Raw genomic sequence first — 72,089 nt, forward strand, 5'->3', positions numbered from 1 at the left:
ATAGCCGAGCTAAATTTCGAGAACGGTCGTCTGGTCGGACTTGTTAGCTCGGCTGAAGCAGAAAAATAAAAAACTGCAACTGTGATGAAAGTCAAATATCTGCGTGAGCTAGCCAAGCTCGAAGGTAAGAAAAACGCAAAGATCGCCGAGCTAAAGAAAAAGGCGGCTGATGCGAATGCTGAAGGTTTCAAGGAGGGGGAGGCCCTCTATATACAGCAATGTGAGGCAGCCAAAGATTTGTTCTTTAAACGTGGTTGGAGGGCAGCTGTGGTGCAGCTCGGTTATGGGTCCGAGACCGAGGTCTACAATCCTCCTCAGTACTTCATACCGAGCTCACTATCGGAGTACGCTGCATCAGTTCAGCAACAGTTTCTTCAGGGTTCAGACGACGATGAAGAAACCAAGCCCAATGATACCCCGGTTGTTAATGATCACGCTGATCAGACAGCTCGGTTGGAGCCAACGGTGGAAGACCTGACTAACGAGCTGCCGACTGAAACCGTACTTCCTGCCGAGACCAAGCTCCTAACCAAGACCGCACTACTGTCAAAAACCAGGCTTCGGGTTGATATTGATGCTGATCTTGATGATCTGTTTAACTGATTCTGTTTTTTCTTCTTTTTGTTGGACAAATGTAACCGAGCTGGGGCCCCTCCTTTGTATTTGTTTTGAATTTTTAATGAAGTCTACTCTTTTTGTTCCAACTCTCATTTCGGTTGATCTCCATACTTGTATTTTACTTTCTGATTGAAGTCTTGGATGAGGTATAACAATCGCTTGCCGGGATACTTTATATTGGTCTTTAACATTTGCAAACATTTGCAACTATAAGTACACCTGCCAATCATTCTTTAGCCGAGATCCCTACCTCGGCTGAAGAATACTTAAAGTTGGCTTAATCCAGCCAACCACTCTTTAGCCGATGTCCTTATTTCGGCTGAAGAGTACCAAGAGTTGGTTTAGTCCAGCCAACCACTCTTTAGCCGATATCCTTACTTCGGCTGAAGAGTTCTAAAAGTTAGTTTAATCCAGCCAACCACTCTTTAGCCGATATCCTTACTTTGCCTGAAGAGTACTAAGAGTTGGTTTAATCCAGCCAACCACTCTTTAGCTAATATCCTTACATTGGCTGAAGAGTACTAAGTGTTGGTTTAATCCAGCCAACCACTCTTTAGCCGATATCCTTACTTCGGCTGAAGAGTTCAAAGTGTTGGTTTAATCCAGCCAACCTCTAGATTGGTTTTTCCAGCCAACCTAAAGTAAAGTGTTTGGTTTATTCCGACCAAACGTCCCGCAGCCTGGATCCTTATCCTAGGCTTAGGAAGGGTGTTAGTTTTTCCAACCAACCACTAGATTGGTTATTCCAGCCAACCTAGAGTAAAGTGTTTAGTTTATTCCGACCAAACGTCCTGCAGCCTGGATCCTTATCCTGGGCTTAGGAGGGGTGTTGGTTTTTTTAGCCAACCTCTAGATTGGTTTTTCCAACCAACCTAGAGTAAAGTGTTTGGTTGTTCCGACCAAATGTCCTGCAGCATGGATCCTTATCCTAGGCTTAGGAGGGGTGTTGGTTTTTCCAGCCAACCGCTAGATTGGTTTTTCCAGCCAACCTAGAGTAAAGTGTTTGGTTGTTCCGACCAAACGTCCTACAGCCTGGATCCTTATCCTGGGCTATAGTTGGTTATTCCGGCCAACCTTGCTTTTAATGTCCCTAACTCACTAATACAATCTCTTACAGAAGGAAACAATTATACTGAAAATGAGCTACTTATTTTATTGAGAAAGGAAAAATTACACATACTTAAAAGAAAAAAAAAAGCTAAAAATAAAATAACTTGAGATTGGCAGTATTCCATGGCCTGGGAATTGCTTTGCCGTCCTCATCTTCTAAGTGGTATGCCCCTTTGCCTGCTAATCCAACCACTTTGTAAGGTCATTCCCAATTGGGCCCTAACTTGCCATCTCCCGGAACTATGGTGTTTCCCATTACTTTGCGCAGTACTCAATCTCCGATTTTGATCTTGTTGTATTTCCTGAATAACTCTTGTTGGTATGAGGCAATGTGAACCAGTGCTTTTTCTCTTCTTTCTTCGACGAGGTCGAGCTCTAATGCTATGGCTTCTCCATTCAAGTCTGGATTAAAATTTTCGCTTCTAATTGTGGGGAGGCCAACTTCCAGCGGGATTACTGCTTCCATGCCATAGGCTAAGGAGAATGGTGTTTCTCCTATTGATCGTTGAGGTGTGATGCAGTAAGCCCATAAAACATGAGGAAGCTCGTTAGCCCATTTGCCTTTTGCTCTTTCTAATCTTTTCTTCAGTCCATCCAAGATGACCTTGTTTGACGCTTCTGCCTGGCCGTTGGCTTGGGGATATGCCATTGTAGAATTTTAGAACTCTATTTTGTATTCATCACAAAAGCCTCTAAAGATTCTGCCATCGAACTGGGTGCCGTTATCTGATATTGGCCCTATTTGGTAGAGCTGTGGGAAAGTGCTTATAGCTTATGCCTAAACAGCTTATAGCTTATAACTATGAACATAAGTTGATTTCTGACTTATAAATTAAGCATCTCCTGCCCCACTCAAAGAATAAGCTGATTTCTGACTTCCAAAAAGCTATAAGCTATAAGCTATAAGCTAAACCAAACACATCAAAATAGCTTAAATTAAGCTGAAAGCTGAAATAAGCTGTTTTTAAGTTCTGCCAAACAGGCACATTAGGGCTTTAGGTATGCCGAATCGAGTAATGATGTTCTGCCAGACAAACTTCTTCACATCTTTTTCCTTGATTGATGCCAATGCTTCTGCTTCCACCCACTTTGTGAAGTAGTCTGTTGCTGCGAGAAAGAACTTCCTGTTTCCGGATGCTGTTGGAAGTGGTCCTACTATGTCCAAGCCCCACATTGCAAAGGGCCATGGGCTGGTCAATGGTAGAAGTGCTCTGGCCGGCTGATGTATTTGGTGTGTGAACTTCTGACATTTCTTGCATTTCTTCACATACTTCTCCGAGTCTGCCAGCATGTATGGCCACCAATATCCTTGTGAAATGGCTCTGTAAGCTAACGATCTTCCTCCTTAGTGGCTTCTGCACCACCCTTCACGTATTTCGAACAAGAATTCTTCTACTTTGCTGGGGTGGACACACTTTAGATAAGGTCCTGAAAATAACTTTTTGTACAATGTCATAGATGGGGAGAGCCAAAATCGCTACGACTTTGCTCTAATTTTGTTGGCTTCTTTCTTTTCTTCTGGTAAGACGCCGTCATTTAAGAACAGTATGATGTGATCCATCCATGAGGGGCCTAATTCGGCGCAACACACCTCTTCTACTTCGGGGTCCTCAATGCTTGGTCTCTGTAGGTAGTCAATTAGTAGTGGGTGAGGGATGGATGTATCTACCATTGACGTAAAGCCTACTAGTTCGTCTGCTCTGCTGTTTTCCTCCCTGCCAATCTGTTCTATTCTTACTACTTCAAATTTCTTGATCTCTGTTCTGACTAATTCTTGGTGCTTGGCCATCTTGTCATCCTTTGCTTCATAGTCGCCAGAAATTTGGTATACCACCAGCTGTGAGTCGCTGTAGACCATTAGTTCAGTGGCCTTCATGTAGAATGCTGATTTGAGTCCTGCAAGAAGTGCTTCATACTCCGCTTCATTGTTTGATGTTAGGAAGCCAAGGTTGATTGCTTACTCCACAACCAGGCCATCTGGTGAGATGAGGACTATGCCAAGTCTTGCACCATGCCGGTTGGATGCTCTATCCACAAAGAGCTTCCACATCTCTCTAACGAACAACTTCCAGCAAGTGGAGGGGTCAGATGATGTCGTGGGGTCAAGAATGTTGCTGGTGTTTTCTTCAAGGTCCATGCTTGTTGTCTGCCCCTCGCTATCTAATTGTACCAAGTCTTTATTTGTTGGTGAGTCTTGGCTCGGTGTAGCTTGGTTCGCATCTTCCTTGATGTCTTTACTCTGGTCTACCATGGGGTCTGATTGAGTATCCTGCACCAGGGGTTGCTCTATTCCGGCGTCAACTTCTATCCCTAGTTCGGTTGTGTCAGTCAGGTCGACTGGGCAGATATGATGACTTCCTGGGGTAAATTCTGCGATAAAGTCTGCCAAAGCTTGGGCCTTTATCGCGGTTCTGGGTTGGAACTTGATGTCGAATTGTCCCAACTCTACTGCCCACTTCAAGATTCTCCCAGAAAAGTTCGCCCTTTCAAACAGAGCTTTTAATGGGAAAGCTGTGAGGACAACTATAGTGTGGGCGTAAAAGTAGTGCGACAACTTCCTTGATGCCATCATTAAGGCTAAGACCAGTTTTTCTAGTGGCAAATACCTTGTTTCGGCACCCAGCAATGTCTTGCTGACATAATAGATGGGCAGATGTTGGATTCCTTCCTCACGGACCAACACTACGGTAATTGCGTGCTGAGAGACTGCCAGGTACAGGAAGAGTTCTTCTCCAGGTATTAGGGTGACAAGCAGTGGTGGAGAAGACATGTATTCTTTCAAGTTTTCCAGTGTGCGGTCGCATTCTTCGTCCCACTCGAACTTGGCTTTTAATGCTTGAAAAAATGGTCGTAGTCTGTCTGACGACCGGCTAATAAAGCGGTTGAGTGCAGCAGCCATGCCGGTGAGATGCTGCACTTCTCTTACTAAGTTAGGCCTCTCCAGATCCTGAATAGTTTTGATCTGGGAGGGGTCTGCCTCTATACCCCGGTTGGTCACTAGGAAGCCCAGGAATTTGCCAGATCCTACACCGAACGCGCACTTAGATGCATTAAGGCGCAACTTGTGCCTTTTTAGAATCTGGAACATCTCACCTAGGTCCCTTAGATGGTCGTTCTCATTCTTGCTCTTGACCACCATGTTGTCGATGTAAGCCTCTATTGTTCTGCCTAATAACGGCTCAAACATCTTGGTGACCATTCTCTGGAATGTTGCCCCTGCGTTCTTTAGGCCAAAGGGCGTGACCTTATAGCAATATAGTCCTCTTAGAGTTGTGAAGGACGTGACCTCTTGGTCTGGTTCGTGCATGGCGAGCTGACGGTAGCCTCTGTATGCATCAAGAAAGCTAAGTCGGTTGTGTCCCGCCGTTAGGTCTACCAGTTGATCTATCCGTGGTAGGGAGAAGTTGTCCTTTGGGCATGCTTTGTTGATTGTCTTATAGTCGACGCAGACACGCCATTTGCCATTCTTCTTTGGCACCACGACTGTGTTAGAAATCCATCTGGGGTAGTGCACCTCTCTAATAGCTCCTGCCTCTAGTAGATTTCCCACTTCTTTCGCCACTATTTCGGCGTGGTGGAGTGCCGATCTGCAAGTGCACTGAATGATTGGTCTGGTGGATGGGTGGACATTGAGTTGGTGACAGATGAAGTTTGGATCAATGCCTGGCATGTCGTAGGGTGTCCAGGAGAACACTTCGATGTTAGAGGTTAAGAATTCCAAGACCTCTAATCTCTCGATGCTGGACAACGACGAACCGAGCAAAAAGAACTTATCCGGGTTCTGTTAATCTATTCTTACCTCTACCAAGTCTTCCACCGCTTTTTGATCAGCTACTTTGCCGACATCTGCGAACAGTTCATTGCTCTCGGGTTCTTCCACCGAATGAACATATCCCTTGGCAGGGCGGCTGCCGTTAGCCGTGACAAAGTATTGCTTGGGCATAATCTGGTCTCTAAAGACCTCTTCAATTACTCTGGCTCCGTTGGGGAACCGCATTACTTGATGGTAGGATGATGCTACTGATTTCATGGCATAGAGCCATGTTCTTCCCAAGATTATGTTATAAGTGGAAGGGACCTTCAACACCCAAAATTTCACTTGTTTTGTCACGCTTCCTGCCCTGACTGGCAGGATAATTTTGCCGACTGGCCATTCTGGCATTGAGTTGAATCCGATCAGGGGGGATACAGCCGGTGCCAAGTCTTTGTCCTCCAATTTCAGTTGTTTGAAGGTGTCGTAGTACATTATCTCACACGAGCTACCTTGGTCTATCAGAATTCGCTTGACGTCGTAATCCTTGACGCGGAGGGTGACGACCAGTGCATCGTTGTGAAGGCAATATATTCTTTCCAAGTCCTTGTCTGAAAAAGACATGACGTTTGTAGGGTCTGTTCTCCCCTTTTTGAGGGTAGGTTGAGCGCTTAGTACTTCTCTTAAGTGCTCAGCCTTCTTGATCGATCCTCTGAGCTCGCATACACGCTCAGGTTCAAATACTCCATGTATCACATTGATCACACCTTGAGGTGGGGCGTCAATTGGCATTCCATTGGGGTTATTGTGGTCTTGGAGGGCTGGTTGCGTCCCTCCTTCAATGTATTTATCCAGGTGACCAGCTGCCACCAACTCCTTCAGATGCTGTCTCAATGGCATACAATTTTCAGTGCGGTGCCCCTTTTCTTTATGGAAGGTGCATCGCGAGCTTTCGTCATAGTCTTTCTGTGCTTCTCCTAGTTTAGCTGGCCATCTGACGAAAGGCTCATCGCGTATTTCGCTCATTGTCCTTTGAAGGACAATGAACGTCAAGATCGGTTTCTTGAATACCGTGGTTATGGCAGTGCGGATTCTCAGCCATCTTTTATCCTGGTCCTCTCCGTTGCCTCGCCTGCCGCGTCCATTTTTGTTCGGACGTTCTACCGCATTGACCTTTGTCGCGGTCTTTTATCTGGTACTGCGGTCATACTAGACTTTGCCTTAGCACGGGTGCCATCTTCTTCTACCCGATTGTGTTGGTGCACTCTCTCCATTAAGGCCTCCATGGTGAGGGGCGGTGTCATGGTGATTGAGTCCCTTAGTCTGTTCCCGACTGGAAGGCCTCTTTTGTATTATGCAATGGCGAGATTGGTGGGGCAGTCCCCAATCTGGTTGAATGTCTCCCAGTAGCGACTATTGTAGGATCTTAGTGTCTCCTTTTCGCCCATGTCGATGGAGAGTAACTGGTCAATCTCCACCGGGGTTTTGGTGTTCGTTCTGAACCTTGTGACGAACGCCTCCGCCAATTGTGCCCAGGAGGCTATGCTGCCTTCTGGAAGTTTTTCGAACCAAGTCAAGCCTAGGTCACCAAGGCTTGATGGGAAGAGGATGCACATCAAAGCCTCGTTTCGCCGATATACCGCCATAACCTGGCGGAAGTGGCTTAGGTGTATGTAGGGGTCCGTCTTCCTCTCGTACGTGGTGAATTTGGGCTGAAGGAAACCTGAAGGTAGAGGCGCGTTTTCAATTGCCGGAATGAACGGCGAGGTCTGCAGCCTTGCTAATGCTTTGTCCGTTCGTTCATAGGCAGGGCGTGGTAACGACATTCCGACCTCAGCGCTTCCATGCGTCCGAGGAGCCAACCGCTGAAGGGCAGATACCCTGCGAGGGTTGCGCGCCCTAGTATCCTCCTTCCATCGTGCCTTTTCTTCCAACATGTTCTGCAAATCGGATGATCTTGGCAACTCCGTCTGCCTGGATGATGTCTAGTACGAGCGCGAGGGTCGATAGGTACTTCCTTCAGTATAAGACCTCAATGATCTCGTTCTCTCAGACCTGGAGTAACGAGTTCTGAAGGTTCTGGATTGAGTATCGCCTCTCCTGAGGCTTCTACTCTCTGCTTGTGATGGTGTGGAATGCCTTCCACGGTCTTCTGAGTAGTGAGGGGGCGTCTTGCTGTTGCGCCCCTCTCTTGTCGCCACTCCTTTTCCCTTCATCTGGCATTTCATAATCTCCATGTCCGCCGCCATCCGTCGTATTAATTCGTCCTGCTCCTTTACACGGTCCTCTAAAACTTGAGGATCAATCATCCGCCTTTGTCTGTCAGGACTTTGTGAATGAGAGTGACGGGGGCTGTTATTCCGTCTCCACCTAGCATCCCTCCTGGGGTTATGTCGTTGGGGCTCCAAGTCCGCCATGGGAGGGATAGGGGGCAAACCTTCGCGCCTCCCACCTCCTTCTGGTGTTTGTCCATCAATGGCGGACTGTGGTAAGTCTTCATTGTGCGCCATTGATTCTAAAGAGGAAAAAGCTTGATCAAGAGGTTTTGTTCTTGTCTGAAATTCCCACAGACGGCGCCAATTGTACGGGAATGAAATAAACCTTCTTGTATAATCCTGTTGATCAAGTCTGCGCTCTTCCGTATATTGTCGCTTTACTCCCTGAAAACACAAACGTGAGCTGGCCGGCGGGTGTGTGCCGGATACCTCTCTGATGCCTAAGTCAGCAAAATAGACAAAGACAAAAGCTCTGTGTATTAGAAAATCAAAGTTGTGTGTTACCTCTCCATAGGTGATGTTGTAAACTTTTATAGGTTCCGCGTGGCACAATCCTAGTAAGACTTTTACTCCTCCATGTAGAATCCTCCTAGGATTCATAGTCCTGAAAGATAATGCTTATCCTTCAACACCCCCCCTCACTGCATAAACCAAGTGAGATGGTTCTACCATGGTCAGACTTCAACACGACCGAGGTAAGCATGGCTATGCTAAGTCGCAGACTAGACCGAGATAACATTAGCTCGGCTCTTCCATTCACTGCTCTTACCTTGGCTCTTCTTAATGCTAACCACGGTATGTCTAGACCGGAATAACCAATACTCCGGTTCAAACCAGGATAACTTTGTGAGTGACGACCGAACTTACCGTAAGCTCTTTGGGACCAGAGTAACTTTACACCTCTTTTGGGCCGGAGTAACTTCATGGCCTTTTTACTCAGCCCTTCGCACTGTGGCCCATAACGTCCCATTACCCAGCTCGGCCCAATTTTCATATAAATTACCCTCTCAATATAGATATAGATATATTTCTATACTGTGGGGAATATGTATTTATGAGCTCTCTATGCATTTGCACATTGTACAAACTCTCAGTTTGTCTAATATACATATTTCATCTTTTTGACTGATCTTGATTACCTTGATTGTGGATGAATTTGACATGTGTGTGTGTACCATCTGTTTCCAAATGTTATAAATTGCCTAATTTTTAGATTGTAGTTACCGGTGGATTGAAAACATAGCTTTCCAATATAGCAGAGAACCTTTTAGTGTTTTACCCTATTCAAACAAAATATCTATCAACTTTTTTTTCTCTATAATTTCCATCTACATTTTCATGTTTACTTTGAGCTTACTTGAGCACAAATTTACATTGGTGAATAATCTTCCAAGTTTTTTGAATTAAGATGTATAAAGAAACATTGAACTTTTAAAGTTTGATGAAGAATTTGGTGGATTCTTAATTTGTTGAAAGATAATTCTTTGTTGATTTAAGAGTAATGCTATTTGGGCCAAAAGTCAGTGAACTTACAGTAGTATTTATGTTATACATTTTATATTCTTATATTCTTAAGCTACCAAAGCCATGTCTGGTCTATCCATGTTCCATGAAGGGGTAGACATGTACCTCAATTTGACACAATTTTGTGAATACTTTGGCTGCATTTTTTTTTATTACAGATACTCTGGCTGCATTTTTTTTCTCAACAGACTCTGGCTGTATTTTTTAAAATTTAATTTAATTTAATTTTTTTTTTTTTTTTTTTATACTTTGGTTGCATTTGTTCAAGCTATTGCAGTACACAACAAGATAGGTACAGAAATGGAAGAAGAATTGGGGAAATGAATTTCCTAATATCCTAAGTTGATTACCATACATTACATGCATTAAAGTTTGCTTCTGTATATATATGTATATATGTATGTAGGTGAGGCTGGAACATGAAGAGTACTACTGTAATTATTATAAAAATGTTTGATGGCTTTTATTTTGAATAAGTGGCATGTTGATGGTCAGTGAGATTTTGCAGGTCTGGTTTATTTGACACTATTTAGTATCAAATGCAAATGAGGATAAGGAAGTTTGTGTAACCAAAAGACCAAAAGTTAGTTGGGAATGATAATTGTTACAGTTTTACTATATTGTTAATTAGAATGTGGTTAGTAGTTGTTAGGTTAGGTTGGGTTAGTTTAGTTAGGATACAATTGATGTATATATACTCTGTTACATTCAAAAAATGAAGACATAAACTTCTATAACTACTGCTGAGATTTCATTTGTGAATACCTGGTACTAATTATTAATAAAAACCTTGCTTTGTGCTTTTGAAAATGCAGAACATGTGTCATTTATCAAAGATGTAGCTGCAACTCAACAACCAGAGCATTTGCCTCATCATTTGAAAATGCTTCAGGTGAGAAGTAAGGTGTTGAATGAACTCTCAACTGCTTAAATTGTGAGGTGGAATTATTGCATTGGACATGTTTCAAAATGAAGATATTTTTATTTTAAATAGTTAAAAACACATCGCAATACAACCTAGAAAGCAATTGATATACTTTGATTCCCCAACTCAATTAGTAGTACCTCTAGGGTCCTCGTATCCCCCATACTAAGAGCAATATGATACAAGTATCTAATAGAAAGTGCTTAACCACTTATGCATCCAATTGCAGCCGTACTTTGCACAGTTCTTATTACTTGTATTAGCTCTGTTTTAAATAAGAGGATGTGCCTGAGGCAGTATACTATTTAGATAAAATAGAAGAGGGGCCCCACTATTTATCTTTGACCTCAAAAAAGAGTTAACATTACCCCTTCAATGAACATCACACATTTTTAGTTTCTCCTCTCTGATCTCACTTTGAAATAGGTGCGAATAAGACAATTGTATGTTGATGGTTGAATGACTGTAGAAATTTGGAATTTGTTTCTTGTAAACAAATTTGGAATTTGTTTCTCCTTTTTTCTGTTTTTTTTTTCTGCAGTGATGGTTGAATGACTGTAGAAGAATGTAATGAGCTCATAAATTAGGAATTTAAATTAATGAAAGGGGTGGTGAATGGAATCTGGTTATGAGGTTTAGAGGATTAAAAGTGCAGAAAATCAAGACAAGATGAAAAAGAAAAAGAAAAAGAAAAAAATCTCAAGAGCCAACTTTAGAATCCCTTCAGCACCATATGTAGGGATATAATTGCATTACACAATTATAGATCTATCCTTGGTCCTAGGTCCATGATCTGAGTTTTATTCTTATAACTAACTTCATTTAACTTAAGGTGCCATTTAAATTTTTTTTGCACCTCAGAATTTTTGAAGGCCAAGTGTTTGATGAATTGTAAAGTTTCCTTAATTCTTGAGCATAAATATGAGCAGCTACAGCAGATGGCTGATGATCCAATGAACCAAGTTTCTCTGTGACTATTACTTGTGCAGGTTCATCTCTCATTCTTTTATTTTTCTTATTAATTATAGATAACATTACAAATTAGTGCCGTTGAGGAACTTTTCACGATACTGCTATGCGGCCATTATGTTGCCACTTTGGTACAAATTACCATCAATTGACTTCTGTGTGTTGGTTAAGTGGTTTGAACTTATCTACTACCCACTATTTCATTGGATAAGGGCTTAACATAAGTTGCTGAAACTTCTTGGGTCATGCTATAGGCTGAGTGCTTCTTTGGACTCGATGGCTAGATTCCCACATTAAGCATAATTAAATGGACGCTTATGATTTTAAAAAATACTGCAACTTGACTTTTTCTCTTGACTAAAGAACAATACTCAATTCTCATTCCTGAATTGGGGTTTTCCCTTTGAAGGGCAGACAAATAAATCAGGAGTTATTATTTCTTGAGATTTGTTTTTATTTCTTTATTTATTTATGCTGGGTTTATGTGGATAAAATTGCAGTGATAGAACATATGGGGCTTACTCCTCAAGCCACCAGTGTTCTTGGAGGATTTAGGCCTCAAGGAAAGAATATTGCCAGTGCCGTCAAGGTCAAAATCTCTATAGCGATCCCGGTTTTCCTGTCCTTATTTACTGTATTTCGGACTCGGTTTCGTGATAATTGTTGTTGTTGTCTGTATTTCGTTTCCGTCCTTTAACTCTTTGATTTGAGTTTAGAATTGTCTTGGGCATGTTTCGAACAGGTTGGTTGAGCTTTTGTCCCAACTCTTGTTGCCCAGATTTTTAGTGATCCGCTCGAGAGGGTCTTCTTGCGCTTGAGTGGAGTTTGTGTACCTTCAGTAGTTTGTCTGTTTGCAAAAATACTACAGATGTGTTTTTCACGCTCGAGCGAATTTCTTTATGCTCGAGCGGGTCGCGCTCGAGCGGGTATCCTTGCGCTCGAACGGGTGTTCGATGTCTGTAAAAGTACTGAAGAGTGTAATCTACGCTCGAGCGGGTTCCCTTTTACGCTCAAGCGGGTATTTTTGCGCTCGAGCGGGTTAAGTTTTTGTGTTTGACGCTCGAGCGTCCTATTTTCCACTCGAGCGGGTCATACGTATATCAGTTGGCGGCTGGGTCATTTTAGATCACTTTTTCAACTCTCATTCTCTCTCTTACTTTTCAAAAACCTATTTTGAGAGCTTTCCTCACTACATTTCACCTTCTCTCTAAGGTTTGATCTAGTTCTAGTGTGTTTCTAGCCTTGCCCCTTTGCAAAAAGTGTAGAGCTTGGCTTGGGCTACCTATCAATTCAAAAATCTTGGGATTTGGAGCACTTTCAATTTTCCTCACCTCCTCTTTTGGGCTTCAAATTTGAGGTAGGGATAACTACTCATATTTATGATTTTTGACATAAACTTGTTGTCATTTTGGTGTAATGTTGAAGTTGGGTAATTGTGGGTGTTAGGGTTTCAAATATAAAAATGGGGGTTTTGGTTCTTTTGGCCAATACATGTGTATTTGGGCCTTAAAATGAGATTGTGGATATTTGATGATAATATTTGGACCTTTGGGTCAATTTTGGAAAAAGGGAAAATACCATAGTAGGGTTTTATTGGGTCATTAGTGTAATTAATGACTTATATTGTGAAATAATGAAATTGGGAAGCCAAGAGAAAGAATGGTGTAGTTGGATTGATTAATCGCTCACTCTTGAGAATATTGATAATTTATCTGTTGATGCATTTATTATCTGTTTAGAAATAATTGCTTTAGGCTATCGGTGGAGGATAGTCTTGATTGTTATAGACACTGTATGTCAATTAGGGAAAACTAAAACTAATCACGTTGAATATGTCATTGAATATGACGGTTGGAATAATACATCGAATATGTGTATTGATTGATCATGTATATGATAATTGTTTATATACATTATTTTGTGTGGAAGGAGATGTGGGATGTACTCCATGGTTTAGAGGAAGATAGGGGATGAACTCCTAAATCGGATGTTATTTGGAGGAGATAGGGGATGGACTTCATTGATACAGCGAATCTGTGTATCATTTATGACGTATGGAAGTGTTTGAATATGACATTGATACAGCAAATATGTGTATCTATTGTGAAGTATGGAAGTGTTTTGTTATGAGTTATAATCTCATTTAAATTGTTGATATTGGAAAAGCTTTTAACATGAGCCGTAGTCTCATGGGAATTGTTTGGCCAGGTTCTAAGCCATGTTTATAAATCGAAATTGTTAAGTAAAGGAAAATGGAATAAAGCATGGACATATGTGTCATGGAACTGAAATGTGTAATGAGTTGATTTATATGAGTTCAACATTTATAGAATGCTTATGTTTTAGTTATTGCTCATATTATGTTTAGCATATCTCTACTGGACGTTGGCTCACCCTATATGGGACATCATTTTCAGGTACAAGTGATATGCCGCTTCCAAGGACTTAACTTGAGAGGTTTTAGAAGCTGAAGGCTTACTTTTGTAATTATTTTGTGTATTACATGTAATTCAAGCCAAGAGCTTATTTTGTGTTTTGAGTTAGTACTCTCATTTTTGTAACCAAGTGTTAGCTTGGAAAGTTGTAAGCCCGTAGGGCATTTACTTTTGTTGTCAACATGTAATATTTTTGGATTAAATACTCTGATGAATGGAAATATGTTTATTTCTCTTATGTTTATGGATGTCTCGAACGTATGATTTATGAGTTTATTTTGAGGGCGTGACAACTTGGTATCAGAGCGTACCGGGTTCAAATACTTTGGGTCCGCGGGAAGTGGTTAGTACCACAATGGGTTTGTCTCGCTTGTTAGAGACTTAAGTGTAATGTTATATGCTTATGTGATAACATCCTTATGTGACTATATGGGTATGAGATTTAATTTCTATGATGTTGATTGGATCCTTGGGTTCTTGTGAGTCTTGTTGGAAAAGCACTTGATCAATGTTGTTTCTAACCAGAACTCTAGTAACGCCTCGGGACGATCATTATCCTGAAATGAAATTCGTAAGTGCTTATGTGATTATGTGCTTACGTGGAATGAATTACAGTTGTCCATTGCATTAGATGTGAGTGTTATAGCTTCGGCACATTTATAAAAGTGCTAATGTTTTTTGTTACCTTTATTAGGATGTCAGGACGAGGACGTGGTGGTAGGCAAGGTAGGCCTAGGAGGCAGGAGATGCCTATACGAAATGAGATTCCGACGCAGCAGGAGGGTGTTGGTCAGGCCAATGTGGCCGAGCCAATAGGTCAGCAGGCCATGGGCGCCTTAGCCCGCGAGATGGCAAGAACTTTGAGGGAATCTATGGGCATTCTCAGGGCTGAGAATCAAGCCTAGGCCCGTGTAATTGAGGCAGGGCCTTCCTTTCTGAAGAGGAAGTTCTTGCGGTCTAATCCGGACAAGTTTGTTGGTGGTCCGAAAGAGCCGCTTAAGGCTGATGAGTGGCTTGAGCAGATGACGAAGACATTTGAGATGCTGGGCATCGAAGACGAGGCTTTGAAGGTGACCTTGGCATCTTTCCAGTTGAAGGGAGATGCGGGTCAGTAGTGAAAGTTCATGAGGGGTCGTGTTGGTGATACATGTGAAGCCTTTGTAGATGCTTTCCAGGAGAAGTTTTTGTCTCCAGCTGTTAGGGAGAGGTTGAGGGACCAGTTCTGTCAACTCAAGCAGCTGAGTATGCCAGTGGCCGAGTTTGAGGCCGTATTTACCGGCTTATCCAGGTTTGCACCTGGGCTTGTGGCGTCTGAGGAACGCCGCTGCATTGAGTTTAAGAGGAAATTGAGACATGGACTCAAGACCAGAGTTTGGGGATCCATGACCCGAGAGTACGGGTGCCTTGCGGATGCCGCGGCCCATATGGAGATTATGATGCAGGAGGAGGAAGAGAGGATGAGGGGCTCCAAGAGGAGTCAGGATGGCCAGGGGGATGGTAGGAGGCAAAGGGGTTCTAACCCTCAACAGTCCCAGGGTGCTTTTGCAAGATCTACCTTTCCAGTGTCGAGTGCAGGTTCTGGGAGAGGCAGTCAGGGAGACATTACCTGTTATAAATGTGGTCAGCTGGGCCACAAGTCTCTAGCTTGCCCGCAGAGGGAAGGAGGTCAGAGAGCAGTTTTATCTTCAGCTCGACCTCAGAGCCAGAGTCAAGATAAAGGCCAGCCGCTCTCTTGTTACCAGTGTGGTCAGGCGGGGCACTTGAAGAGGTATTGCCCGCAGTTGAGTGGCACATCAGGTGCGTCTAGTTCGAGGCAGACGCAGAGTTTTCAGCCAGCACAGTCTGTTCAGGCCTCAAGGGCCAATCAGGGGGCGTCATCGTCTCAGTCTGTGCAGCAGTATTTTGCTTCTAGGAGTGAGCAAGTAGACCAAAGACCTTCAGGGCGCGTGTATGCTGTTACCGCGCAGGATCTTGTACCAGCTCCATCTGTTGTGAGAGGTACCTTTATGTTTTGCAACTTGGTTGCCAATGTGTTGATTGATACGGGTGCATCCCATTCCTTTATATCTGCTGCATTTGCATCTATTTTGGGGTTGGAGTTGGCACAGTTAGCATCTCCTATTTGCATTGTATCACCTGTTAGGGGTGAGTTGATTTTGAAACAAGGGTGTCGAGGCTGTAATATAGAGGTCGCCGACCACCGGCTTCCATTTTCTTTTGTAGTTATGGCTATGTCGGGTTTTGATGTGATTTTGGGTATGAACTGGCTATCGTCATACCGGACTGTTATTGATTGTTACCGCCAGAGGGTCGCTGTATGTATTTTGAGTGGGGATTATTTCCATTTCTTGGGGGATCGGGTTAGTAGTGTGTTGCCACCAGTGTATGATCCGCAAGGGCGAAGTGCGCTTAGTGGTCTTCTTGCTAGCTTTATGAGTAGTGAGTGTGATGAGATCCAGATTGAGTTACCGAGAGTGGTTTGCGAGTATTCGGATGTTTTTCTCGAGGACCTTGTTAGTTTACCACCTCATTGAGAGATTGAGTTCTCTATTGAACTAGTGCCTGGCACGGCACCGATTTCCATGGCACCTTATCGTTTTGCCCCAGCCAAGTTGAGTGAGTTAAAGATTCAGCTCCAGGAATTGCTAGATAAGGGCTTCATTCGTTCTAGTACTTCGCCGTGGGGAGTATTGGCCCTATTTACTAAAAAGAAAAATGGTGCCTTGAGACTTTATATCGATTACCGAAAATTGAATCGGGCTACGGTTAAAAATAAATACCATATGCCCTGTACAGATGATCTGTTTGACCAGTTGAAGTGGTCCCGTTATTTCTCTAAGATAGACTTGAGATCGAGTTACCACCAGTTGAGGGTCAGGGAGGAAGATATCCCGAAGACGGCATTCCGTACGCGGTATGGCCACTATGAGTTTCTGGTGATGCCTTTTAGGCTCACCAATGCACCGGCAGTGTTTATGGACTTGATGAACCGGATCTTCCGGGAATTCTTAGATCGTTTTATAGTCGTTTTCGTAGATGACATCTTGATTTATTCACCTTCGGAGGAGGAGCACGAGAAACACTTGAGAGTGGTGCTTGAGTTGCTTAGAGCCCATAAGCTGTATGCCAAGTTTGGGAAGTGTGAGTTCTGGCTAAGAGAGATTAAATTCTAAGGCCATGTGGTCTCCGGGGAAGGAGCGTCTGTCGATACATCCAAGATTGAGGCAGTACAGGATTGGGCACAACCTAAGAGTACTTTTGAGATTCGCAGTTTTCTGGGATTAGCTGGGTACTACCGTCGATTTGTGAAAGATTTCTCCAAGCTAGCTTCGCCGTTGACTAGATTGACGCAGAAAGGGGTCAAATTTGTATGGAGTGAGACTTGTGAAAAGTCGTTCCAAGAGTTAAAAGTTAGATTGACCACCGCTCCAGTGTTGATTATTCTGAAGAGAGGTTTGGGTTATGCTGTTTATTCTGCTACCTCACGAGAGGGTTTGGGTTGTGTGTTGATGCAAAAGGGAAAAGTGGTAGCCTATGGCTCATGTTCGTTGAAAATAAATGGGATGAATTACCCTACTCATGACCTAGAACTAATAGTTGTGATTTTTGCCTTGAAGATTTGGAGGCACTACCTTTATGGTGAGAGATTCGAGGTGTTCTCGGACCATAAGAGTCTAAAATATTTGTTTACATAGAGAGACTTGAATTTGAGGCAGAGAAGGTGGATGGAGTTCATTGAGGATTATGACTTCGAGTTACACTATCACCCGGGAAAGGCCAATGTTATGGCCTATGCCCTTAGCAAGAAATCCATTAGTGATGTAGCTTGTATAGCCATCCGGGAGTGGGAGATGTTAGGTGCACTTGGCGAGTTTGATTTGCTACTAGGCGAATCCGTTGAGGCTGCGGCCTTGTTTTCTGTTGTTGCGCAGCCTACACTTGTGACTCGAGTGTTAGAGGCACAAAGAGGTGACCTTGATGTAGAATCCCTCCGAGAGAAGATCTCTAGTGAGAAGGTTGAAAAGGATTTGACTGTGTATCCCGACCTGAGTGTGAGATACCGAGACCGTCTGTTTATACCGGAGTCTTGCCGAGAGGAGGTACTCCGAGAGTTTCACCATTCACGCCTTGCGATGCATCCGGGAGGCACTAAGATGTATCGTGATTTAGGTCGCTAGTTTTGGTGGCCGGGTATGAAGAAAGATGTGGCAGTTTTTGTGTCTAAGTGTCTTACTTGTCAGCAAGTGAAGGCCGAGCATCAGAGGCCAGCGGATTTGTTGTAACCCTTGCCTATTGCCGAGTGGAAATGGGAACATGTCACTATGGACTTCGTTGTAGGTCTTCCGAGGACTCAGCGGGGTAGTGATGCTATTTGGGTGGTTGTAGACTGGTTGACTAAGTTGGCGCACTTTATCCCTATGCGCGTGAGAGATTCAGTAGATCATCTTGCCGATTTGTATATTCGGGACATAATGAGGTTGCACAGGGTCCCAGCGTCGATCGTCTCAAATAGAGATCTACGCTTTACTGCTAGGTTATGACAGAGTTTGCAGAGTACTTTAGGCACTAGATTGACCTTTAGCACAGCTTATCACCCTCATACTGACGGGTAGTTCGAGCGTACTATTCAGATCCTTGAGGATATGCTTTGAGGTTGTGTCCTTGACTTTAATGGGACGTGGGAGAGGCACTTTCCCTTGGTGGAGTTTGCCTACAACAACAGTTTCCAGTCGAGTATCAGTATGGCACCATTTGAGGCCTTGTATGGCCGACCTTGTAGGTCTCTAGTGTGTTGGGCCAAGGTGGGTGATGCACCTTTGTTGGGCCCGGAGTTAGTTCGGGAGACAACGGAGAAAGTTGAGCTTATCCGTAGGAGGCTTGTTACAGCCCAGAGTCGCCAAAAGAGTTATGCCGACCGTAGGAGGAGGCCTTTGGCATTTGAGGTGGGTGATCATGTCTTTCTGAAAATATCACCTAGGCGGGGTTTGATAAGGTTTGGGAAGAGTGAGAAGTTGTCCCCTCGGTTTATCGGTCCCTTTGAGATCCTTGAGAGGATTTGGGAGGTCGCATACTGTTTAGCTTTACCGCCGCAGTTGTCCGGGGTACATGACATGTTTTATGTTAGTATGCTTCGGAAGTATGAGTCGGATCCATCGCATGTATTGGATTGGACCGACTTAGAGGTAGACGAGAATGTCTCGTATGAGGAGAGACCGGTTCGGGTCTTGGAAAGGCGAGATCAAGTCTTGCGAGGCAAGATCATTCCCTTGGTGAAAGTTTTGTGGAAACATCACGGAGTGGAAGAAGCCACTTAGGAACGTGAATTGGAGGTCCGAGAGAAGTATCCGGATCTATTTATGGATGTTTGAGCATATGTTGTATATTTTGTTGTATTGACGAACTTTAAGAGCATTGAATATGTCTTAAGTTATAAAACATTGTAAATGTTTCGGTTTATGAAAGTATTATGGAACTTGCCTTGAAATGGAAGTTTATTTTAACATTGCATATGTTAATTCTGTTTTAGAAATGCAAATATATTATTGGCATTGAATATGTAATTGAATGGTGGAATATGTGTTCAAATTGATAAGTTTCAAGGGAAAGCATGTTGATAATGCATATTGAGTAATATATTGTGATTTGCCTCTTGAAAGCAGATGAGATGACTGGTGATGGGTCAGGTTGTTGAATATTGAAGTGTAATATTGTTAAGAATTGAGAAAACATGTTTTTGAAACTTGTATCTAATTTCGGGGACGAAATTCCTTAAGGGGGGAGGTTATAGCGATCCCGATTTTCCCGTCCTTATTTACTGTATTCCGGACTCGGTTCCGTGATAGTTGTTGTTGTCTGTATTTCGTTTCTGTCCTTTAACTCTTTGATTTGAGTTTAGAATTGTCTTGGGCGTGTTTCGAACATGTTGGTTGAGCTTTTGTCCCAACTCTTGTTGCCTAGATTTTTAGTGATCCGCTCGAACGGGTCTTCTTGCGCTCGAACGGAGTTTGTGTACCTTCAGTAGTTTGTTCGTCTGCAAAAATACTGTAGATGTGTTTTTCACGCTTGAGCGGATTTCTTTACGCTCGAGCGCCGCTCGAGCGGGTATCCTTGCGCTCGAGTGGGTGTTCGATGTCTGTAAAAGTACTGGAAGAGTGTAATCTACGCTCGAGCGGGTTCCCTTTTACGCTCGAGTGGGTGGCGTCTTGTTTTGTGCCATGGCACTCGAGCGGGTATTTTTGCCTTTGAGCGGGTTAAGTTTTTGTGTTTGACGCTCGAGCATTCTATTTTCCGCTCGAACGGGTCATGCGTATATCAGTTAGCAGCTGGGTCATTTTAGATCACTTTTTCAACTCTCATTCTCTCTCTTACTTTTCAAAAACCTACTTTGAGAGCTTCTCTCACTACATTTCACATTCTCTCTAAGGTTTGATCTAGTTCTAGTGTATTTTTAGCCTTGTCCCTTTGTAAAAAGTGTAGAGCTTGGCTTGGGCTACCTATCAATCCGAGAATCTTGGGATTTGGAACACTTTCGATTTTCTTCACCTCCTCTTTTGGGCTCCGAATTTGAGGTAGGGATAACTACTCATATTTATGGTTCTTGACATAAACTTGTTGTCATTTTGGTGTAATGTTGAAGTTGGGTAATTGTGGGTGTTAGGGTTTCAAATATAAAAATAGGGGTTTTGGTTCTTTTGGCCAATACATGTGTATTTGGGCCCTAAAATGAGATTATGGATGTTTGATGATAATATTTGGACCTTTGGGTCAATTTTGGAAAAATGAAATAATACCATAGTTGGGTTTTATTGGGTCATTAGTGTAATTAATGACTTTTATTGTGAAATAGTGAAATTGGGAAGCCAAGAGAAAGACTGGTGTAGTTGGATTGATTAATCGCTCACTCTTGAGAATATTGATAATTTATCTGTTGATGCATTTATTATCTGTTTAGAAATAATTGCTTTGGGCTATCGGTGGAGGATAGTCTTGATTGTTGTAGACACTGTATGTCGATTGGGGAAAACTGAAACTAATCACGTTGAATATGTCATTGAATATGACGATTGGAATAATACATCGAATATGTGTATGGATTGATCATGTATATAATAATTGTTTATATACATTATTTTGTGTGGGAGGAGATAGGGGATGTACTCCACGGTTTAGGGGATGTACTCCACGGTTTAGGGGAAGATAGGGGATGGACTCCTAAACCGGATGTTATTTGGAGGAGATAGGAGATGGACCCCATTGATACAGCGAATCTGTGTATCATTTATGAAGTATGGAAGTGTTTGAATATGACATTGACACAGCAAATATGTGTATCTATTGTGAAGTATGGAAGTGTTTTGTTATGAGTTATAATCTCATTTAAATTGTTGATATTGGAAAAGCTTTTAACATGAGCCGTAGTGTCATGGGAATTGTTTGGCTAGGTTCTGAGCCATATTTATAAATCGAAATTGTTAAATAAAGGAAAACGGAATGAAGCATAGACATATGTATCATGGAACTGAAATATGTAATGAGTTGATTTATATGAGTTCAACATTTATCGAATGCTTATGTTTTAATCATTGCTCATATTATGTTTAGCATATCTTTACTGGGCGTTGGCTCACCCTATATGGGACATCATTTTCAGGTGCAGGTGATATGCTGCTTCCAAGGACTTAACTTGGGAGGTTTTAGAAGCTGGAGGCTTACTTTTGTAATTATTTTGTGTATTACATGTAACTCAAGCCAATGGCTTATTTTGTGTTTTGAGTTAGTACTCTCATTTTGTAACCAAGTGTTGGCTTGGAAAGTTGTAAGTCCGTAGGGCATTTACTTTTGTTGTCAACATGTAATACTTTTGGATTAAATACTCTGAGGAATGGAAATATGCTTATTTCTCTTATGTTTATAGATGTCTCGAATGTATGATTTATGGGTTTATTTTGAGGGCGTAACAATCTCTCCTTACTTACTATGTATACATGAAAGAGAGACACAACAATTGTATGTTGCCCTTAGTACTTAAATATCATTCTGTCATGAAAGAGAGACACAAACAATTGTATGAATCATGAAAGAGTCTGAACTCCACAAGTTATATATTCTTTAGCTTTTACTTGATTTTTAACATCTTGGACAGTAAGTTTGACTTTGTGCAAACATATTATGTTTAAATATTACAGACCAGGTCTTTAGTTTAGTACTAATTTGGGTTTTCCTGCTCAAAAGTACCTCATATATATATATATATATATATATATATATATATATATATATATATGTATTTCATGACATTTTCTATTGAGGCATACAAATATATTGCATAAAGATAGCATAATTGTTAGATAGCATAATTTTTTTTTTTTTTTTTTTTAAGATAGCATAATTCTGCAGACATATGTTGCCCTTCTCTTATTGTCTCCTTAAGATAGCATAATTGTTATTTTTTTTTATTTTTTTTTACAGTGGATGAACTTTTTGATTCAAAACTCTTGCCATATATTTTTATAACAGAATGTGTGATCCATTCTTAATCAATTGAGCTCATTTCTTTCATTCCCACACTTACTGTTATATCCCTTTGGCTAACCTTTGAAATTCTTCCAAAACTTGTTCTGCAACTTCCTTATCTGAATTATACTAAGCTTGCAAATGTTTGGTATCTTCTTGAATCCTTTTATACAAACAGCTAATGGCATTCATAAGCACTTCATGCTACATTGTGAAAGCCCTCATTTATGTGTTTTTTATTGTATCACAAGGGGAGAAATTGTGATGTTTGGTTTTGGAAAGATGTTTTGGAATGATGTTATGTTTTGCATTGGTGATGATTTGCCTAAATGTTTTGCTTAAGTATTTATGTTTGCCTTAGGAAAGTCAGAACATCAGGATGAACTTTTCATTCTGAAAAGTTGCTATGTTTAGCATGTTTGCCTCTTTTATCATCACGTCTTGCTTATATTGATACATATTGTTCACAATTGTAGTCCGGAATGGTTGCGGATCAAGGAAGCAGCAGAGAAAGCAAGAGAAGCTGCAACTCTAGAAGGAGATGAAATTGGTGAACTGACATGTTCAAAACTTTTCGAAGCTCTTGAGCTGAGCCGATGTCTTTTTCTGATGAAGTGCGAATAGAACATGATTGTATTGTAAATAAGGTGTTATAATGGAGCACCATGGAATACCCTTGCTTCCTTTTCTGCTTACTGTCTACTTATTATATGTCATAAGTGGCATAAAGAAGCCAATCAGTTTATCTCAAAACTATTGGATTGAATGTTCATTGGATTGAATGTTTATAAACAAAAATTGAAAAAAAAAAAGAGATTTGGCGACTAAAAAATTGTTCGGCAAATTTTACACTTTTGCGACTAAAATTATTGGTCGGCAATTCCATACCTTTTGGCAACTAAATTGTTAGTCGGCGATTCCTCGACTTTTGGCAACTAATTTGTTTGGTCGTAGAATGTGACAATTGGTGATTAAGATATTTGGTCGAGAAAATATCGCTTTTCGCGACCAAAGTGTTTTACCGACAAAATATATTAGTCGCAGTAATGATATATTTAGCGACAAAAAAATTAGTCGGCAAATCCAACTTTTCCCGACCAATAAAAATTTTGGTCGCGAATTACTTTTGCCGACCCTCAATTGGTGACCAAAGTAGCGATCAAAAAATTGGTCACGGATAACTTTTGTCGACTAAAAATAGGCTTTTAGCGACCAATTTTTTAGTCAACGAATGTGTTATTTCTTGTAATGATAGATAACAAAAGAATTAGATAAAACAAAGAATTATCTTTTTTCTATTTTAATTAATAAAAAATAAAGAGTATTTTAGTTAGTTAATGTGACAAACATGTGGGCCTCATTTTAATTATAATGAAGCTTTTAATTATGAGAAGTGAGAGAAATTATGGATGGAAAACATCTAAGTCTCTCATTTTTTTTAGTTCGAAGTCGGTTAGCACCATATAAAAATTCTAAAAAAATCTACATATCATTCCATTCCCACTATTTCTTTTTCTAAAAAAATTCTTAAAAAAAAGGGTATATTATCTCCTAATTATTTCTTTTTCCCATCCAAAAGTAATAAATAATAATTTTTTTTTGTCACATCCTAATTAAACATATCATTCTATTCCCTCTATTTAATTATTTATTTCATGTATTTATGAAATTAAGATATTACTTATCCTTATAAATTTATCATATATCCAATCTTTAATGTAATCTAATTTTTATAATTATTGTTATTATTTTATCAAAAATCTCATTCATATCCAAATTAAATTAAAAACAATCCCATGCCCTGAAAGTGTATAAAGAGAGAACAATAGCTTTACTCGAATTCTAGCCGTCGATGTCCTCAATGATGAGGATTAAAGCTCCATGACGGTTCAATTTAACGGTGAAGATCAAATAAGAGTTTGATTTTTCTTAGATTCGCAATTTAACTTGAGAGTATTTGGAGTTAGTATTGTGAGTCCAATTTCGATGATTTAAATCGTTCATCTTTTAGTATTAGTAGATAAGAATATATGTAAAAAATTTTAAAATAATTGAAATTCAGTAACTATATATTTATATCACATTTATCTTTAAAAAATAGATAATAAATATAATTTTAAAAATAATTATTTATTTTTTAAAAACAATTGCTTTTTAAACATATATCTACCACAATCTAATCATTTTAAACTTTTACATAACTACTCTTCATAATAAATTTTAAAAAATAAATAATTAAAATAACCGAAATTTGGCTTACAACAGACCTATCACATCCACAAGCTCTCTCGAATCCCGAAGATGAAATAACCAAACCCATTTGGCTTACAACAGACCTATTACATCCACACGCTCTCTCGAAACCCGAAGACGATGGGTGATTATTTAGTATTTTCGGAGTATGGACACATGGTGTTTCATAAGGTTTTGATTGGTGGAGAGACACAAGGACCCACGATTTATGTTGAAAATGAAAGGACAACATGAGACTAACTAATTGGTGATTAGTTTAGAATATGAATACGTAATGCTCGGGAGTATTGAATAATTTTCCGAAGATGAAATAACCAAACCTATCAAGTAATAAGGAACACTTGAAGTACAAGTCATCGCAACTTTTGGCTTTGAACACGGAAGAGGTCGCTTCTTTCTTCCATCCTAGAATTTACGTTAGGAGGTCGCTTTTTTGGGGGAAACATATTTTGGTTTCGTCTATAAATAGCTTTCCACTCGCCTCTTCTACTCTCATCAACCCTAAGCTTCCCTCAATTCAAACAAACTCATCTTCTTTCTCTCTCTCTAGCTCTGGAAGAGAGAGAGCGAGCTTACTTACATACTAATGGCGACACCAGTAGAAATCTCAACTCTCGAACTCATCGAACAACACCTCCTCGGCGACTTCTCTCCTGTTGACAGCTACGATATTAATAGCCTCAGCGACACCAGCTCGATTTTCACAGCATTCGATTCTGCAACCAGTGTTCAAACCGAGGGTTCAAGCTCTCAATCTTATTCCTTCTGTTCACAGACTTTAAGCTCTGACTCTACCATCGCAATCTCTGATTACCTGGACTCGAACCAAGTTAACAATACTCGAAATTTTGATTTTGTCCATAACTCGATCAATTTCGAGCAAAATCAATTTAATTACTTTGGATTTGAGTCTAAACCTCAAATAATCGATCTCACTACACCGAAACCAGTGAATTTGAACACTCAGACAAGTTCTAGATCGAGCTTCAGCGAGCGTAAGCCGTCGTTGAAGATTGACCTAGCTCCGGTCAAGAAATTGGAGTGGTTGGATTTCCGCCAACCAACTAAGCCAGCAGTTTCCGAAGAGAAACCGTTTAGTAGGCACTACAGAGGCGTCCGGCAAAGGAGGTGGGGGAAGTTCGCGGCGGAGATCAGAGATCCGAAGCGGCGAGGGTCTAGGGTTTGGCTAGGGACATTCGACACCGCCATTGATGCCGCCAAGGCCTACGATCGAGCCGCATTCAAGATGCGTGGGAGCAAAGCCATTCTCAACTTCCCACTCGAAGTAGGAAATTGGCGTCACTCCTCCTCCGCCGGCACGAAGAGGCGGAGAGAGGTTAAAGAACAAACAGAGGAAAGGTCTGTGAAGAAGGAGAGGTTACCGGAATCTGAAGCATCGGTGGTTAGTAGTGCAGCGAGTTGTTCTTTAACGCCGTCTAGTTGGACAGCCCTGTGGCATCAAAATGCAGATGGTATCTTTGACGCCGCGCTGTTATCGCCGTTATCTCTTCACCCTTTGTTGGGCTATTCACAAGTCACGGTCATTTAAAGGAGTAGTTTTTTCGTGAGTCGTTCTAGTTTTGGATGTATATAGGGAATGCCGTGAGGAATCGGAAACGTTTTACAAATGACAAACCATGTTTGCAGAGAAAATTGTCCACGTGGTTTGAAACGGCAATGCTTTGATTATGAGGGGAAAAAAATGTATTATTAGTTGATTTGAATTTATATAAACTTGAACATGATTTTGTCTTTAAAATTATGTCGATTTGATAAGTGTAAATTGTTTAATTTTTTATTAAAAAAATAAATAATAATTGTGTTTTTAAAAATAAATAGTCACAAATGTAATAAATTGAACAAATTATAGTTATCGAATCAACTTTTTTTTTTTTGAACGAAATACACGAACTGTCCGACAAAATAAACGGTTTGAATTATCAAAACAACACCCGTAATGGACTCACAGACCCAAACATCGCACTATATAGTCCAAAATTTGGACTGAAGGGAGCCTCCCCCATTAATTTTTTGAAATATTTTTTCACAAGTATTTTATTTTTTAGATACATTTAAATAAGGTGCATTTAAAAAAGTAAAAAAAAATACTTAAAATTTAAAAAATATTTACTAAAAATAAAAAATCATGGAAAATAAAAAATTTAATTTTCATAGAAGTGAAAGCAAACGCATTGATTTGTTTTTTTGGTGGTATGTCATTGAAACTTAATTAGCAGTACTAGTGGGCGTTCGGCAAAAATTATGTTAGTAGGCTCAGTGGTTCAGTTTTTTTTTTTTTTTTTTTTTCCAAGCCAAAAAAAGGAAATTTATTAATAAAAATTAATATGCATATAACACTAGACAAAATTAATAAAGAAAATGCAAACACATAAAGTATCAAAGCAAAGTTAATCAATGATAGTACACAACATTTTCAAACAAATAATTTTACATTTCATGCTATTTGTTATGGGTATAAACGATTAATTTAATGAACATTAATTTAATCATTTACCATTTTATTACAGCCTTTTTTTTAAAACAGTTATATATATACATGATGCCACCATCTCCACTGCATTTTCATTATTGCTTTGAATAGTTATACAAGAATTTTTATTCTATTTTTTTAAAATCCAAACTTATACAATAATTTGAGGTAGATTATACTCATTTTGGTTAAGATCGATCTTCACTTCTCAATAGTTTCACAAATGTCTTCCAGTACTAGAATGAACTTCCTAAAAGACAAACGAACCCTTGTCTCAATCTAAATATGTTTCATGACTGATGTGGTTGTCACTCTACAATCAAAATTATGATTTGTTTCAAATAATTACGGAAAAAGCATATCACTACAACATTTTTCTGGACTTCATTAAATTTATATTAGTATGACTATATGATATGTCAACATGAGATTGTTCTTGGGATTCTTTTCTTCAACTGATCTCGAAACTGAATGATTTAGAAGTTTTGAGGAATTCCTAAGGGCTGGGCTCATTAAAATAAGTTTCATTTCTTTGATATGTCTGAATTAAAACTCCATTAGGTATTAGCCATATTACTTTTACAAAATTAAAAATTAAAGGGCATGTTTGATTGGAGGGATTAAAGCATGGGATTGGGATTATTAATCCATGGGCCCAATTATCCTATGTTTGTTTTGACACTTTGGTTTAGGATTATTAATCCAATGGATAATTAATCCAACAAATTTGTAGGATTATTAGTAATGGGGTAGGGGTGGGTGGGATAGTTAACACCACACTAATTTGATAGGATTATTAATACTTCACTAATAGTGAAGTGAATCAAACATGACCAAAAAGAATAGAGAGAGTCAATTTTGAAGATATCAACCTATAATTACCCACATAACTATTCTGGCTACTTATTAATTTAAAAGAGCTATCTCACCACAGCAAGAAACTATCATGTGCTAGAGAAAAAGGTTAGGTGTTGTTTATAAGCAGAGGAGTGTGATTAGCCTGTGTTTTCAGCCTCATTTAACTTGTAATGTAGAGGGGCTATCTAGTGTGTCTTTTTATTTTCTTGTTGCTTGCTACTGCTTTCTTGCTCTGTTGGATTGGTGGGTCAAGTGTTAGCGAATGGTTGCACTTACTTCTAAGTTGTGATCGTAGAGTGTTAGCTATAATACTTTGTGCACTTTCCTCCTTTATTGATGTAAGTTGTGCTTGTAATTTGCTTCTTTCATCAATAAAATTTTCTCTTTTGTCGATTAAAAAACAAGAAACTATCATGTGTTTGAATTATGGATTTGAATAAAGGTTTTGGAAAAAGTAGGCAAAATGTTAATAAATTATAATTTTATTTTACATACTTTGTACACACTATTTCCCCCTTCATTTCCAAATCTCTATCCAATTTTTTTTTTTGCCAAAAGAAAATAACTTTATTGATGAAATGAAACATACATCACATATGAGATCACATTAATAAAAAGGGAGCAAAAGCAAAGAACATCATGGAGAAAGTTCCTAATCAACTAGGTTGGCACCATAAAGAACTTCCAATTATATGCTAGCTCGCCAATAGAGTTAGTGAAAAACCAACAGAAAAAGGAAAATAGAGAAGAAAAAAATAAAAATAAAACTAGAAAAAACCACAACAGCAGCAACTGAAAGTTCTGCTCTGCAAAGAGAACTTGACTAGCAAATGCAGACCAATCTCTATCCAAATTTATGAAGTGAATACAACTGAATCAGACTATTGTTAAAATGGGGTCAGAAAAAGGACAAGCATTTTATCTCCCTCTTGATAGAAAATATATTTTGTGTCACAAATTGGTGCCACTAGGGTTTTGATTAATTTCAAAAATTAAAGAAAGTTCCATGTCTTTTTTTTAAGTGTGAGAGGTTGTTTGAGTGAGCTAAATAAGTTTGGTTTTTTGGTTTTTTTTTTTTTCTAAATAAGTAAAAAAGTCAAAAGGATGCTTGTCATAAAAAGAAGAAGAAGATTAAAAATTTACTCAACTTTTGCACTTAAAAAAAATAAATTTGTAATAAACTTTTCCAATGCATTCGTTTTTTTAAAAATTAAAAAAAATTCAATAAACCACTAAAAAGCGAGTGTCAAACCACTCCAAAATTAAAACACATCGCTTTTGATAAGGGAATGCATTATCTACAAAATTAAGTCCATGGTCTTACTTTCGGAGTGCTACACCATATAGTTTAATTGTTTGTCAAAATTGAAGAGATCAACCCTTTTTTTACTTTAGGAGTGCTGAACCATATTGTTTAATTGTTTGTCAAAATTGAATGCATAAAATCAGTTTGAAAATCTCTAATAAATTATAGAAGTTTTGAGGGTCCATCTTGTCTCATGTTTTAAGATCAAGATTGGATTGTCTAGTCCGGCCCATAGACTCAATTTTGGATCCCATTTCGATAATTCGAGCCGCTCAATGTGTAGAACTCGTTGAGTACTATATCCCTGTAAAAAATCACGTAGATCGGATATCAATAGCTATTTCATCGGATCAGATTTCTGTCAATCGTTTATTTTCTCACTGTCCATTGTTTTATTCAAATCTAATCCGATCAAATAGTTATCAATATCCGATCAACGTGATTTTTTACGGGAATATAATATTCGACGAGTTCTACATATTAAACAGTTTGGATTATCGAAATAGGGCCCAAAAATGGGCCCATAAGTCAGACTAAACGGTCCTATCTTGATCTCAAACATGAGACAAGTTGACTAAATTTTAAATCTCCCAACCCTAAAGGTCAAAGTCAAGAACTATTTTCTTCACTCTACCTGACTTATTCATATCTTCCTCTCTCCTTTTCCTCTTGCATCTGTGCGCTTCATTTTATGTATTTATTTTATTTTATTTCATTATATTTTATTTTATTTGTAAGAAAAGACTACATGCACCCATAAAAATGACACATTTAACAAAAATAAGTTTTTTGTGATGAAAATTACAAATTTTTTGATGTGTGTATCATGTCACTTTTGTGATAAAAGTTACCAATTTCCTTTATCCAACTTCAAAAAATAATCATATATTTTTATCATATCTTGACCAAACCTCATAATCTCACTCTATCTATCCAACCATTTATCTTATCTAGTTATTGCATGATATAATTCATTCTCATACTAATTATATTATATATTGAATCTTTCTTCTTATCAAATCAATAGTATAACTCAGTGTCATAATTCTATCATAGAAACGAAAAATCTTTGGTACACAGTGATATATCATATGTACCTAGCTATACATTTGTATAGTACATATTATACATTTTGGTGATAATATTATGTAATTTTTTAATAGAATTTCATGAATTTATAATTTAAAATTGAATTATGCATTTTGAGATAATGTTATATTTTCTTTCATTGAAACATATTTGAACCACAAAATATGTAACAATATTATAAAAATACATAACATATTTTTGAATCACAAATCACAAAAGATTGGTCTGTTGTTTAAGACTCAAAGTCAGACATGTATTCACTCCATGATTTCAAATTTCAAACCTTCCAAATGGTTGGTGGTTTGATTTCTTAAATTAGTCGGTCCATTAAATCAAAAATCAAATTATCTATATATATTTAGAAAACACAAATTATTGTAAGTCTGTTAAAAGTTATTTAATATGGAAGACGCACTATGAATAGTCCTCTTTGATGAGGAATATATCTCCAAGGCGATTGAATCAACGGTGAAAGACCAAATAAAAAAAGCACACCTGAATTGCAAGTCATCGCATATTTTGCCTTTGAATTGGGAAAAGGTCGCTTCTTTCTTCCATCCTAGAATTTACGTTAGGGGGTCACTTTTGGAGTAGCCATTAATTATTATTCGTTTCGTCTATAAATACCTTTACGCTCTCTTCTTCCACGCTCATCTCATCAACCCTAATTAAGCTTCCCTCTCAATTCGAACAAACTCATCCCTTTTTCTCTCTTAATTACTTATTAATGGCGACACCAGTAGAAATCTCGACTCTCGAACTCATCGAACAACACCTCCTCGGCGAGTTCTTTCCTCTTGACAGCTTGGATGTCAATAGCCTCCGCGACACCAACTCGATTTTCACAGCATTTGATTCTACAACCAGTGTTCAAACTGAGGGTTCAAGCTCTCAATCTTATTCCTTCTGTTCACAGACTGCAAGCTGTGACTCTACCATCGTAATCTCTGATTACCTGGATTCCAACGAAGTTAACAATACTCAATGTTTTGATTTTGTCCATAACTCGATTAATTTTGACCAAAACCAAATAAATTTCTTTGGATTTGAGTCGAAGCCTCAAATAATCGATCTTACAACCCCGAAACCAGTTAATTTGAACATTCAGTCCAGTTCTAGGTTGAGTTTCAGCGAGCGCAAGCCGTCGTTGAAGATCGACCTAGCTCCGGTGAAGAAATTCGAGTGGTTGGAGTTCGGGCAGCCGACTAAGCCAGCAGTTTCCGTAGAGAAACCGTTTACTAGGCACTACAGGGGAGTCCGGCAGAGGCCGTGGGGGAAGTTCGCGGCGGAGATCAGAGATCCGAAGCGGCGGGGGTCTAGGGTTTGGTTAGGGACATTCGACACCGCCATTGATGCTGCCAAGGCCTACGATCGAGCCGCATTCAAGATGCGCGGGAGCAAAGCCATTCTCAACTTCCCTCTCGAAGTAGGAAAATGGCGTCGCTCCTCCGCCTCCGTCTCCGCCGCTGCCACGGAGGAGAACGGTGGCGCGAAGAGGCAGAGAGAGGCTGATGAACAAACAGAGGAAAGGTCGGTGAAGAAGGAGAAGTTACCGGAATCTGACGCGTCGGCGGTGAGTAGTAGTGAAGCCAGTTGTCCATTAACGCCGTCAAATTGGAGTGCCGTATGGGATCAAAATGCGAACAGTATCTTTAACGCCCCGTTGTTTTCGCCATTGTCTCTTCACCCAATGTTGGGCTATGCATAGCTCAATGATCATATATTAGTCATGGAGGTGTACTCTCTCTGTTGTATGTAGGAAGGAATGCGAAACTTTCAAAAACTGGTAACAAGGTTTTTCCATTGTATTGTATTGAAAATTTTCAGGAATATTATAATAATGTGTAGAAAATTGTTCTAGGCAATGAATGTGATTAATGTGATTATGATGAACAAATTATGAGATGAATTGAATTTACATGAACGCGAATAAAGAGTAGTTTGTGCGAAAATGTAGGCAGCAATGGTTGAGATTCATATTTAGATCTAATTTTTAAACATCAAGAAAAGTATCTCATGAAGTTTTGATAACTGATATTACTGAGGCAGTAATGCTAGGTATCATGAAAATTTTTCATGAAAATAATTATGAAAGTTTTGTGATTCTTGGATTACACTTGGAATAAAGCACCACACACTAATCAAGGTAATTCAATGATCATAAATTTTTCATGCTCATTTTCATGATCCCTAACTTTTCCCTTACCGAGGTGATGGTAGAGTGGAAATGTATATTCCTTCTACATAATTGAGCAACGCTCGATTTCTAGGAACGTGACTAGCGGCCCATTTTTTAAATGGTAAAATTGACTGTGCTGTACTCTGATTAGGAGTTTGTGCATTCTTCTTTTGTTTCAGTGATTTGTCATTTCCTTTGAATTGGGTTAAATTTAACCGATAACTAATTATACGAGGTCAAAATCCACAGAAATTACGATATCTCCACGGAATGTCGTTTTTCGTGTTAAAAAAAAAATTGATAAGTGACGAGTGATAAGTTTATGTAACCTGAGTGAGGAGGAAAGTATTGAGTGTTAAAGAAATTTTCATCACAGTACAATGATTTTAGTTTTTCACTGCAACTTAAAAATCAGAGCCAAATGCGGTTAAAAAAAAGGAAAAGGGGTAGCACAGCAGTGATTGTGGTACCTCCATTTGAGGTGTGTTATAGCTTTATTTTTATAATCCAAACCGTTCATTTTGTAAGGTTTGTTAAGTACTTCATACCTACCTAAAATCATATTAATTGGATATTAATAACTATATGATTGAATTGCATATTGTTTATGTTATTTCTCAATAGAAAACTTATTATTTATTTTTTTGGTTATCGATCATATAGTTGTTGATATCCGATTAATATAATTTTTGGTAGGTATGAAACACTTAACAAACCTTACAAAATGAACAGTTTGGATTATAAAAATAAGGTCATAATACATCTCAAATGGAGACACCACCACAGTCACTGTGTTTATTTTTCCTTAAAAAAATCATTGAAACTTCATATGATTATTGGTTAAGTTTCAATGTAAACCAAATGAAGCGGCCTAATCCATCACTCCACATTTCACGATGTTGACGATTTACATAATGAACATTCATATGGTGGTAATTTACAATTAGGACCGTGCTACGTAGCTCAAAAATGCATTCCGCCGAATCCCCCTAATTTTTTTTTTTTTTCAGAAGCAGGGGAAGGAGGGGAAGGAGGAGGAGGAGGAAGGAGGAGTGGACTGGATGGGGCCATAACAGTGGGAGGAGGCGGAGGCGGGGCCGGAGGCGACGGCGGTGGTGCTGCGACGATCGGCTGTGGTAAGCAGACGATCGGTGGCGGCGAGGCGACGGCGGTGGCGAGCAGACGATCCTCTCCTCCTCTCTCCCTCTCCCTCTTTCTCTTTCTCTCCCTCTCACTCTCCCTCTGCTCAGACTCGACAAAGAAGAAGAAGAAGAAATAATAATAATAATAATAATAATAATAATAATAATGCCTAAAACGACGTCGTTTTGGGCATTAGGGGGATTAGGGGGGGATATTTTCGAGCTCTCAAACATTATCCTTTACAATTATTAGTCTTTCTTGAAAAAAATGTAGACTCGAGATAAATGTTGTCAGTGTATATGATGCTAACCTGCTTAATTTGCACCACTCCCAATTTAATGTCATTCATTCCTACCATTTTCATCCCCACATAGCCATTCATCACATTGAAAAATTATATACTCATTTTTTTTTTCTTTTTTAATCCAAAAGTTATACGAGAATTTGAAGTAGGCTATACTTATTTTGGTTAACATGAGATTGTTTTTGGATTCTTTTCTTCAACAGATCTCCAATCCAAACTAAATGTTTTAGGTTATGTTTGGCATGAAAGTTTGGGTTGGGTTAGATTTGGACTATTTTAGCTATAAAAAGACAAAATAAGATTTTTAGTTCAATAACACAAAATATTACGTTCAAATCATAATCATTTATTTTTTGTTTTTACAAAAGTCAAAAAAACTAAAAAACCTATCACAAATGAGGCTTTTTGCACTTTCCTCCTTTCATTAACCCTAAAATCTATATAATAAAGCAGAATGGATTTTGAAAATATGTTAGACACAATTGTCCTATGAGGACATTTCAATAGTTATGATTCATTTATCTATTTAGATAAATGGCTGAGATGACCCCCTTAATTTGTTTTTAATTTGTTTCCCGCCCAAACACACTCTACTCTCTCTCTCTCCCATGTTTCCTCCCCCTTCCATCTTTATCTCTCTCTCCCTTTCTGTTGCACGTCTCCTCCCATTTCATCTTTATCTCTATCTCCCTCTTTGTTCCTCTTCTTTATCTCTCCCTTCTCTCCGACTGCAGAAAAATATTTTAGTTTCAGATTTTGCCTTCAAAGGCTTACGAAGAAAGTAGAAAAATATTCCAGGTGAGATTCTCATTTCTGTTTATCATCATCTCCCTTCTCTCCGACTGTATCTCCCTCTTTGTTCCTCTTCAGTTTCAGATTTCAATTCGCAACCCTTTGCTTTGAATTGCGATTTCAGATTTTGCCAATATTTCAGGTGGGATTCTCATTTCTGTTTATCTCAATCCCTCTTTGTTCCTCTTCTTTATCTCTCCCTTCTCTCCGACTGGCTTCAATTCGCAACCCTTTGATTTGAAATTTTTGAATCATTTTTGTCATGGAAATCTTATAAGCCTCCTTGAGTTCTTGAGTAGTTAACATAGTTGTTTTTTTTCTGAAATCTATGCTTTCTAGATTTAGCTTATTTTATGTTGTTCATTCTATTTATTTCTTTTGTGTAGTATAAGTTTGGTTGCTAAGAAATTTGGAAGAAAAAGGGGAAAAATAAAGAGAGAAATAAAAACTCTATAATTTAGAATTAGAAGTCACACCCATTAAGTGTTTGTTTGAATGTTGGTGTCCAACATGAATACAACTACTATCTAGAAGTGTCAATGCGATTATCAAGGCTATTGGTTTTATTAACCTATTCTTGTTTGAATTATTTACAATGATAAAGTGTAAAGGCAAAATTAAGAGGTCGTGTTTCCTGCAAGCAGGTTGGATTTTCCTCATCTTGCAAACCAGGGCAGTTGCGGAACTAAAAACACCCCTGTGAAAGGAACTCTTGGAGGGTCATTGGGCCAACAGAAATCTACGGGTGGCAGACCTGCTGAACATTCTCTTTCATCATCACCTGCCTCTGCTCGGTTGTCCCTGAAAGGGAAAAAGGATGCCATGACCAAGCAATCAGGTAAACCATGGCTGGTAGGTTTTCTAATTGAATAATTTAAGTGACCTTTTAACCTCCAATCCTTGCAGAGGCCATGGACTTCAGAGATTGGTGTGAGAGTGAGTCTATCAGGCTTATCGGGACAAAAGGTATTGTATTGTTATTTCCATTGGCATCTCATTTTCCTTGATTTTTTTATTGGTTGTAATAAATTAATCTATTTGTTATGATGAAAAGAGTTAATTTTCTCAGTTAATTTTCTTAGGCTTTTGAGTGTGTATAGTATTCTTGGTTTTGGTGTTATGGTTAATTTCAAATGTTAATTTGGGATAACAATGTGATACAAGGAAATGCAGTTAGTTTCAGATTTTATTATTAGAAAACATTTTGGGAACATGGTTTTGGTATTGTGGTTATCACATCCCAACTGTTGTTGTGAAGACGAGTGTCTTCCTTTTCCATGAGCTTGCTACTGCTGCTGCTATCAAAATGGATTGGGGTAACAGTTGTGTTTGACTCTTCCCAGCTGATCTATGTTATTTATTTTTTAATTTTTTATATTTATAAATATGTTTGTGACTGTAATGATTGTATTGTGTTGGCAGTCAGTTGATTGTTCTTTACCAAATGAACAATATTATAGAGGAATCTACATCTCGAGATTAAATTTAAATAATGTTGGGATTAAAAAATATTTAAATAGTGTTGGGATTAAATTTAAATTTAAATAGTGTTGGGATTAAATCTAAAGTTAAATAGTGTTGGGATTAAATTTAAATAGTGTTGGGATTAAATTTAATAGTGTTGGGATTAAATTTAAATTTAATCCATGTTGGGATTAAATTTATAATAAATTCAAACAGTGTTGGGATTAAATTCAAATTTAAATAGTGTTGAGATTAAATCTAAAGTTAAATAGTGTTGGGATTAAATTTAAATAGTGTTGGGATTAAATTTAATAGTGTTGGGATTAAATTTAAATTTAAATAGTATTGGGATTAAATTTATAATAAAGTTAAATAGTGTTGGGATTAAATTTAAATAGTGTTGGGATTAAATTTAATAGTGTTGGGATTAAATTTAAATTTAAATAGTGTTGGGATTAAACTTATAATAAATTTAAATAGTGTTGGGATTAAACTTATAATAAATTTAAATAGTGTTGGGATTAAATTTAAATTTAAATTTAATCCGTGTTAGGATTAAATTAAAATTTAAATAGTATTGGGATTAAATTTAATAGTGTTGGGATTAAATTTAAATTTAAATAGTGTTGGGAATAAATTTAAATTTAAATAGTGTTGGGATTAAATTTAATATTTGATATTTAATTTTTTTTATATTTGATTGTTTGAAATTGTAGAGTATAGTCTGTTAAATATATTTTTATAACTGCATTTTAATCTTAATATTATTTACACTGTGCACGGGCATACGCTAATCCTTATATATTATAGTTACATATATATGCACAATTTTATTTTAATTTTTAAAAAAACGATTTGTATGACTCGAATGGATCCCATTAGGGTTGGACTCATCTGATAAGAGGGGGGAAAAATTAATATCTTTTGACATGTCTAAAACAAAACGTCATTAGTTAAGGGGTGCTTAACCATATTGTTTTATGGATTGTCATAATTGAAGATATCAACCATGATCTTCGACAGTTAGTGTGTATAAATCGTTTTTGAATGCCTAAACTAGGTTTGAAATTCAGTTCTCATCTACTAAAATAATTTATAGAAATTAGTCAAAGTCAAAATATTCCCTTCACTGTCCCAACAAATAGGTCTCCTCTCCATGACACATTCATATATTTCCCTCTACTTAGGAAAAATATGGAGTTGTTGTGTCACCATTTAAGTGTGTTATCAGTCAATAAAAAAATATAAATAGATTAATTGAACAATTCTTGTTTTCTATTAAACCAACAATATTGTGATCTCTATCACAAATCAAAAAAAATTTATTAGATGTTATCATCGTTTCATTTAATATTTACTCATCTCCTTCTTTTGAATGTGTGTTTCATTTGAAAAAAAAATTAGAGCACATAATTTTAATTATAAAATTGGATACAATCTTCTTAAATAATATGAGACTCATTAAATATGTAGGTCTCATCTTATATTAAATGTTTTTATCTGTGATCGAATTTTAGATATAATTGATGTTATTTTGTGTATTTTTATATGATTTTTGTGTGGTTATGACGTGCAAGGAAGAGATTTTCTGCATTGCATATTTAATGTTGGTCAAGTATTTCTTTATTTGGCAATTTTGACTATTATTTTGTTGGACATCATCACATTTGCGTGTTGACTAGGCAAACTTTTGCTACATTTGTCGTAGGAGTTTTTACAGTGTTACACGTAGCCCAGATTCAAAAGGACACCTGAGACAGACTTAAATTATTTTATTTATTTAATTTTTTTGAGAACCGACAGACTTTTAACTGTGGGAGGCAAAGACCGGTACATAATTTTGATTGGATAAGTTATTAATACCTCTTAATAGTTGGATTTAATTATCATTAAATTTTATTAAAAATAATTCTTGATAAAATTGTCATTAAAAATAATTTTTTTGTGATAATTTTTTATATATGTCGCTAAAAATTGACAATTAGTGACTTTTTTATCATAATTTTTATAAATTGTCTTTAAAACTTATAATTGGTGACATTTTTTCATGACAAATTTTTTTTATAGGACTTATTAGACAATAAATTTACTTATTAAAATCTACACATAAATACCCCTTAAATTTAATAGTTGCACTTGGAGGACATTTTTAGATATAAAATTTTCATAACATCAACACTTAAAAGTTTGCTTTATAAAGTAATACAAAAGATTATATAATTGTACTGAAGCTCTTTCATTACATATTTAAGGTTGTTAGTGGCGGCTCAAGAATTTTTATCTAATAGGTCCAAAAAAAAAAAAAAAAAAAAAAATTCAACTCAATGTAAATTGTTTCTCTAAAGTCATAAAGTCATAAATTCACTGCAATTAATTAAGTGCATTTCTTTGGCGATAGGTCAATCTCAAGTACAGTTCTCAAATTTCCATGAGTAATTTTTTTTTTTAAAAAAAAATCATTTATCAATCAATATAAGATAAATTGTAAATATAATGAAAATTACATGAAAACGGACATTTAGGGTTGGTTTGAGATATTCTAAAAAAGTGTACTTTTTAATTTATTGGCTTATATGGGTTGGGTTTGGGTTGGTTTGATATGATGTGTTAGAGAGGTGATGTGATTTAAATAAGATGATGTGACTTAAATAGAATAGTGACTTTTTGAATTTTTTATTATTTAGGGTACCCCAAACCAAGCCTTAGAATGACCTAAATAAGTGTACTTTTTGTCTTTTTACGAAAAGATGTGCAGAAAAGTAGAGAGGTGATGTGATGAAAAAAAGATAAAAAAATAAAAAGATAAATTATTTAAAACTTCTCAAACTTGGCCTTAGTGATGAAAGAAAGTTCAACCACTTAGACATACAAGAAAAAAAAATATATCAAATAAGTACAATAACACACATAAGGAGCCATGTCATTAAAGGAGCCAAACTATCTACAAGATGGAGTAAAGTTAGGGGTGTGCGAGGTGCGGGTCGGTGCAATTTGAGAGAAAAATAGAAACTGTATGGCGGGTGACAGATTGATAAAAGTGTCACTAGAATTTGCCATTTTTCTTATCAAAAACCAGCGGTTCGGTTGGTAAATAATGATGGATTTGCCTTGGCGGTTTGGGCAGATTGGCGGTTTATAAAAAATATAATTCAAATTACAAAACTTAAATCAAAGAGTAAAAAAAAGACGAGAGATACCGTGATGTTAAGCATCTTGCGAAGCTTTCTTCTAATGCAGCAAGTGTAGCAACAACATGATAATATCAACGACTATGCCATCAGTTCATTACAAGCATCTGTGGAAGCTACAATGATCAAATACAATACATAAAATTAATATTATTCAGGCCTTACAATACATTGAAAATGTTTACTGTTGAAAAGTATTTAGATTGAAAAGTGAGCTGATGCAAGTTTGCAACATGGCCAAAAAAAAAAAAAAGATTGAAAAGTGAATTGGAATCCAATTTTATTTTGGATTACTAACATCTTGAATTCCCCTTGAGCAGTAATGTAATACTATATTCTAAGGTATAGAACAACAAGCAAACTTAAGTAAAAAAGAATTTTTAGAATCTTATAAAACATGATTTAATAGTGATACGGGTCGGTGCGGTTTGGAAGAAAAATAGAAACCGGCAGATTGATAAAAGTGTCACTAGAATTTATCATTTTTCTTACCAAAAATCGGCGGTTCGATTGGCAAATAATAACGAATTTGCCTTGGCGGTGCGGTTCGGCGCGATTTTGACGGTTTCGACTGTTTTAGCGGTATTATGCACACCACTAAGTAAAGTTGTCTTGAGATTGGAAAATGTGTTAAGCAATTTTTGAGAAAATGGATAAGGCTATAATTAATTGCTTGCAGTAACAACTCTTTCTTTTTAAAATATCATAAAATTTATATCTGATGAAAAAATTAATTTTCTTAAAAATTCATAACACCTTAGTTGCAAGGAAACTAACAACATTTAGCCTGTGTTTGGTAAGGGCTTTTTCAGGTTTTTTTGGCTATTTTAGCCACAAAAAACAAAATAGGCTATTTTAGCCATAACAAACAAAACATCACATCCAACCTATAATCATTACATTCTTCTCTCACAAAAAAAGTCAAAAAAGCCAAAAAGCCAAAAAATCCTTCCCAAACCAAGCTTTTTAGCCCAGGCTAAAATAGCCAAAAAAGCCAAAAAGCTAACCCACTTTCCAAACGGAGGCTTAATTACTTAAAAAATCATAACAACTTAGTTAGGAACAAGTTTTCTTCAAAAAAAAAAAAAAAAGCAACAACAACAACAACAACGTGCCGTTTTGGGAAGTCAAGTAAAAAGTCACGTTTTTTATCCAAAGGGAAAAAAACTGACAGTCAAAAACGCAACAAAATTCATTTGGGAAGAGATGAAAACGCAAGTGGTAAAATTACAAATTAGAGCCTATGACAGAAAAGTAAAAAAATAAATTTCTTATGTTGAGTAAAGATATTTTGGTCATTTAATTTGATTTGACACCATAAACAAATATTAAATCAAAAAGTCAAAAGTTAACTTTTTACCAACTTCTCAAATCATTTTTCAAAAAGTTAAAAAGCTTGGTAAAAAACGAAAAGTCAACTTTTTACCAACTTTCCAAAACATCATAAGATTTGCTTCTAAGCAAATATGTGGATCCAATTTAAATTTGATGTTTCCACAGTAAAAACTTAGGAGTTATTTGAGATGACTTAAATAAGTGTACCTTTTATTTTTTTACGAAAAGATGTGCAAAAAAGTAGAGAGGTAATGTGATAAAAAAAATATAAAAAAATAAAAAAATAGATTATTTTTGAATTGTCAAACTTAATCTTAGTGGTGTCGTTCTCGACAAGTTTCAAACTTTTCTGCCACTAGTTTATTTTTATAGCTTTCAACTTAAAAGTCATAAACGCATGAAAAAACTCTCAATTTAAAAAAATGCAAAAGAATATCATTTCATTCAAATTAGAGATTGAATTTTGTACAAATTTGTCTCTTGGTATTATTTGGATGCATTATTTGCCGTAAACAAGAAAAGAAAATTCTACTAAATTCAACTTATCCTCTGTAGTACCGTTCATTTGAAACGTCACTTGGAAATGACAACTGAAATTCAAATATAAAACAGAAGAAAAAGATTGTATTTGGTAGAGTTTTCTAAATGTGATTTGAGAATAGAGATGTACTTTGAGTTTTTGAATTATGCTTTGAGTGTGAAAAATTTGTTTGGTGAATAAGTTTTGAAAAAAGTTTTGTATTGGGTGAAGAATTTTTGATGTGACATATGATAGTTGATACAAAAACGTACAACTCATAACCAAACACACAACTTAAAATTCTATTAAAACCCATAAAAAATTTTAAAAAATTCGGAAAATATGTTTTATTGAATGTATAAAAATTAACATAAAAAAAAAATTGTACTGTTCCGGTCAACTGGTAGGACAATCAGTTAGCTCAAATTTTCACGCCTTCGATTGCGTTTTCAAAAGTAAGCGTTAAATTAATTTTTAAAATTCGTAAACAAACACCTTATTTAAATCAAGCTCTTTCGGTCTTTCTAACGAATTTTCCATTTTGAAAAATTGGAAATCCAACAAAAAAAAAATTGCTTTTTCCACATCAAAAAGGCCACAAAACAAAACAAAGACAAAATATGTTTGGAATAGTTTCATTGCTCTCATCCACAAGTTTGACATTTAAATTTTGAATTTTTCAATATTGAAGATGAAGAAACCAAAAGAATATGAGTTAGTTTGCTGACCAAGTCAAATTATGGAACTCAAAAATGACCACTTAGCTGGTTAGACTCATCGCTGGAATAGTTTTTTGGGTAAGTAATAGCTGGAATAGTTTCATTCCTCTTTTGACATACAATAATGATTGATGGGAAAGTCAAACGTAATGGTCATGGGACACTTTCCAACACTTCAAAATTTATTTTGATTGTTTAAGATCACAATAATTACATAGCGTTTTAATTTTAAAATTTTAAAGTTAGTTCTAATGATGTGATAATAAATAAATAAATAAATAAAAATAAAACACATGCATTACATCATATGTGAACTATATTTCTTGTCACATCATTAAAGTTTTTTTTAGAGTTTGAAAATTAAAACGCTTAATTTTTATTCTTAAAATTAGGGGGTTGTTTAGGAGGAGGATTGGGCTAAAATAGTTCATTAACAGATAAAATAAACTAAAATAACTAATAAGACCAAATGTTACAGCCAATTCATAATCATTTTGTTTTTTCTCTCACAACCATCATATCAATATATATATATATATATATATATATATATTTATATTTAACCAACTTTCGAAACACAACTATTTTAGCCAGGTTAAAATAGGTAAAAAACTAAGGCCTAGTTTGGAAAGACTAAATAAGTGCACTTTTTGACTTTTTTTGTATTATGTGTAGAAAAAGTAGAGAGGAGATGTTGATTGATGTGACCCAAAAAAGATAAAAAGATGAAATAAGTGCACTTTTTTGGGAGTAGCCAAACTAGGCCTAAATAACTAACTAAAATAGCCAACTTCCCAAACAAGGCTTATGTACACTGGGAAAGACAAATTATGGATGTGTGGGGACATAATTTTGGGGTTGTCCACGTGGGTGATCCACATTGCCGAGATAAGATACGATTATATCGGATTCTAAGATATTTAGATAGAGGATAAGAGTCCTAGTTGATATCAACTACTTATTTGGGTAAGGTTAGACTCTTGAGAGAGTTGATCCTAATAGGGGTGAGCGCGGGTCGGTTGCGGCCACGAAACCTTCAATCCGCCATCCATCCGCCAGATTGGCAGATTGAAAAAAATCAATCTGCATCCGTCCGTCAATCCGACGGATGTGGATTGAGCGCATTAGCGGTTTGGCGGATGGATGCGAATCGGTTTGGCGGTTTAAAATTTTATAAATTTTTAACATAATTCAACTTATGCACTTCCTCAAAAAAAAAAAAAAAAAAAGAAAAGAAAAGAAATTATTATAATTAATGACTTAAAAAAAGTATTACAATCGCTGTATGCATCATCCAAAGAAAGAAAGTTTGAAACTTTAGAATATCACAATCACTGCATGCCTCATCCTCATATTATAATCACAGCATGATTCATTCACATAAAGCATTATAATCTGTGGTTCTTAAAATATAAAAACAATTCAAACCACCAAAACTATTAACAGAGTAGTAATAGAGATTGTATGTCTCTGTATTGTTACATCTATATATGTTTTTGAAAACAAAAACCAACCTGCATGTATCATATTTTTTATTTATTATTTTTAGAGTTAGATTTAAAATCCAAAAAATATAGATAAATAATACGTTTATTTTTTTCAATTCAAAAAATATATTCAAGTTGAAAACTTTTTTTCAACAAAATATTTAAACTCTTTTTCAATTGAAAACACAAAGTCTTATAAATTACTAGGGGTGCTCGCGGTTTGGCGGTTCGGTTGCGGCCAAAGGAATCTCAAATCCACCATTGGCGGATTAGAGAAAATCAATCCGCAACCGTTCGCTCGTCATCACGTATCCGTCCAAAATACGACAGATCGGTTCGGTTCGGTTCGGTCGATTTTGACGGATCGGTATATCCGCTACTCACCCCTAGATCCTAATTTGAACAGGAGAAGTTTTGGATAAGTGATATCCTTGTAAAAAATAGAGTTCCATGAAATAAGACTTTTAGGGAAATAAGGCATTGATCACAACCCTATGGGTTTAAGGTGTTCTGAGCTAATGTGTTATTTTGAGCAGATATATTTGAGAGATAAGTTGAATAACTTGATCGTCGACTAACTTGATCGTCAGAGTGTCGCGAGCGACCTTGTTGTCTTTCTGTGTGCAAGTGTTGGGCATCTCTATTTCTGCACATGCTTTACGGCTTAATTCCTAGGATCTCGGCGAAGAGATCCAATTTGATTGTGAGGTCAAAATTCAACATCCATAGATTACACTTATAGTTAAATGAAAACAATAATTTTTTTTATTTTATTACCAAAGTTGAATGTTATCTAAGAGAAAGCCACAAACCCCCCCCCCATCCTCTTTCCAAAACCCAAATTGTCCATAACCTCCGCTAGCCAAACCCTCCCTTTCCAAAACCCAAATCGTCCATAACCTCTGCTAGCCAAACATAATTCAATCTCAAATACATCAACAAATTTTATTGTCAAGATAGCTGCCGCCACCCCCCTCCCCCCTCTTTCCAAAACCCAAATTGTCCATAACCTCCGCTAGCCAAACCCCCCCTTTCCAAAACCCAAATCGTCCATAACCTCCGCTAGCCAAACAGAATTCAATCTCAAATACATCAACAAATTTTATTGTCAAGATAGCTGCCACTTTTATTCACCCCCCCCCCCCCCCCCCTCTTTCCAAAACCCAAATTGTCCATAACCTCCGCTAGCCAAACCCCCCATTTCCAAAACCCAAATTGTCCATAAGATCCGCTAGCCAAACAGAATTCAATCTCAAATACATCAACAAATTTTATTGTCAAGATAGCTGCCACTTTTATTCATTATTAGGGGTGTGCACCCACTCGATCGATATAAATGTTTAACAATTTTTTCTTTCCTCCCCTTTTTCTTGAAAAAAATGGTATGTATACTCTCATCTCTTATCATATTTTCTTACTCAAATAATATATTACTTTGATGAGTTTTGACTTTAAATTATAAAATTATATCAAAATCTATCACATTATTTTGTACATATTTATACATATATATATATATATATATATGTTTTGTTTACATATCATTACACTCTCACTCTCTGTAACCACCCCCTCCCCCCCCACCCCAGTTGGGCTTTCAAGTGGGATGGGATTCAAAAAGAGTAAACAAAAGCCCATTTTTCAATTCGATTCGGATTTAAAGGCAAATGGTGTAAGCCTTGTAAGAACTGCACAATCCGAGCCTGAAAGTCCAAGTACTGAATTGAGTTTGGGCCTTTTGGCCCATTTTGAAGACCAAACTTCTCAAGCCTAAAATTCTAGTAATACAAAAGAATGGTTCGGTTTAGTTAGTCCTTCTAAAATTTACACTTGCAAGGACAACATTTGTTGGTTTGATTGTGGCTTCATTTTCTTTTTCTTTTTTTTTGTATTTATTTTAATGAAAAACACCACACAAAAAATCTAGTGAACTGTTTCCGAAAATTATTTTGATAATTGCTTTTTTGTTGTTGAAAATAACTCATGTTTTAGAGACAATTAAAAAATTATTTTTGAATTTTTAAAAATTATTAGCTAAAATAAAAATGATATGAAACCAATGGCAACCTAACTTTTAACCTTGGCCATCAGTTCTACAAATTTGACGAAACTAAAGTGGTGAGTTGTTCAGGTTTGGATTGAAAAATTGGATGATAAACTTCTTTATAATGATTTCAAACAATTTAAAAATAATAATAAAATAATTTAATCAAGCCATCACATATTGAGATTGACTAACTTGGTTTTTATATATACCGGAAACTTGAAAGTGTGATAATCGAGTCAAGATTGACTTGTTTTATGGAGTTTGGTGTGGATTATAAGGGGTGATTATAACTTATTTTAATTTAGGAATTTGTGTTAGACTGTTTGGTACAGTTTCTGCTTACAGCTTTTTAGGCAAAAATAGCTTAAATAAGTTAAGAAAAGCTGATTATTTAAAAACTGGGGGAAGGGTTGCTTTTGGTTTCTATTTTCTGATTATCAGCTTTTAACTTACAATAAACTGCACCAAACACCCCATTTGTATCTCAAGCCAGTTTTAAATAGGCTTCCTCTAAGGTAACACATTGTATTTAAGTAGTTCGGTTCATTTTAGAGTCCAGACTTTCATTAAAATCAAAATGAAAAATTAGTGAGAGTTAGCTCAAATGATAAGTCGCTTAAGTTCCAAATAGGAGATTATAAGTTAGAGTCCTGATATCTTACTTTGCTTTATATGCAAGGCAAACGGGTAGTCTAATATATTTTGAGTTTGCACTTGCGAGTTCAAAATATTCTCTTTAGACTGTATTTAGTTTATAAATTTGAAAAATATTTTGAAAAGATTAAAAAAATATATATATATGAAATATAAGTAAAATATAATTATATTTATTTATATTTTATTTATCTTTTCTCTTCTATATTTAAATTTTTATTCAAATTTATGAACTAAACATAACCTCAAGATTTCGATTAAAAAAAATAATTGAAATGAGCTTGGAGTGTGATTGTCAATTTGGGAATCGGCCTGCTCATTGTTGGGAGCATTGGGGCTGGGCCCATGTCCACACTAGATCACGTGGCATCAACTATCGGAATGTCGATTTCTATCCATTCAAACCCAACATTTTTTTTAACATCACAAACGTGGATCCTCCACCCTTATTTTTAAAATTTATTATTTCTTAAATCTTATTTATTAATTTATTAAGAAATAAATTTATCAATTTTTTTATTTTTATTAAATTTATAATAATAAATTTATTAATCAAAACCCATAAATAAATAAGTCTAGTTAATAGAATTGATTGGTAAATTTTTCGTATTATCCCTTTTAACTCTCAATGATATTTTCTTAAAACGGATATCAGAAAATCACGTGATATACTATCCGGTCCACGTCATTTCAATTAAGAAATGTTTCTTCATTACTTCCTCTTATTCCTCAAAATAATTTCATGTGATCTTTATTTATATTTTACATTTTAAATTTTAAAAATAATAATTAATTTATTTCAAACTATTAACGTGATTCTTTCACAATACATGATCTTGATCCCTCTCTGTCAGCCTCATCTCTCTCTTCTTTCTCTCATCAAATTTTAATTTGAGTAATGTCCTAGTTTTCTCAGTTATAATCTGTCATTTAATATGGAGATCTTTCGCTGATTTTTCATTGGTCACTTCCACACCAGACCCATTTAGCACCACAAGTTCAGTCTAATCTAACTTTCTGGATAAATCCTGTGCTCAATCATGGCTTCAATTGATTGTCTCCACCAGGGTTGTTTATTTCAAAACTAATTGCCATTGCATTACTTCTCTGTTTTCTCCATTTACCATTGTTGACTTCTTTTTTTAACTGGGTTATCCAATACATAGTTCACTCCGGCCGACGAACAATCCAATGATTTTTTTTTTTTTTTCTTGTTGAGTGAATCTAGATTCTTTTGAAGAATTTTTAGACAATTGTATTTGTATATTATAATCAGGGCTTATTTATACTTGTAGAGTCTGATCATTTTCTTTGGATTGTATGATAAAGAGTGAAGTAGAAGTTACTGCTAGTTGCTGACATTTGAAAGGTTGTTATTAATGGAGTTGAAACTGTTTGATTCAAAGGCTGTATCGTTGTCTAAGTTGGTTGGTTCAGAGAGCTTGTTTTCGAGCACATTTTTTAATCCAAGGCACTTTGTTGGTCTCAAAAGCTCTCCACAACTCTGTTCTTGCACAGGTAAATTAGTTCATTTACCCAATATTGAATTGTAGTTTTCTTTCTCTGCTTTGCTCAGATTACTCAGAACATGGGAAAAGAATGAAAAAATTAAAAAAAAATAAATATTGGTCAACTTGTGACAATCACTGCAATCCCATGTTGTTCTATGGTTTTTATGGTATTCACGTTCATTTTCTCTCCAAAAACACAGCAATTGTTAGTTGGTTGTAAGTTAAGATCAAGCCTCGGGTTAGTAGATAATGTGTTGTCCAAGTTGGAGTCTTACTTTGCGCTATGCAACTTTCCTTTCCCTATTTCATCCCTTCTTACCCATTGTTAAAATAAATAAAAAAAAATGAAAAAAAAAAATTTGAATTCTTGAATTTGAACTGCAAGTCCTGTTATGAATTTGAGTTGTTGATGGATCTGAAGCATGTTTTTAAATGATGGTATCGACGATGCAGTCATATATCTGCTAATATTGTATAAAATAGGCTGATTTATCAGTGAATAATGATGTCGGAAGTCCAAAATCCCAATATGTAGATATTTAAAACCCTGATCGGAAGTTGGTTTTTGATTAGTAAGTGAAAAGGGTATGGGATTGAAATAGAAAGTAAAGCAAATGCACAATCCATAGTCAAGGACACATGTTTTAGGTCTCCTTTTCTGATATTTGAATCATAAATTTCTTTCACTCTTTATTGGGCAAAAAAGCCTGATCTGAACCTTATTAGCTTGATTGATTTAGGATGTCAGTGACTTGTAATCTCACTGTGAGTTCAAAGCTCCATCTATTGAAATTTCAACTTCAAAGTGGATGATTTGCTTCTGTTTCTGTCATGCTTTTTGTATTCAGGCATTTCTCCTAAGGCATCTTATCTGAGTACTTCAAACAAAACCAATAGTTCAGTTGGCCAAGAAAATTTCACTGTAGAGCCTATTCAGTATCACATCAATGGAACGAATGGTTCAAGTTCAAGTCTGTTTTTGAGGGAAATGAGAGTACTTGAAGCATTTGATGATGAGTACGGGGGAGTTATTGTTAATCCTAAAAGATTACCGTCTAATCCAAAAGAATTCTCCTCTATACTTCATTCATCACTTTCTCACTGGAAAACAAAGGTAATTTATCTTCAACTGTTTGGTATAATTGCATTTTTCTTTACGATAGACCTGAAATTTATAAGCTTATTAATCCTAAGCAAAGTCCCAACAGTAGGACTACTTTGGTCATGAAATGATGCACCCATTGCAACAATCTTTTAATCAACACGGATGTATACGTGAAAATGGTTTCTAACTCATTTTTCCTTCATAAGCAATTCAGTGATTTTGAGCTATTTTCTGTAAGGTATAAACTGTAACTTTTTGTGCTGCATTCACAGAAACCATCACAAGTGTGGCAAAAAAATTTATTTTGTGTTCTGCTTGCAGCCCTACTGATTTTTTTTTTCCCATTAAATTCCTTTTCTTTTTTTTTCTTCTTTTCTTTCTAATTTGTCTGGTGCATTCAGAGTTATTACTCTCTTATGTCATACAATTGCAGGAGAAGAAAGGAGTTTGGCTAAAACTTCCACTGGAGAGATCAGAGCTTGTTCCTGTAGCAGTAAAGGTTAACTTGCATATCCTTAATTTTCACAAAAATCACCTCTCCAGAAACGGAAGTAAGGCTGTATACATCTAACTCGCTAGATCCTGCTTTAGCAAAAGCCTTGTGCACTGGGTTGCACTTTTTCAAATTGTTGGAGTTTTGATTGCCAACTCTTCTACTTTTGGTTTCTTATCCGCAAATCATTGCAATTTGTAAAATTAGTAACTTGATTATAGGAAGGATTTGAGTACCACCATGCAGAAAGAGGATATGTCATGTTGACATATTGGATTCCTGAAGGACCTTGCATGCTTCCTGCTAATGCTTCACACCAAGTGGGAGTCGGGGGATTTGTGATTAATGAAAAAAATGAGGTATGCTTGCTTGTGTCAACATTGTAGCAAAGAGAATGCAAATCAAAGCTACAAAACTTGACTTATCATACTCAGTAACCAAGTTTATAGAGCAGTTCTTTCATAATTGCTACTACTATCTATTACATGCGCCGCCATTAACACTCTAATACAAAGATTTTTAATGATATCATCCACAGGTGCTTGTAGTGCAGGAGAAGCATTATGCTCCAGCACTTGCCGGTCTTTGGAAAATTCCAACTGGTTTCATACTCGAGGTGTGTTTTCCCATCTGAAATTTCAATTTTAATGTTCTTTGATGCATCTAACATTATAAGACTACCAAAGACACAAGTGTTCACATAATTACATTTGATGTGTTAAAGTCAGAGGAGATATTTACAGGAGCTATAAGAGAAGTCAAGGAGGAAACTGGTGTAAGGACTTCATACATAATATATTTCCTCTGTAACTTATTTACCTACTCAGATTTTGTATCAAACAATCTAGATTGTTTTCAATTAATGTTAACTACATTTTTTTTCTTTCCCTTCTTAATTGCAGATTGATACTGAATTTGTGGAAGTCATAGCTTTCAGGTAACAACGACATGGTATTATTGCGCCATAAATATGATCTGAATGAACTGAGTGTATGTGGAACTCTGCAAATAACTATCATCTCAGTTAAAAGGAAATTCTTAATGCACTAACTAGATCAACAACTTATCATTATAGACCGCAGTGGCACATGTTGAAAAAAGGTTTAAAATTTTTGTATATTTGAATCACTTACACCCTCTCTGCCACTCCAACTGCAGGCATGCTCACAATGTTGCCTTCGAAAAATCAGATTTGTTCTTCATCTGCATGTTGAGACCCCTATCAACTCAGATCATTGTCGATGATCTTGAAATTCAATCCGCCAAGGTAAATATAGTCATTAAAAATTTCAGATCAATTTCCTTATCAAGGACAAAAACTTAGAAAGTAGAGGTAATAGCAATGTTACAACTAGTTGGAACTGATGGTTATTGCCATCTTACTTGTTTTCTCTCGTCATCTCAGTAAAATTTTAAAAAATATACATAATGAAGGAAGAATAAAAGCCGAGCAAGAGAAAATTTAAATGTAGGCAGAACATAGGAATGAGCCACAATCCATTATCTTGGACTTGATTGCATTATAACATATTCATTTTCCTTAATACCAATTTGGGTAAGTTCCCATTTGTCATGAACCAGTGGATGCCTTTAGCGGAGTTTGTGGAGCAGCCATTAATCCAAGGGGACAGCATGTTCAAGAAAATCTTTGACATATGCATTGCTCGTCTTGGGAAGCGTTACTGTGGATTATCTGCTCATCATTTGGTCTCTACATTTGATGGCAGATTATCTTCCTTGTACTATAATGTTGTCGAGGATCAAGATTTCAACTGTCAAGGCAGTTAAAACTGCTCAAAGTACCACACGAAATGTCAATGCTTTCATCAATGATCATCATTATGTGGAATGTATATTTTGTGACGGGGTTTGAAGAGGGCTTGACATTAGTATATTCACTTGATTGCATATTAGAACTGATCATAACATGTAACTGCAATATCTTATCTAATGTACATGTCTTGTAATATAGAATGAAGCTATTATAAATTCTTATGATCACATTTTCTTTGCTTACTAATATGTTTTCGTGTTTAATCTCCTTCAGATTACGCATCAAATTGAATTGGACTATTGTATTTTGCTTTTCTTTTGAGCTTGCATTGGTAGCCTAAGAAGGAAACATCACCGTCCTATTAAAATGAAGAATCAATTGAAATCCAAACGTGTTTGGTGAAGTGTGTCCGAAACTGTTTTGGAAATTTTCATTATGAAAACAACTCCGTTTTTTAAGAAACACCAAAAAGTAGTTTTAGCATTAAAATGAAAATAATATAAAAATGATGATTGTTTTCAATCTTGTCATTACTTCGTTTCTAAAAAGATGAAAAACGAAAATGAAAGTAATACCAAATAATTATAAAGTCCAGCCCACACTTCTCCTTAAAATCTAGATATTAAGGAGAGAGACCAACTCCAGGTGATGTGAGACACATTCCAGCACGTCCTCTTGGATCACAACTCCAGGCGATGTGAGACACATTCATACTCAACTATTAAGGAGAGGGAAACTAGAGCCCTGTTACCAGTACAGATGGGGAAATTCCAAGCGATGTAGGACACATTCCAGCACATCCTGTTGGACCACAACTCCAGGCGATGTGGGACATATTCCAATACATCCTCTTGCAGCCAAGGTTTTAAAAAGAGGCCGCAACCGTTACGTAACGGTTGTGGTGGTTACCGCCACCAGTTACGGCCGCTTTTGCACTGTGATTGAGATTCACAGGTGTGTCAACCGTAGCGGCTGCCGTAGCGGTCGTAACGGTACCGTAACAGCCATAACGACCTATTATGCACCGTTACGTAACAGTTTTGAACTGCTTATTTCGAAAAAAACACACAAAAAAAGCTAAAAATAGGAGAAGAGAGATAAAGAGAAGAGGAAAGATAAAGGGAGAAGATGGAGGAGCAAGAGATAGAAAGAGAGAAGAGGGAAGATGAAGAACATATTATTGATTTGTTGAAGCTATAAAACCTATACTATTTTATTCAGCTACTATCTCTCTATATATTGTTTGAAAATAATAATAATAAGTGTGGTCATTATCCATTTGGCTTGGTTAAAATATGTATATATATATATATTTAGGCTCTTATTTATCTCTTACTTTTGTTATTATTTATCTTATATATAATAGTTAGTGATTGATCTTTTGTATAATATACACTACAAAAAAATTGACTTTTTGCGACTGCAAATTGCCGTCGCAAATACTTAAAACGCCGTCGCAAAAAATTGCGACGGCAAAGTGTCGTCGCCTTTTTTTTGCGACGGTAAGTTGCCTCTTTTGCGATGAAATTATGCCGTCAGTAATAATATGTAAAAATCTGGGATTTTTTGAGACGGTACTGTGTTGTCGTCGCTAAAAGTGGTATTTGCGACGGCAAAAAATGCCGTCGCTAAAAGTGTTATTTGCGACTGTGGTACTTGTCGTCGCTAAAAGTTATTGAGACAGCATAGGCACGCCGTCGCTAAGATATTATTTGCGACGGCAAACAATACTGTCACGAAGGGTTTTTTCCAACTATTGGCAATATCTTTTGCGACGACAATGCTGACGTCGAAAAGAAAAAAAAAAAACTGGTTCTTATGTTTTTTTGAGACGGTGTGGTGCCGTCTCAAAAAAAAAAAAACAATAAAAATATGAAAATTACTTGTATTAAATGAAAAATAAATAAAAAAAAAGAAACCGATAATTATATAATAATATAAAAATTCCAGTATAAAAACAACAATTCATCTATAATAAAAATATTCTTCCATTCATACCAACACATTAGCAAAATTATCCCACTATATAATGTTGCATAATACATGTACAATGTTTTAATACATAATGTTGTTCACAAATCAAAATAACATAAATCAAAAACAAAAGTTTTCCTCATGATTTTTCCGTAGGTAACAAAAACAAAAGTTAGTCGCAATCTAACTCCCGCCTGCATTCCACAAGAAGCAAACTGCTACTCGGGAAATATCTGCAAACAAAAAATATAAATAATTAATGACAATATAATTATGTGTTAATATTTTAATTACAAAAAAAATATAAAAAAATTAACTACTATACAACTACAAAGATAATTTAGTAAATAATTTTGGCTAAACAGAAATCGGGCTCTAACTCTCAAACCGGGAACCCAATTGGAGTCCCGTCTTCTCCCACAAGTCTCTTGTGCCTAGGAGGTCGTGTGCGCCAAGTTTTGTACTAAACCGACGCCGTTTGGTGATTTTGGGGCGTCAACACTTCGAATTCAAATTTCGTAAGGAACTAGTTTGCCTAGACCGAAATCCGGCTCTAACTCCCAAACCGGGAACCCGATTTGAGTCTCATCTTCTCCCACAAGTCTCTCGTGCCTAGGCGGTCGTGTATGCCAAGTTTCGTGCTAATCCGACGCCGTTTGGTGATTTTGGGGCGTCAACACCTCGAATTCAAGTTTCTTAAGGAACTAGTTTGCCTAGAGTGAAATCCGGCTCTAACTCCCAAACCGGAAACCCGATTGGAGTCTCATCTTCTCCCACAAGTCTCTCTTGCCTAGGCGGTCGTGTGTGCCAAGTTTCGTGCTACACCGACGCCATTTGGTGATTTTGGGGCGTCAACACCTCGAATTCAAGTTTCTTAAGGAACTAGTTTGCTTAGAATGAAATCCGGCTCTAACTCCCAAACCGGGAACCCGATTGGAGTCCCGTCTTCTCCCATAAGTCTTTCGTGCCTAGGCGGTCTTGTGTGGCAAGTTTCGTGCAAAACCAACGTCGTTTGGTGATTTTGAGGGGTCAACACCTCGAATTCAAGTTTCTTAATGAACTAGTTTGCCTAGAATAAAATTTGGCTCTAAATCCTAAACCGGGAACCTGATTGGAGTCCCGTCTTCTCCTACAAGTCTCTCATGCCTAGGCGGTCGTATGTACCAAGTGTCATGCTAAACCGACGCCGTTTGGTGATTTTGGGGCATCAACACCTCGAATTCAAGTTTCTTAAGGAACTAGTTTGCCTAGAGTGTAACCCGGCTCTAACTCCCAAACCGAAAATCAGATTGGAGTCTCATCTTCTCCCACAAGTCTCTGGTGCCTAGGCGGTCGTGTGTGCCAATTTTCGTGCTAATCCGACGCCGTTTGGTGATTTTGGGACGTCAACACCTCGAATTCAAGTTTCTTAATGAACTAGTTTGCCTAGAGTAAAATCCGGTTCTAACTCCCAAACTGGGAACCCGATTCGAGCCCTGTTTTCTCCCACAAGTTTATCGTGCATAGGTGGACGTGTGTGCCATGTTTCGTGCTAAACCGACGCTGTTGGTGATTTTGGGGCATCAACACCTCGAATTCAAGTTTTTCGTGCCTAGCCTCTATCCTTTTGGGCTGTGTACAGTTAATTTATGGTTATTCTTAGCTTAGAATGCAAAGATACATTTTATACATGATCTTCTGGTGGTGGTGTATATGGATTCTCATCTCCTGTAGATTCCCTAAATGCTCAGTGGCCACTCGATGCATCAGGAACCTATGATAGTCAATACATAATGTGTTAATCATATATATATGTACGTATATCTTGTGTAAAAATTTAACTATCAAACAATTTAATTTATATCGAACCTGTCTGTTGGGATCTACACTTGCCCCCTGTGACACAAGGGCCATCATCTCAGCTTTCATCTACTGTAAATGTGTAGAGAACTCTGCTCGCATCTCCTCCCTTAGCTCCTCCCTTAATTCATCCCTTAGCTCCGCACGAACCTGCTGGGTGATCCGAACAATAGTCGATGGCTGGGGTGTTGACTGTGATGGCCCAACACTACCTTTATACACCACTCTCTGAGGCACAGTTCTCCCGTATGTGCGACAATATCCATGTCCGTCATGACCTATCAACTCATGGAAAATGGCATTCCTAGCCTCCAAAGTCCAACAATCCTCAGGTAGCATGGAGAGTTGATGATTAAACTCATCCTGTATTGAATAAGACATACAAGTATATGTGAAATTAAGATGGTTAACACACAAAAAATAAAAAAACAAACTTTAAATACAATGTTAGGTGTTTGGAAACTACCAAGGTCTGGATAACCTCAGGGTCATCTGTTCTATGTGTCATAAGCCAAGCATTCATCTTATTAGTAGACTCCCCCTTATTGGTCAGCTAGATTTTTTTAGAAATATGAAAATTAGAATCCAAATAATTTGCAAATGTACAATGTTTATTTATATACGAAAATAAACAATAAAATATAAACCTCATATCGTATCTGAGTGAAAGTAGTACACCTTGTGGTATGAGCTATGTTGTGAGCTCGCCAATTTTTAGCGTTTCCAGTTGCAATTTTCTATAACAGGTTCAACAAATGTAAGTATATAAATAAGATTTGTATGTTTACATATCATACATATAACTTATTTGTATACCTCAGCATCGGAAGTACGCCAATACTTCACAAGTTCTTCTCACTGGCTTGGCACAATGTGCAAAGGAACATCATCCTTCAGATTAGGATCAGAACTTCTAGGCTTGAAATACTTAGTCTTAATCTTATTCTTGTGATCCTTCCATATGTTGTTGCAGTTTTTCATGCAGATTGGCTTATACTCCTCTGGACATATATTCAAATTGTCTTATAAAACACAATTTCAAAGTTTAAATAATAATAGCACAATTTTGAAATTTGAATTTTTGGACAAAATATACTTTTACCTTCACATCTTTGCAGATAGCATCAAGAATATCATCAGGCACAGTGTTCCAGTAAGAGAAACAATGTTACCATTCCGCACAATAATGCCAAGTTGAGTAGTTAACTTAGGCACATTATCTCCTATTGGACAACAATTTTCATCAAACTGTATGTCCAACTTTGTACCAATACCCCACTCCCTAATGCCCTTGGCACATCCTCTACCACGTCTAGTCGAGGTTGATGAAGAACTAACATGACCTGCAAGATACAATAAGAATAAACAATATGCATCACTAATAAACAAATGCAAATTAAAATAATGTCAATACAAATCGAATTCTTATACCTGAGGTGGGCTGTGAAGAAGTCGAAGGGTCTAGAAAATACAATGAGAATAAACAAGTTATATATAATGAGAATAAATAAATGTATATTTAAATAATTTTAATACAAATCAAAGCAAATTTATATACCTGCAGATGGCTCATAAGATGATGACTCTAGTCGGGATGATAGCTGCTATGGTGCCACTGATGGTGGTTGATGCGGTGGCACTAATGGCCCCTCGGATGGTGCTCGCTGTGATGCCTCCTCTAATGGTGGTGCCACTAATGGTGGTCGCTGCAGTGGCTGGTCAGATAGTGGTGGCACTAATGGCCCCTCTAATGGTGGTCGATGTGATGCCTCCTCTGATGGTGGTGCCGCTGATGTCCTCTTACGTACTGCATCGAACATCATGCGTAAGGGATAATCAGGCTTCCTCTTCCTTACCATAATAATCTACAAGTGCCGTCACATTAATTGACATTAGAAACATAGAGAATGGTTTTCAATCAACTATAATATGACATTAATTGAACTAATACAATTACAAAGACAAAGTAAATTAAGAAACTGATGATTAACTACAACCTTGGCCTTAATTCAATTATTGATGTTTATTAAATATCAGTCTATTTCCAGATCAAGCGTTTCTCCTTCTGCGGCTTCCCTCACCCAATCAACTTCTTCATCACGGAGCATTATGTTTTCTTCTAATTGTTGGCTCATATATGGCTCGATTTCTGGATCAGTCGAATTCATATCAAATAAACCTATTTGAGACATCTTCACCACTACTTGCTAGTCTAGTTCTAACAGGTCTGCAACATACCAAACTTGCTCTGCTTGGGATGCCAAGATGAAAGGTTCATTGGTAATTCGTTCATCTCGGTACAACAAATGATTGAAATTGACCAACGTGAAATTGAAGACATATTGCATATTCTCGTGATTATTGTCAATCCAATCACACTTAAACAACACATGCTTCTTCTCATTGGAATATCGAATCTCAACAATATCTGTCAATTGTCTATAATAGTACACAGACCCCACACGAGGATTCTTGTCTTTCCGACTAGCATAACTTATGGTTACCTGCCTTTAAAGTTACACCACAATTTTGCGTGGCTCGACGGTCATCCATGGCCTTTACTCGATACCGAAACCCATTCATTATATACCCGTTAAACCTCCTTGCCAGGTTATGAGGACCATTTGCCAATACAATAATCTCTTCAGAAAATGTGATATCACTAGTCCTTCGCAAAGTTTGAACCTATTTAAAAAAAAAACTGTAAAATTTAAAATGTAATTCGACTTAGGTAAATAGAATCTGTAGATTTAAATACATACATGTTCCTTGAACCAAATGTGAAAAGTTTTAAAATGTTCACGCCGAAGCTGATGATCGTCAACACGAGGCATTTTGACCTTAAGTACTTCAAGGTGTTTGCTGTGTAGATTGAAAATTTATGAATAAAAAAAATTGGTTCAAAATTCAATGAAACATAATAAAATATTGAGTAAGTGACATAACTTACTTTATGAATTGTTGAACCACGCTTGTATTGAATAAGACATACCAATGAGCTTGTACCCAAGAAGTATTATCAAGATAAAAGCTTGTGCTTTCACCACCAACACGACCCAGATTATCATCACCACTGTAGTTCCTCACGGGTCGACTAGATTTGGTTTCCACATCATTGAGATATTGTGCACAAAAATTCATGCATTCTTCCATAACATATCCTTTAGCAATTGAACCTTCTGGATGAGCTCTATCACGCATATATTGCTTCAAAGTAAGAAGATACCTCTCAATTGGATACATCCATCGAAACTGAATCGCTCCACCCAATAATGCTTCGTCAGCTAAATGTATAGGCAAGTGCTCCATTATATCAAAAAAAGTAGGAGGAAATATTTTCTCTAGATGACAAAGTGTTACGGCGATACGATCTTGAATATATTGCAAATCTGTTGCACGATTCACTTTGGAACACAATTGTCTAAAGAAATTGCTCAATTCAGTCAAAGGTTCAATTATATTCTTCGGTAACGATCTTCGAATAGCCAATGGAATTAGATGTTGCATCAGAATATGACTATCGTGGCTCTTAAGACCTCCAATACTTCTATCATGTAAGCGCACGCAACGCGATATATTGGATGAATACCTGTCGGGAACTCTAACTTCCTTCAATACTTTCAAGAACAAATCTTTCTCATCCTTGGTCATCGTGAATTGTGCTGGTGGTAAATAAGCTTTATCCGACCCTCTTAACTGCAAATGTAGGGGTTTTCTAATATTCATTTCTTGTAAATCACGCCGAGCATTAACACTATCCTTCGATTTTCCTTCAACCCCTAATATTGTCCACAACACATTGTCACAAACATTCTTCTCTATATGCATCACATCGAGGTTGTGTCTTATTAGATTGTGCTCCCAATATGGCAGTTCATAAAAGATACTATTTTTCTTCTAGCTATGGGTGTGATGTCCAGCTTTCTCATTCTCTACTTGTCTCCTATGCCTCTCCTTAAGGTCATCCCTCTTGTATTGGGTTAAAATACCCTCAGATTCTAATTGTAGAAGCATCTCAGTTCCAGACAACAATTTTGGTTTGAGTCTGACTTCCCGACTACCATCAAATGATACTTTATCCTTTCGGAATTTATGGCCACTAGGTAAAAATCTGCGATGACCCAAGTATGATTGTTTCCTACTATGCTTCAACCAACACGATGTAGTTTCCTTATTGCAACAAGGACATGCATATTCACCTTTAGTGCTCCATCCTGACAAGTTTGCATATGTAGGAAAATCACTAATTGTCCACAGTAAAGCTGCATGCATCTGAAACATTTGATTTGTTGATGCATCAAATGTGGATACACCATCATTCCATAGTTCTTTCAACTCCTTAATCAATGGTTGCATATACACATCAATCTTGTCACCAGGTCCTTTTGGACCGTCAATAAGCATAGATAAAATTAGAAATAGTTGCTTCATGCACATCCATGGCAGCAAGTTGTATGGAATGAGTACAACAGGCCAAGTGCTATGAACTATGTTCATCGTCTTGAATGGGTTAAAACCATCAGATGCTAAGCCAAGCCTTACACTTCAGCAATCATTACTAAAGTCAATATTCCGATGGTCAAAATCTTTCCATGCAAGGAAGTCTGCAGGATGCCTAAAGACACCGTCATCAGTTCGTTCCTCTACATGTCATCTCATTAACTTAGCTGTCTTGGATGACATAAACAACTTCTGCAACCTTAGCTTTAAAGGAAAATACCTCATTTGTTTTGCAGCTATTTGTTTGCCACCGTTGTTAGGACCATTTGAATCACCATCACCGTTTGATTTCCATCTTGAACTGTTGCATATGACACATTTATCAAGATTGGCGTCCTCGTTTCGAAATATCATGCAACTGTTGGGACATGCATCCCACGTCTCATACGTGAAGCCCAAATCTGTTGTGACCTTTTGAGCTTTATAATATGAGTCTGGGAGTTTCACATCCAACGAGAACGCCTCATTCAATAACTCAAGCAACATGTCAACAGACTTGTCTGTCCACTGATTAAGCACCTTCAGATGTAAAAGTCGAACAATGAATGACAAAGATATGAACTTCTGACAACCCGGATACAATTCACTTTGTGCATCTTGAAGAAGTTTGAAATACTTCGCAGTTTCTATATTTGGACCGAGCTGGGGTTCAGATGCATGGGGATCAGGCCCTTGTGGTTCATTACCCTCAACACTTGTATCGACATGTGGATTTCCCATAGCGCCTTGTATCATTCCAACTATATCGTCCCCAATGTCTAAATTAGCCAATATTTCATTCTCTTGATTACCATGCAGAGATATGTAAGATTCCCCATGATTAATCCAATGTTTGTACTTTTTTAAAAAACCATTCAAAATTAGATGCTCCCGTACACCTTCTCGTACAAGATGGTATCGATTCTCACATTTTCTATATGGACAACTAATTATCAAACCTTCAACCCTATTGGTGTAGGAAAACACAAGGAATTGATCAATCCCATTAATGTATTCCCTCGACATCCTATTTGGCAAATCAATCCAACTCTTATTTATCATCTGTACTTCCTTCAAATGCACACTTCACTTCTTTTGTAATCTTCTCAACAATATATATAAATATATTTAAATGCCAGTCATTTTCCACATACATATGTGTTTTCCACCATTAATTTGCTTCAGGCAAACTTACTGAGAGATATACATCTCACATGCAACACAAATATGCCCTAGAAAAAAATATAATTACAACAAATGTAAAAGTCAACATTTAGGCTCAACATTAGGACTCACAAAAAATGTTTCTCCGCTTGGAAGATCCATGACCAAAATATTTTCAAATATACTGCATGAATAAGAAATCAAATACTCAGTTGTATGCTTTCTTTTATATTTGAATGAAGTTCTTATCTTTTGCCAAAACAAACAAATAAAGTAACAAACTTTAACAATTTAGAGGATAAGAAGATCAATACTTAGAAAATTTAGAGGGTAATGAAAACGCACATAGTAGATAAAAATGAAAACGAAAATAGATAAAAAAATCTGGGGCTTAATAGGGTAATGAAAAAATCAATAGGGTAATGAAAATTGATAAAAATCAAGAGGGTAATGAATTTAGAGGAAGCTGAAGATATATATCACATTGAATTCAAGCTTGGGGCTCTCTATGCTCAAACCCAAAAATCTATACCCCAAACCCACAAATTATATAAGCATATTTGTACATATATGCATGCATCCATACATATCAGAGAAATCAGTTTGGTTTGGACTAATTTAGAGGAATTTGAATATCTGTATTGTCAAACCCAAATATCTGCAACCCAAACTCACAAATTATATAAGCATATTTATACATATACACACATACATAGCAGAGAAATCAAATTAATTTTTGGACTAATTTAGAGAAAGTTAAAGTTAGACATTGAATTCAAGATCAAACCCAAAAAATCTGTAACCTAAACCCACAAGTTACATGTCTTTTTATATATACATAAATTCATACATGATACATATAGTCGCATACATAGAGAAATATAACATAGTTGAAGCCCTAATTAATTAATAGAACACACACACACACACATATATATATAACAGAAATTTCGAATAAACAACAATGAAACATTCAATTAGCGAAAACGAAAGTGAGAGAGACATGCCTGCTGAGAGAGAGAGATCGTAATATGCCATCGCCGCACCACCGCTAGCCATTGTCGCTCGTCGAGAGAGAGATCGTCGGTGAACACTCACCGTCGTCGCTGTGATCGTTAGTGAACTCGAACACCACTAGCCGTCGTCGCTCATCAAGAGAGAGGGAGAGAGATCGTCATCGCATTGGGAACTCGAACTCGTCTTTGTGATTGTGATACACGAACTCGATTTAGGGATTTTGGGGATTTAGGGATTTTGGAGGTTGGTGTTAGGGATTTGGGGGGTTTTGAGAGAGAAAGGTGTTAGGGATTTTGGGGATTTTGATCGAGCGCCATTTCGGCTGAAGGAGAGAGAGATGAAATTTTTCAGTACTATTTGCGACGGCATGGAAAAACCGTCACAAATGATCAAATCTATTTATTAAAACGACGCCATTTTAATAAGGGTTTTTTTTGCGACAAAGAATTCCCGTCACAAATGTCCACTATTTGCGACGATAAATTTCACCTGTCTCAAAAAAAATATTTTTGCGACGGTACACAGTGCCGTCATGAATACTTCCATGTTTAAGAGAATTTTGTTGTGTGCTTATTAGCGATGGGGAAACTGCCGTCGCAAAAAACATTTATTTGAGACGGCTTCATATGCCGTCGCAAAAAATTCCGTGTTTTATACCCACTTTTCCTGTAGTGATAAAGTCATTAATTATTAAAATAAAATGTAAAAAACTCAGTTTATAATGGTTTAAAAATATGAAATATATTGGATCATACTTAAAAAATTACAAAAATCGATCAATATTTATTTTAAACCCAATAAAGTGATGTTGGACACATTTCAGCACATCCTCTTGGACTACAACTCTAAGTGATGTTGGACATATTCCAATACATCCTCTTGAAGCACAACATATAGTAGCCGCCAGACAAATGGCATACTAATCACAAGCCTAACCCAACTCTGATACCAAATTGAAAAGCTCATCCCACATAACCTTATAACTAGCACAGATAAGGCAACTCCAAGTGATGTGGGACACGTTCCAACACACCCTCTTGAACCATAACATCTATTAGTCACCGAACAAATGGCACACCAATCACAGGCCTAACCAACCTCTGATATCAAATTGAAAAGCTCAGCTCACTCTTCTTCTTAAAACCCAGGTATTAAAAAGAGAGAAATTAAAGCCTTATAACTAGCACAAATGGGACTACTTCAAGCGATATAGGACACATTCCAACACACTCTTCTCCTTAAAACACAGGTATTAAGGAAAAAGAAATTTGACTTTTAAGGAGAGAAAAATTGGAGCCTTATAACTAGCATAGATAGGGCAACTCTAGGCAATGTGGGACATATTCCAACACACCTTCCTAGATTAGGACATACGACAAACGACATAAATTGAGAGAGAAATTGAAGCCTTATTAGCACAGATGGGGCAATTTTAGGTGCTGTGAGACACATTCCAACACACCATCCTAGACCAAGACATACGACATACGACAAACGACACAAATTGAAAAGCTCAGCTCATACTTCTCCTCAAAACCCAAGTATTAAGGAGAGAGAAACTGGAGCCTTATAACCAACACAGATGGGGCAACTCCAGGCGATGTAGGACACATTCCAACACACACTCTTGGACCAGGACATATAGTAGTCGGACAAAACGGCACACCAATTATAGGCCCAAATAGGGCAACTCCAGGCAATGTGAGACATATTCCAACACACCTTCCTATATTCCAACACACCCTCCTAGACCAAGACATATAGTAGCCGGACAAAACGACACACCAATTACAGGCCCAAATGGGACAACTCTATGAGATATGGGACACATCCTGACAAATGGTACACCAATTACAGGCTTAACCAAACTCTAATACCATTATGAAAAGTTCTGCCCACACTTTTTCTTAAAATCCAAGTATTAAAGAGAGAGAAATTTGAGCCTTATAATTAGCACAAATGCGGCAACTCTAAATAATATGGGACACATTCCAACAACAAGCTCATGGTCTGCTTGGATATTTTTTTGTTTTCTATTTTTATTTTCAAAAAACACAACAAACTTGATTTGCAAACTATTTACATAAGCTATTTTCAAAAGAAAAAAAAAATCTTAGAACAACTCACTTTTTAAAAAATACAAAGAGTTTGTTTTTGAATATTTAAAACAATTTTCACACAAAAAATGAAAACAATAATTGCTTCAAACTTTTTTATATTTTTATTTACAAAATAAAAAAAAAGAAATAAAAAAAAAAGAAAGAAGAAACAACAACCCAACAGGGCCTTATTGATCAATTAAGTCTTGGGAAAATGCATTGACCAATCTAAATGAATAAGAAACCAAACATGATCCATTGCAAAGCTTGTTATAGTGTACATATAAATCACTACATTAAAAGTCCTGTCTGGATGTCCCTTGAGATGGTTCAAATTATCTGAAACAATTAAGTTGGCTCGGCCTCTGATCTCCAACTAACTTGTCCTGGTCTGAGGCAAGGCAAAGACAACGGCATGTGAGGTACACTCACAACCATAGAAGAATGGTCCCAGCATCGCTGTTTCATGGGCCCAGCGAATTATTTTTTGAGCCAAATTTCGTGGTCCCGTTATTTTCTCCCCTGATGCATGCGAAATTATAGAATATTCTCAAAATACCACTGTCCGTACTTTTTAACCAATCATCATTCAATATGTTCCTTTATATTTCTTAACAACACAATACTCCACCTACCCACCTTTTCCACCAATCACAATACTATGAAATACACGTGTCTCTAGGATTACTAAATAATTATCCTGCATGCAGAGCTGAGCAACTGCCTCAACATGTGTTTGTGTTGAGTGATGTCTTCTATTGTCAAGCATAGCACATTTCTTCTTGTCGCTAAATACAAATTTTCTATAACATTAATAATCAAGCTTTTCAATTCTCATGTTTGCAGCAAATCTCTTTTTGTGTTTATGTAGTATTGTCATAGTAGTGCATATTTGTTCTATGTAGGACAATGTGTATGCTATTATGAACCATAGGAATAGAGAGAATATTAAATAAATAAGAAACACCGAAATAACTGTAAATTAAGAGAATGTCATATGTTGACAAATTTTTGGCTAAATTTTTCAAAATAAATTTAGCTTCTCTCATTCTGGGAGTTGTACATAAATGTAATTTCCTTTCAATGTACTAAGAAAACATTGGCTCGTTTTTGCTTGATAAAAAAGTGTATATTGGGCCAACCAACTCAAGCAATACTCATTGCCCTGATCAAAAGAGATTCTACTTCCTGAGAAGACGGACAGGAGAGACCTATATAAATCTAGAAAAATGGGGGTCTGCATAAAAAGATTCCGTAGACAATCCTTCAAGATGGGCCAAGTCGTAATTTGACCTTAGTCCTACCAGAATCCTAATGAGTAAAGTCTAGAGTAGAGGTGGATAGAAACTATGTCGCTCCCATGAAAACTCAAACCTAGAGACACTTGCTCATTAAATCGAATAAAAATGAGCTCTCACACACTAGGCTACCACGCATCACACAAAAGTTTTGGTTTGGTGTAGTAGTCAAGATCTTTGAGTGATGTGGGTGATACTGTGTCAATGCAAAAAGATAAACCAAACATTGATTCAATCATATAATAATATCATTTGTTGACTAGACATAGTAAGAAAGAAATAGCTGGAATTTAGCTGCTCAGAATTTAATATCTATATATTCATTCTGTGTCCCAGAAGCATGCGATAAATAGGGTTGCATTGGCCACTTGTAGTTTGGATTATTGGCATTAATTAATGGTAATATACAATCCGAGATTGACGTAGACTAGTGTAATAAATAGAAATATGAATCTTTTTAATTTGACTAACAAAATGGCGTTGGATTGAGCCAAGTAAAGAAGAAAGATTTATGTAATTGATTTCATTTGATGGGACTTAAAATTTAATTTGATATGAAATCCGAGATTGAATTTGTATTTATAAGAACTGTTTAAAGTGCCACTGCAGTTGCTTGGTCCCACAAGCTTTTTCTGATTTAATTTGAAGAGTTCAAATCATATTGTTAGCGCTTGAAAAGTTATTATGTAGTTTTTATTTCTTTATCATAGAATTGAACGGAATTGACAAATGGAGAGGGTGAAGTGATACAAAGAACAGGTTAAAATGAAGATATTGTCTTGAGGTTCATAGTGTTTGGTTACAAAGATAAGGACAGATGAAGAAAATCTATCAGTTAAATTATAGGAAAGTTAGTGTTATTTTAGAAATTTTAAAACAATGTTTTGTACAATTATGAAAACCTCAATGGAGATGTTTATACTATTTTATAAAATACAAATAATTTTTAATATATAATCCAATTTTTATAAAATTGGAACTATCCAAAATATTTCAACCATATATTTTAAATGAGACTAATATTAAATAGAAAAAATAGTGATAAATATATATTTTTAAATTTATACAACATTAGTTTTGATGATTGATTTATTTTAATTATAAGAATATACTTAATAAAATATATTAGTGCGAAGTACAAAATTGTTTTAGAAGTTTTTTTTTTTTTTTTTTTTTTTTTTCTATCTTTATCATTGTACCTTTTTATAGGATACTCAGGGCGTAAATTTAATTTAAAACTTTTGGGACAACAGCCCTAAACTCTATTTTTTGTTTTTTGAGTCAAAATGACAAAATAATTTGAAAGACCATATTATTCATACTTATCTGTCTATCTATCCACTGTCTACTTATTTGTTTACATCACCAATGTGTCATATATTTGTCCATCTATCTATCGACGTATCATCCTATTTGTCTATCTGTTCACATGACTACCACCACCACCACTAATCGCTGCCACCGATGACTTTTGTGGGTTATTTTCTTAACAAAATTTTCGATGGTGGTCCGACAGTTATCTAACAACAATAAAGCAAAAATTGGGGATTTTTTTTTCTCACCAAATAATTTTATTAATAATATTCTTAACTCGATAAAAGATAAATCTTTGGATCTAATATCATATTTTCTATAGAAATGGACTTATTACCAATTATACTCCTTTTATATATCTATTTTATCTCTCTATTCTCAAACACTATTATCAATTATCACCCATTATATCTGGCTGAAAAATCTTAAAAACTCTCGAAATATTGATTTGTGATTATATTTCAATTTTAAACAGTGAATATCAATCTCAATCAAACAATCAACGACATACCGGCACAACGATTTAACGTGAAAAAAATTACAATTGGAGCACCTCTAATTGTGATAAAAAAAAATCACGAGCCAAAACCACAAAATAATCCACTAAGAACACACGAGTATTCTTAATTATCTAGTGAATTCATGCTCGAATTGAATCAAACCTGATGTGTTTCTTCCACCACCGTCTTCACCTCAGAAGGGTTAAACTTTTTTGAGAATCTGGACGGGTTAAACTCTAAAAATAGCAAACAGTGCACTTTATACTAAACAGAGTCGCAAAGATCGCTCGAGTGGTATAAGCAAGGTTTTGAAACCCGAACCGGACCGGCCGGTTCAACCGATTGAACCGGTCACCGGATGGGGTTCCGGTCTGGTTAGCCCTCTTAAACCGGCCAATTGCAAAAACCGGACTATTTATTGAAAACTGGTGAACCCACCGGTTAAATCGGCGAACCGGTTGACCCGGTCACAGGTTGATCGAACCGGTCCGGCTCCTTTTTTTTTTCTTTCTTTTCTTTCTTTCTTATTTTATATATATATATATATATATTATATATAAAATATAAGAATATAAGAAACTTTTAATTTGAAACTCTTTTTTAAGGGTCTCCTTTTGTGAGGAATCCCATTAAGAGTTTTGATGAAATTATTGTGAAAGTCTTCACCTATTTATAAGAAAAAAATTCTTTCAAAAAGACTCAAGAAATTCATATGGGATTCAATCAAATGTATTGGAGGGAATATTGAAATTTTGATATTCCTCCAAAATTTTTGCTCTCCTTTATTTGAATTAAAATCATATGGAGGGAATATTAAATATTTGATTTCATCTTCCAAAATTGAAATTAATAATATTTCAAAATATATTATTATATTTTTCAGTAAAAAAAATATTAAGACAAATATTTAAGATAATTTAATATTTTTAATATTTTTAATTTATAATTTTATTACTTATATTTTTATTTAAATATAATTTTAATATATTTATTATGTCACGGTTCAATTCCGGTTCAATCCGACAGTTGAACCGGTGACCCGTCCACCCGATCCCTTTTTTCGGTTCGTTCACTGGTCCGGTTTTTAAAACATTGGGTATAAGTAAAAGGTGGTGCAAACGTATAGGCCAACCACTTGAGCGGTGAAATAGATTTTCCAAAAGTTCAGTTTACATGCAGAGATATTGGATACTTCACTTCATCGCTTGAGTGCACAAATAATCGCTATGACGACAGATGATAGATCAATGGACAGGTGAATAGATAGACAGTCATATGAACAAATCTATAGATAAATAAGCATAATATAATCTTTTAAATTATTATTGTCTTTATTAAAAAAAATAAAATTTAGGACAATCGCTCTCAATTTAATAGTTGCTTGACATGTGTTAACATTATTTTATTTAGATTACAATCATCTTATTAAAATTACATTATCACTTTTTTTAGAGTCAAATTATCTCCCTACCATATCACTTCAATCACAATCCATATTTAATATTTTTTCTATAAAAATTTAAAAAGTACACTAATCTAACATCTATCAAACAACCCACTAAAAAGAGAGGAAAAATAGTTGGAATGAAATTTTGGAGGAACTTGTTAAATGATTGAAGTATGGTTGTACGTATAAATGTAGTACATTTTCAACACCACCTGCACTTTTTATTTTAGCTAATTAATCCCAAAACCATCTATCCGTCCTCCAAAGCTAATTCTTTCCCTTTCCTCCAAAAGAATGGTCTTTTAAAGCCTCCTTCCAACAACCCCTCCCTCACACACAAATCAAACGCCACAAATTTTGGACTTCCCAATTTCCAACTGTAAGCTCTCTCTCTCTCTCTCTATATATATATATATATATATGCATATGTATTGCAGGAGAGCTCAAATTTTTGTTTCCTTTTCTTACCCGTTTTCATTCTCTAGGTTTTTCAGCTTCGATCCGCTAATTTCACTAAACTGAATTCAAATTCTTTGTTGTTATTGAAACCAGTGCTTTTAGGGTTTTTGCTACTGTGTTAATTTCTGAAGATTGACTTGTAAACTGTTACTCAGCTGATTTTCGTATTAAATTTGGTTTTTAGGGTTTTTTTATTGGGGCATAGTAGCAAATGTTGAGTTTGGGGTTGTGAGATTGTTGTTGTTGTTGTAGCATTGAGGGGGGTGGTGGGTGATAGATACAATGCGGCTGTTCTCGTCCGCGAGCTCGAGTTTGTCAAAGGAGCAGAGAAATAATCGTGCTCTTTTGTATCTCAATGTCTATGATCTTACCCCTATGAACAATTACCTCTACTGGTTTGGGCTTGGAATCTTCCATTCAGGCATTGAAGGTATACTTTGTTTTGTTTTGTTTTGTTTTCTTTTATTTTTAAATGTTGTTTATGCTAAAAACGAAGAATTCACATAAGTGATCATGCAGTATATTTTCTACATCTGGATGAGTTATTGTTTTATTTAGATGCCATATAATTGAATGTGACACTATAGTTGTTGTTATGGCTATTGACTTTTTACTGCTGTACAGTTTTGGTTTAGCGATACTCGGAGCTTTATTTCCAAATGGAAAATAAATTGATGGCAGTAGAAAAAGGAAACAAATTTCCCAAAATGGCTACTTGAAGAGAATGTACATGGAGTTACTCCATAATCCTATAAATTTATAACTTTAGAATTTACGAGGTTTTTTTATTGCGGCTCGTAGGGAAAACTTCTATCTGTTGTGGATGTGATGCATTGGCTGATTAAAATTGTATAAAGTCTGCGTTCTGTTGCATTGATGATGAGCTTGATTGAATCCTGGTTGAAAAAAGTGTTAGTAATAATGCGTATTCTTTTTGAAGAGTCAAAGGAAAGTGTGTTTTAGTATGTACAACATCTGTGGATTGTTGATGGGACTCGGAGAGTAATCAATGATTGAAATTGGAAGCACTCCCATAGTAGATTCGAGCATATGATAGGGGTGGCAATCATGGTGGGTTAGTCATGTTCAAGTCGTGGCGTCACATTGGTGTTGCATCGCAGTAAATGATCAACCCAAACAGGACCGTTTATTAATCGTGTCAAAATCTTCTACCCTAAAGAATCTGTTTATTATACATGACACAACACGTGTAACTAGTTTAACAAACAGATTGTGTTGGCTTAATACATGTAAGACATGAATATTGGCTTAATAAATGTAAGACGTGAATCCAGTAACCCATAAACAGTTCTTATGAGTGATAGTGAATCATGATTGATACTGCTGAGATTTCTATTTTTAGACGTACTCACACATAGTTTTTTATCTGTTTATTTTTATTTTGAAGATCTATGCTTTACAATGCATATTGAGCTAAATGCTAGAACAAGGATATTAATGACATGAAAAGATATTTGTTGGGTGGGTAAGGCTTAAAATAATTTGTTGGGTGGTTGGTTGTATGCAACGTATGTGATGGTGGTTCTCATTAAGATTCATTTTCCATTTCTTTTCTCTTTATCCTAATGGTGATGATCTACAGAAGAGGATAGCCCTCCCTAACCTATCATCGCCTCATGTCCCCCTCCTAATGTAAGACAAGTTTTTAGGAATTTATATTATACTTGGAATTTTGTGGTTTAGAATGCAATAACCTAGAATTATTAGGTTTCTAGTTAAAATTCTTGATGAAGATATTGGTTCACTTACAATTAGCCTCAACACCAAGATAGAGTACAAGTGTTTGAAGTTATATTCAAAGCAACAAGGAATGTACCTATGTCTATTGCTGGTTCGACTGAACCTTCAGAGCTCAATCTCTAGAAATTCTTCCGGTGACGTATCATTTGTTGGCTCATCCGTTGTTGTGAGATTATTTATGGGATAGCGTGAGATACTTGGCTTCTTTTTGGGCCTCGGCAAGTCTAGTGTTTCGAGGGATTCCGCTTTTTATGTTTGCTACAAATTGGGTGTCAATTTGTATTGTGTAGAAGTAACTGTTTGGCCTTGTTTGGTTTATGTTTTCCAAAAATTTTTTGGGAAAAATTCTCTACAAATAAGTTTTCAAAAGTAATCAAACCAAACAAATTTTTCCAAAAATTTTTTCCAAAACTTGTTTGGTTTACAAGTTTTCCAAACAAATCTCTCTCTCATACACATCAAATCAATCACTTTTTCCAAAACTCTCTCTCAAAATAATTTTTCAAAACATCTTTTGAAAAAAACCAAACCAAACAACTTTTCGTACTTTTTATCTCTAAAACTCGTCTCCCAAACTCAAACCAAACATACCATTTGTCTTTTTGTATTTTGATTTGTTTCTTTTTGGTTTTTTTCTTCGCTGTGTCATCTTTCTTGTAGAGGATGCCTTATCCTCACCTCTTTTTGGCCTTGTGCCTTTATATATCTTTGTTGTTGCTGATCAAAAAAAGAGATTTATTCCTTACAACGCAAGATAGGTTTCCTAGTGTGTTGATTCTAATTTACTTAATTTTGGATTACTTGCTCTACAAGTATTAGGTTTAGTTTATTGTAAATAATCATATAACCTAAAGGCCTATGGAGTTCATTCAATCAATAATATTTTTAGAGAATTTTCTTATTTTCCTTGTGGATTGAAGATTGTTTCTGTTGTGGATTCAAGAATTTCATCTACTAAAATGATATCTAGTCCTTTTCTCCATTGTGATTTCTTTTTAGGATAGAAACTTTTATAGAAAATATGAAATGAACTTTCTTAATTTTTGTATCAATAAATGTTCTTTGCTTGGTCTTTAGAAACATCATGGCATTTATTGTTGTTATATTTTTAGGGAAGATGATCTTAGGAATTGGCCCTAAAAGTCCTTAAGGTGTTACACCTATGGTTGGAATCATATCAAACCATCCTAAGAGATCTTTAAAATCTTTTGAAAATTTTCTAAATTAAGTTTCTACTGTACGGAAGACTTGAGTAGCTATATATAGATTTTTAAGTAATTTTAACTCTAAAAGGAGTTGGACTTCATATTAGAAACTTATAGGCATTGACTAGTAAAACCCATAAAACCATACTGAAGTTAAAAAGAAGAAGCAGCAGAAGAAGAAGAAGGCTGAATACCACAAATAATACCATAACCATGCCATTATTGCAGCTCATGTCCACCAAAATTTTTAAAATACATGAAAAGCATAAAAAATTATATTGTGGCTTAGTAACTGAAGATAAACATAAACATACGACTCAATGTGTCTTGAAACTTAGCGGAGATAGTTGGGACTTGCCTTGAAGTCAAACCAATCTATGATATTCCCTTTCTTTGAATCTTCTTTTTCTTAAGATTCCCTTTCTCGTCAATAGATAGGAGGATGCCGAAAGTCAAAGAAGGCTCGCTCCTTCGAGTTCGAGTTAAGATTGTTTTGTAATCGAAAGCTTGCATCAAGAAATCATGAGAAAGGTTGGTGGAAGTAGTTGTGAACTTGAATTGGTCTATGCATATACAAGTTGGATTTGGTTTGTGATCAAGATTAGGTATCTGACAAATTGAATAGGCTGTCTTTTGTGTAAAGAATTTTAGTCCTTGAGAACTTAGAGACAGAAGGGAGTTTTCAGCATCTAGTCTTCA

At 36.3% G+C, this 72,089-nt stretch overlaps 4 protein-coding genes and 1 long non-coding RNA gene across 11 annotated transcripts in view; all 5 read left to right on the forward strand.

Moving 5' to 3' along the window:
- The first annotated feature begins 24,818 nt into the window (after positions 1-24,818).
- On the forward strand, positions 24,819-26,134 carry LOC114323725 (ethylene-responsive transcription factor 5). The gene has a single exon (XM_028271377.2). The coding sequence runs from the start codon at positions 24,962-24,964 to the stop codon at positions 25,922-25,924; it is 963 nt and encodes a 320-aa protein (XP_028127178.2). The 5' UTR covers positions 24,819-24,961; the 3' UTR covers positions 25,925-26,134.
- A 4,480-nt stretch (positions 26,135-30,614) lies between these two features.
- Positions 30,615-31,984, forward strand: LOC114323724 (ethylene-responsive transcription factor 5-like). The gene has a single exon (XM_028271376.2). The coding sequence runs from the start codon at positions 30,847-30,849 to the stop codon at positions 31,825-31,827; it is 981 nt and encodes a 326-aa protein (XP_028127177.2). The 5' UTR covers positions 30,615-30,846; the 3' UTR covers positions 31,828-31,984.
- A 2,448-nt stretch (positions 31,985-34,432) lies between these two features.
- On the forward strand, positions 34,433-35,521 carry LOC145805830 (uncharacterized). Its single transcript, XR_014347980.1, has 3 exons — positions 34,433-34,679; positions 35,182-35,375; positions 35,444-35,521. It is a non-coding gene; the product is annotated as an uncharacterized LOC145805830 (long non-coding RNA).
- Positions 35,522-46,647: 11,126 nt separating this feature from the next.
- LOC114271686 (nudix hydrolase 8) lies at positions 46,648-51,082 on the forward strand. 2 transcript variants are annotated; one of them, XM_082902278.1, is made up of 9 exons: positions 46,648-47,469; positions 48,311-48,576; positions 49,001-49,066; positions 49,282-49,419; positions 49,599-49,676; positions 49,785-49,835; positions 49,963-49,997; positions 50,219-50,327; positions 50,642-51,082. In XM_082902278.1, exons 1-9 carry the CDS (start codon positions 47,331-47,333, stop codon positions 50,846-50,848), a joined length of 1,089 nt encoding a protein of 362 aa, XP_082758404.1. In that variant the 5' UTR covers positions 46,648-47,330; the 3' UTR covers positions 50,849-51,082. The 2 variants fall into 2 exon arrangements, with proteins under 2 accessions (XP_082758404.1, XP_082758403.1); XM_082902277.1 differs by having other exon boundaries at positions 46,900-47,469; positions 50,621-51,082.
- A 17,023-nt stretch (positions 51,083-68,105) lies between these two features.
- LOC114271685 (deSI-like protein At4g17486) overlaps positions 68,106-72,089 on the forward strand; it is a 6,716-nt gene continuing 2,732 nt past the window's right edge. The window contains exons 1-2 of one of the 6 annotated variants that reach the window (XM_028213289.2): positions 68,106-68,344; positions 68,609-68,854. In XM_028213289.2, the coding sequence (XP_028069090.2) occupies positions 68,707-68,854 (148 nt within the window). In that variant the 5' untranslated portion in view covers positions 68,106-68,344; positions 68,609-68,706. Of the gene's footprint in view, positions 68,345-68,450; positions 68,855-72,089 lie in introns of all 6 variants that reach the window. The other 5 variants (XM_082902280.1, XM_028213286.2, XM_082902281.1 and 2 more) reach the window with 5 other exon arrangements.

This window comes from Camellia sinensis, chromosome 13 (genome assembly GCF_055761805.1).
Source record: "Camellia sinensis isolate YWXY chromosome 13, ASM5576180v1, whole genome shotgun sequence".
In the NCBI taxonomy this organism is placed as follows: Eukaryota; Viridiplantae; Streptophyta; class Magnoliopsida; order Ericales; family Theaceae; genus Camellia; species Camellia sinensis.

Excerpts from the sequence above, each read along its gene's own strand:
- LOC114323725 (XM_028271377.2), top strand. The coding sequence starts at position 24,962 with ATGGCGACACCAGTAGAAATCTCAACTCTCGAACTCATCGAACAACAC.
- LOC114323724 (XM_028271376.2), top strand. The coding sequence starts at position 30,847 with ATGGCGACACCAGTAGAAATCTCGACTCTCGAACTCATCGAACAACAC.
- LOC114271686 (XM_082902277.1), top strand. The coding sequence starts at position 47,331 with ATGGAGTTGAAACTGTTTGATTCAAAGGCTGTATCGTTGTCTAAGTTG. Across the intron at positions 47,470-48,310 it reads ACAACTCTGTTCTTGCACAG|GCATTTCTCCTAAGGCATCT; the intron begins GTAAATTAGTTC and ends TTTTGTATTCAG. Across the intron at positions 50,328-50,620 it reads TTGAAATTCAATCCGCCAAG|TTCCCATTTGTCATGAACCA; the intron begins GTAAATATAGTC and ends AATTTGGGTAAG.